This window comes from Ovis canadensis, chromosome 3, assembly GCF_042477335.2.
Source record: "Ovis canadensis isolate MfBH-ARS-UI-01 breed Bighorn chromosome 3, ARS-UI_OviCan_v2, whole genome shotgun sequence".
Classification (NCBI taxonomy): domain Eukaryota; kingdom Metazoa; phylum Chordata; class Mammalia; order Artiodactyla; family Bovidae; genus Ovis; species Ovis canadensis.
This window is the reverse complement of record NC_091247.1, coordinates 147,236,944-147,309,032: the sequence shown is the minus strand read 5'-3', so window position 1 is coordinate 147,309,032 and position 72,089 is coordinate 147,236,944. Positions and strand designations below refer to the sequence as shown.

Here is a 72,089-nt window from a genome sequence, read left to right as displayed (position 1 = left end):
TCAAAGTTTTGTGACTCTATGTGGACATGTCTTTATCTATGGTAGAGTTTCTCAGTCTTAGAATTATTGACATTTTGAGCCAGATAATCTATGCTGTGGGAACTATCCTATGCACTATTTGATGTTCAGCTTTATCCCTGCCTCCATCCATAAGATGCCACAAGCATAACATCAATTATGATTATCAAAAGTGTCTCCAGACATTACAATGTCCCTGGAGAACCACTGATCTATCTGGTCCACTGCTCTCACATTTCCAAACTGATCTCAGTGAGGCAGAAGTGAGCCATGGTATGAAGCAAGATGGCAATTCCCTGCCCAGGAATTGAACCTGCATAGCCTGGATGAAAACCAGGTATCCTAGCCATCAGACCAGCAAAAGCTAGAGGCTAGAAGCTATTTTTCCCTGGATAATAGAAGATATTTTGCCCCCAGTGAAAAATGAATTTCTCAAGGAGGCAAAATTGTAAATGCAGGTACAAAGTTTATTATTAGATATCTAATATCTAATAACACAATAGCAAGTGGGAGAGGACACCAACAAATAGTTGTCTAGTTAAGATGAAAGAATGGCAGGGCTGTCCACCTGGAGTGAAAGAGTGTAATTTACTTAATTACATATGTAATTAAGTGTACATAATTTACTTACATACCTCACTCATGAATATAGTGAGTGTGAAAAGCAAGATGCAGTAAAAAGTCTGGAGTGAGGAGATGCTTAGATTGAGAATTAAGCAGGGATAATTTCACATAGACCTGTGAATGTCCTATTAAAGAATTTAAGCTTCATTCTAAAAGCAATGGGAATCTTCAGCTCCTTCACTTCTCTATCATTACTGAGCTTTCTCTCTATCCTAGCAGCCACCCATCCACATGGTTCCAACCTAGATCTCCTAAGTACTAGAAACCTCATTATTTCTAAATTTTTTTAGGACACAAATTTATGTTTACCAAAGGGAAAAGAAGGGTGGGGTGGGATAAATTGGGAGTCTGGGATTGACATGGAAACACTAACAGATTAGCAACAAGGATCCATTGTGTAGCACAGGGAATCTCTGCTCAATATTCTTATAATAAGACAATATTACAACAACACACTTTCTAGTCATCAGATCTCTTGTTTCTGTATTCCCAAGCTAATGACCTATACTGCAAGGTTAAGCTATGACAAATCTAGACACACATTAAAAAGCAAAGACATTATTTGCCAACAAAGGTCCGTATAGTCAAAGTCATGGTTTTTCAGTAGTCATATACTGAGAGAGTATATATACTGGGAGAGTTGGACCATAAAGAAGGTTGAGGCCAAAAGAATTAATGCTTTCAAATTTTTGTTATGAAGGAGACTTGAGAGTCCCTTGGAATGCAAGGAGATCAAACCAGTCAATCCTAAAGGAAATCAACTCTGAATATTCATTGGAAGGACTGATGCTGAAGCTGAAGCTCCAGTACTTTGGCTACCTGATGTGAAGAACCAACTGATTGAAAAAGACCCTGGGAAAGATTGATGGCAAGAGGAGTAGAGGGTGGCAGAGGATGAGATGGTTAGGTAGCATCACCAACTCAGTGGATGTGAATTTGAGCAAACTTGAGAGATAGTGAAGGACAGAGGAGCCTGACATGCTGCAGTATATGGGGTCGCAAAGAGTTGGACATGACAGGGACTGAACATCAACAACAACAAAGACCTCCACTACCTCGATCCCACCACGTTCTAACAGTCAGTCTCTGCCCTCAGCCCTTTCCTCAGCCCGTCCCTCATCTAGCAAGATCACGATTGACCATCATAATCACACTCTTTCCAAAGACCCCGAGCTCTCTTGTGCTTTTCTCCCTCCATACTACACTCTTGTCAAAACCCTGATTGTTAATCTGCCTTTCTCATACCTGCACTGGCATCTGAAAATTGGTAAAGAAAAATCATATATGTAAACTTACTCGTTTCTCTTTAAATTCATATCACGGACTGAAACTCAGCAGGACCCTGTGGGGTCCTCGAGGTGTAAACACATTCTGTGGTGTCCCCTGCCCTGTTTCTTGTTTGTAGGAAACAGGTTTCATTCATCTTCCTAGACCTTCCTGAATACCACAGGGCAGAATCAAACAGTAATTGGGGGAGGGAGGGAATGCAGAAACAAAGGAGGAGAAATCAAGAAACAACAGTCAGTATTAAAGCAGGATGCTGGTTCCCCCTAAGGGACCATACAGAACAAAATCTTTGAGTTCTTCTAAAGGATCAACCCCCATGGAGATGGAGGATGGTTAGCCTTAGGCTAAACACAAGATTCCTGGAACACCACCTGGTTACCTCACCACTAATCACTCAGGAGGAAGTCATAGGCCCTTCAGCCTTACCCCAAATTTTCCTATAAAACTTCTTCCCCAAAACTGTCAGACAGTTTGGAGTTTTTAAGCCACTCATTCTGCCTGCTTGGCCCTGCAGTAAGTCTTTCTCTGCTCCAAATTCCGACTTTTTGGTTTGGCCTCTCTGTGCGATGGGCACACTAATGAACTTGAGTTTGGTAACAAGTACACAAAAAAGACGCAGATGCCTTACTCTGTTTCTCTGATACATTCCCTCCCCATCCCCTATTTCAATCTCCCTATTTTGTTCCCTTTGTCCTCTAACCTCCCATACCCTCCCTCATCCTTCACCTTCACTTGCCATTAAAGACTTTGTTAGGGAACTGTTGATGGAAAACGCCCACCGTAGCCAAGCTAGACAAGAACTGCTTGCATGAATTGTCTCACAATGGGAGGTCCCATTGAGCAACACCTGCTGCTGCTGAAAATTAGCTGGAAGAATTGAGGAGGGGCCACAAGGAGAAGGAGCTGCCTGCTAATCTCCCAGAAACGCTCATGCTGAATCCATCTTGGCTCAGAGATGGGCACGCCACCAGGCAGGACCTCAAGTCAGACCAAATATGGGAACAAGCAAGGTGATTGCCCAGAGACAACGTGGAAACTAACCCCATTACCATTAAACCTGAGGCTGTGAGCCACGTGGCAGAGCAGTTCTCCTGCTCTCTGGGTGCACCTTCCCAGTAAATTCTTTTGCTTTGTCAGGATGGGTTTTCCTTGAACAATTCATTTCCGAGGGTTAGACAAGTGCCACTCTTGGACCTTGAAAGGGTCCCACATACCTACAGAGATATGCTTCTGCACTGCTCTTCTCTGTGAGCCCAGTGGAGAAAGTGCTCTCCCCTCCGGAAGGAAGGCCCCTCTTCTACCCATTGCCCTTTATCCAAACCCTCTTGCTGTCGTCAAGACTGTCTCCTTCCTTCCCTTTCCTACATTGTCAACGTCCCCTCTCAGCCGTAGCACTCCACTGTGATCCCGATGTTCACTAGTAGCTCTGACTTAAAAGAAAAGGACCTCACTTCATTGCATATGCCCCTCCACACCCCACCCTATCTCTTCATCCCCATCACAGCAAAACTGCTTCAAACATTTTCTCTCTTTGAAACTGGATAGGACCCTGTAGGACCCTTGCGGGTACAAAACCCTTTCCATGTCCCCTGTTTCTTGTTTGTAGGAAAAAGGCTTCAGCCTTCCAGAACTTCACTGAGTTCAGAAGGGAAGATTCAGTTACTAATCAGGAGAGTGAGGGAATATAGAGACAAAGGAAAGGCAGTCAAGAAATGGAGAATCAATTGTACAGCCATGGGGAAGTGGCCTGATTCCTTCTCAGGGGACGTGCATAGCAATTGGATACTGGTTCTTACACGGGAGTTGAGGCCCCCTCCAGGTGGAGTGTTGTAACTTCAGGCTGAGCACAAGTATGTGGACCCTAGACTGGCTGGAACAAGATGGCTGGTGACTGAGATTCCTACATTACCCTGTCACCTCCTCACCTACCAATCAGAAGAAAGTCACAAACCCTGCAGCCCTCACCCCAGATTTTGCTGTTAAAAACCATTCCCTGAAAACTATAGGAGAGTTCAGGTTTTTTTGAGCCATAGGGGTCCTGATTTTCCTTGAATGGCCCTTGCAATAAATCTTTGTCTGTTCCAAACATTAAAGTTTTGTTTGGCCTCACTATGACAACAAACCTGGGTTTGCAACATCTTCAGTGGGCTCCAGTCTCTTTCAGTTACATTTAAAACTACTTTTGTCAATGTCACTTTCATACTCTGTTGTCGGATTCAAAGGACTTTTCCCTGTCCTTATCTTAACCTCTCAGAAGCATTTGAGGAGGCAGTTAGCCTTCTCTTCCTTACAATAATCTTCTCTTGGCTTCCTGACACAATGCATTCTTTCATTTCCTCTTACCTCAGTGCCTACTCCCTCTTACAACAGGCTATCTCCTTCACAAACTCTTTGCTGGCATTCTTCAGAGTTACTCCACGGCCCTCTTCTGTTTTCTCTCTACACTCCTCCCACCCAGTAGTTTCCCACCACCTATATTTTGACCTATAATTGGTATCTCCAGTATAGATGTCACCTCTCAAACCCAGTTACCTATAACCTTCAAACAATGTTTATTGAATGACTCATCAGCTTCATGAGCCCAAAATTGAATTTCCAGTTCAAACTCGTTCCCCATACTTTCACCATCTTAGTAAATGTCTTTATTGTTCATCTCCCTGCTCAACTCACAGACCTCGACATCTTCATGACCTCTTCATTTCCATCATTCATCACATTTAATCCATCGGAAAGTCCCACTGACTCTAGTTTCGCTACATATTTCAAATATATCAATTTATTTCCGTTTATAATGCCATCAGAGAAAAAAAAAACCATTAGGACATCTTATCCACTGATGGTGCAGCGGATAAGAATCTACCTGCCAATATGGGAGACACAGGTTTGATCCCTGGTCCCAGAAGTTTCCACATGCCACAGAGCAACTAAGCCCATGCACAATTATTGAGCCCGCACTCTAAAGCCCATGAACAGTAACTACCAAACCCACTTGCTGCAACTACCGAAGCCTGCATGCAATAGGGCCCATGCTGCTGCTGCTGCTAAGTCATGTCAGTCATGTCCAACTCTGTGTGACCCCATAGACAGCAGCCCACCAGGCTCCCATCCCTGGGATTCTCCAGGCAAGAATACTGGGGTGGATTACCATTTCCTTCTCCAGTGCATGAAAGTAAAAGTGAAAGTGAAGTCGTTCAGTCTGGACCCCATGGACTGTAGCCTTCCAGGCTCCTCCGTCCATGGGATTTTCCAGGCAAGAGTACTGGAGTGGGGTGCCATTGCCTTCTCCTCTAGGGCCCATAGTCTGCAACTATTGAGACTGTATGCTGCAATTACTGAGTCAGTGTGCTGCAACTGCTGAAGTCCACATGCTCTAGGGCCTGTGAGCTGCAACAAGAGAAGCCTGTGCACTGAAATGAAGAGTAGCCCCCACTCACTGTAACCAGAGGAAGCCTGTGAAAAGAATGAAGACCCAACACAGCCAATAATAATAATAGAATAAATAAAATGCCATCAGCTTTGTTCATACCACCATCATTTCCTCATTTCCCATTTAGTTTACTAAATAGCCTTTTCCTTCCTTCCTTTTTCCCCTCCCTTCCTCCCTCCCTCTCTTCCTTCCTTCCTTTCCTCCTTCCTTCTTCGAACAGAGCAAGAGCTCATGTGCCCCCAGCGCAGAAAGTCAAATTCTGACAGCAGATGTTTGCAGCTAAATAAGAGTTTATTTGCAGGGAGTCAAGCAAGGAGAACGGGCAGCTCATGCTCAGGACACTTGAATACCCCAATGGCTTTCAGACAAAGGTGTTTAAAGACAGAGCTAAGGGAGAGGGAGAGGTTAGTAGCATGTGTGATCACAACGTGTATTCATCATCCCCCACCTGGGTGGGGGGAGAGGGTCCTAGTTCCTAGAGAACAACTCAAAAATATGCATCTAGATTGTTACATATATATAACAATATTATATATATATATATATATATATATATTCAGGAGGAACTAGGAGCCCTGTGACCCTATTGTCCTAATCATTAATTGCTTGAACCTGCTCTTTAGAACTCAGGGAAAGTCTAGGAGACTAAAGCCTTTTTTTTTTTTTTTTAAATAAAAACAAGAAACAGGGAACACAGAGGGGCTTTTGTACTTGGGAAGGACCCATAGGGTCCTGCTTGATTTCAGTCTCCCTTTTTCACTGATAGTCTACAATCTTAAGGGGAACAGGGGCAAAACAAGAAGGGAATAAAATTATAGATAGATTAATCATAGACTCAGCGAGGAAACTCAGTTTTAAGGGGACTCTGTTTCACTTCCTCTCTTTCTTTCTCTCTCTCTCCCTTTCTTCCTTCCTTCCTCCCTTCCTCTTTCTGCCTACTTTTAATCTGTTGCCTATCCATTTCCATTCCACTCTCCATACACAAGAAAGTGATTTTTAAAAAATAATTATTCCCTCACTCTTGCATAGCTTTGGTTGCACTTAGAATACTGCTTAACACGTCTTATACAACTCCTCTTCATCTAGCCCCCGCCCAATTCTACATACGCTTCCTCTCTGCAGTGCTTGTCTCCATATAGTCTACCCCAGTTCCTCAGACACAGCAGGTTTTCTGCTTCAAACCACTTGCACATGATCTTTCGCCTGCCAAGAACCTTTCTCCAGCCATTTTTTGCACATCTAACTATTTCTTATCTTTCACAATGTACCTGGAATGTTACCACCCGGGGTAAAGTCTGTGCCGTCTCTATTTTGTTTCCTTTCTAGAACTTATACTTTACTCTTTTTTATTGTCTTAGATCGTTCAGTGAAACTGAATATAAGCTGGTGGGCAATGACCACATTTAACTTGCTCACCGTGATATTCTTATAGTCTAGGACAGAGACTTGCAAACACATAGTTTTTGTTTGTTTTTTTTTTTTTTTGGTTTGTTTGTTTGTTTTTTTAATTTTATTTATTTTATTTTTTATTTATTTATTTTTTAAATTTTTTTTTTACTTTATTTTACTTTGCAATACTGTTTTTTTTAAAAAATAAATTAAATAAGCAATCAGTGACATACCTGGAGGGGAGTGACATGATAAAATTTATATTTTAGGAAAGTGGCTCTTTACTGAGGGGAATCTTCCCTCCCCCAGGGACATTTGGATATTTTTTATTGTCATGACTTGAGGAGGAGGAGGATTTGCTAGCAGGTAGGGACTGGGGCTGCTGATGGCATCCTATAAGGTCCTGCACAGCAATGAATGATCTAGCCCCAAATGCTCATAGTGTCGAGGTAACAGATCTTGTTTTAGAGAGATCTAAGTGAAATGTAAAGAACAGATTATGGCTAGTTAGTCTCTTCCTTCGTTGGCAATGGAGAGACAAATTATAAAGTTATTCCAGGTAAGAGAGGATGTCCTATAATGGAACAAAGAATGTGGTATGGAGAGAAGTAAATACATGTTTAGGATGTTTGGATATAGGGTACATGTTTGGAGTTGATTGTACTTTGAGAGAGAGAGCCAGGTAGACAAATATCCAGGGTTACTCGAAGGCTTCTCATTTAGTTGTCTAGATAAAAGCAGTGCATCTGTTGAGTCTGAAGCTGCGCTCACTTGGAGCAGAAGATGCAACTGGTCTTGAATGAAACATGAAGTTAACATATAGTTGTGGAACTCATAATTCAAACTTAATTCCATTGCTGAAATAAAAGTAAAAAAATAAAAAATAAAAAACCCTAAGATGTAAATTCTCAAAAATAAGTCAAGACAAATCTTACAAAGGAGAAAAAATATGGCATAAATAAGTAGCATACAGTCTAGTTACTATGGACATTTCACACAAGGGAAGAAGAGAGAATAACATGAAATTAGGCAAAAAGGAATAAAATCTTCAGAAATTAGTGATTCAAAATACCTAGAGAAAATCATTCAGATCATACAATAAAACAGGAATTGAACTTAAAACAAGTGAAGATGATAAAGAGAGGAGAAAACCTTTAAAGTGAACGTATAATCCCTTTTGTAACCAAGCAGGACCTTATGGGACCTTCCCAGGGCAGCCCACTCTCCCATATTCTCTGCTGTAGCTCCTCTCCAAAGCACCCAGATGATAGTATCTCATGCATATTTCCTGAGTTCTTCAGATACTGCAAACAACCATCAAAGGGAACAAATGAACTACTTGATGATCATAAGCCCCCGCACCTTCTGGTGCCAAAGGGTTGATAATGTTAACTGCCCTATTACCTCAACATTAACAATCAGAGAATTGTGCACAAGCTGATCATATACCCTGGGATGCCCCTCTCCAGTCCTTGCCTTTAAAAAGGCCTTCCTGAAACCCTTCAGGTAGTTGAGGGGGTTGGGGGAGTGGGAAATGACCTCCAGGTCCCACTCCCTGCTCCTGGCATGGTCCTACAATAAATAAACCTTTCTCTGCTCCAAACTCTGATATTTCGGTTTGTTTGGCCTCCCTGTATATAGGGCACATGGATTTTATTAGCTAACATTTTTAGCACAAATGAGCAATTAAATGGCCAGTTGTATTACTTACATGAAAGAAATTTAAAAGTTTTATATATATATATATATATATATATATATATATATATAAAGAGAGAGAGAGAAAGAAAAGACAATCATATCCTATTTAAAATAATGGTCTCAGGGTTTCTGATTTGACATTTATGACTTGAGTTTCTTCATTATAAAGAAGATTTGTATGTTGACAGACCCACAATATAAAAATACAGTTTGACCAAAAGAAACTACTTTAAACACTCATCTCACATGCTAGTAAAGTAATGCTCAAAATTCTCCAAGCCAGGCTTCAGCAATACGTGAACCATGAACTTTCAGATGTTCAAGCTGGTTTTAGAAAAGATAGAGGAACCAGAGATCAAATTATGAACATCCTCTGGATCATGGAAAAAGCAAGAGAGTTCCAGGAAAACATCTATTTCTGCTTTGTTGACTATGCCAAAGCCTTTGACTATGTGCATCACAATAAACTGTGGAAAATTCTGAAAGAGATAGGCATACCAGATCACCTGACTTGACTCTCGAGAAACCTGTATGCAGGTCAGGAAGCAACAGTTAGAACTGGACATGGAACAACAGACTGGTTCCAAATAGGAAAAGGAGTACATCAAGGCTGTATATTGTCACTCTGCTTATTTAACTTATATGCAGAGTACATATGAGAAACGCTGGGCTGGAGGAAGCACAGGCTGGAATCAAGATTGCCAGGAGAATATCAATAACCTCAGATACACAGATGATACCACCCTTATGGCAGAAAGTGAAGAAGAACTAAAGAGCCTCTTGATGAAAGTGAAAGAAGAGAGTGAAAAAATTAGCTTAAAGCTCAACGTTCAGAAAACTAAGATCATGGCATCTGGTCCCATCACTTCATGGCAGATAGATGCGGAAACAGTGGCTGACTTTATTTTTCTGGGCTCCAAAATCCCTGCAGATGGTGATTGCAGCTATGAAATTAAAAGATGCTTACTCCTTAGAAGGAAAGTTATGACCAACCTAGACAGCATATTAAAAAACAGAGACATTACTTTGCCAACAAAGATCCGTCTAGTCAAGGCTATTGTTTTTCCAGTAGTCATGTATGAATGTGAAAGTTGGACTATAAAGAAAGCTGAGTGCCAAAGAATTGATACTTTTGACCTGTGGTGTTGGAGAAGACTCTTGGGAGTCCCTTGGACTGCAAGGAAATCCAACCAGTCCATCCTAAAGGAGATCAGTCCTGGGTGTTCATTGGAAGGACTGATTTTGAGGCTGAAACTCCAATACTTTGGCCACCTGATGCGAAGAGCTGATTCATTGGAAAAGACCCTGATGTTGGGAAAGATTGAGGGCAGGAGGAGAAGGGGACGACAGAGGATGAGATGGTTGGATGGCATTATCAACTCGATGGACATGGGTTTGGGTGGACTTGGAATTGGTGATGGACAGGAAGGCCTGGCATGCTATAGTCCATGGGGTCGCAAAGAGTCAGACACAACTGAGCAACTGAACTGAACTGAACTGAATTGTAAAAGACTAGGATATTTTAAAATACTGGTTATCCCAGGCTGAGAAATTCTCCCCACAAAGATATCAGATCCTGATTCCTAGCATCTGTAAATTTCACCTTATATGGAAAAGGGGTCTTTGCAGATATAATTGACTTAGGGATCTTGAGACTGGGAGGTTATCCTAAATTATGGTTACCCTAAATGCAATCACATGTAATCTTACAAAAAGGAGGCAGAGGAGATCTGACACGGTCAGAAATTGAGAAAACACAGACAAGACAAGGCCACACGACTGTGGAGGAAGATGAGAATGGTACAGTCACAATCTAAGGAAAGCTGGGAGGCAGCAAAAGCTGGAAGGGGGAAGGAACATATTCTCCCCAGGCCCTTCAGAAGAATCAAGCCCTGCCAAGGCTGCTATTTCAGCCTATTAATACTGATTTTGGACTTCTTGCCTCCAATACTATGAAAGAATACATTTCTGCTGTTTTAAGATACCAAGTTTGCAGTTATATCTTATTACAGCACCCATAAGAATCTAATTTGAAAGTATTTTATATATTTCTATATGTTAAAATAGTTTTAATATTATCAATATAGAATAGAATGGGACGTAGGCAATATTGTTAAGAACTGAATTGTGTTCCCCACAAAATTCTTACATTGAAGCCCTAACCCTAAAGGTAACTATATTTGGAGATGAAGTAAACTAAAGTTAAATGAGGCCATTAAGTGGCAGTGGTGGGGGAGGAGGGTTCCTTTACCAAGGGAAGCCCATAATGATACATCCTATTGCATTAAACCTATGGCTTAATTAAACCCATTAAACCCATTCTCTATGGCTCAGTTGCTAAATAATCTGCATGCAATGTGGGAGACTTGGGTTTGATCCCTGGGTTGGGAAGACTCCCTGGAGAGAGGAAAGTGTGCCCACTCCAGTATTCTGGCCTGGAGAATTCCCTGGACTGTATAGTCCATAGGGTTGCAAAGAGCTGGACACAACTGAGTGACTTTCAAAGTCTTTAGAAAAAAATTATAAGAAAAGGAAGAGTCTCCAGACACTTCTCTCTCTCTCTGCACACACACAAAAGAAAGGCCCTATGAGCACAAAGTGTAAAGTTGACCATGTACAAGCCAGGAAGAGATGCCCCACCAAAAACCATCACTGCAGGTACTTTCATCTTGAACTTCCAACGTTCAGAATTGTGAGAAAATTCATTTTTGCTGTTTAAGCCATCCAGCATGGTATTCTGTCATGATAGCCTAAGCTCTCTAGTACAAATAATCTTTCTATTTTGCCTTTATCAGAAAGCTATTATTATGTTACTAATTGCTTACAAATTCCTCCATAAATTGAGTTTGTGCTCAGTTATACAATTCAAGAAGAAAAAGACTGTACTTCAGAAAACTACAAGCAGAGACCTTCCTGGTGGTCCAGTGGTTAAGAATCTACCTTCCAATGTAGGGATTGTGGGCTCAGTCCCTGGTGAAGGAACTCGATCCCATATGCCACAGAGCAACTAAGCCCACGTGCCCCAACGACTGAGCCTGTCTGCTCTACAGCCCACACCACAACTAGTGAGAAGTCCATGCACTGCAACCAGAGAAGTCCTCACACGGCAATGAAAGATCCTGCACCAAGACCCAGTGCAGCCAGATAAATAAGTAGATGCAAGAACATGCAACGAGAAAAGTGGGGAGCATAGCAGTAGAGCAGCCTGGGGTCAGCTTGAGCAAAGATGTGGGAGAGTTATGACAGCTGAACACACTGAAGTAAATAAAGAAACTTCAGCATGCTTGGAATTTAGGAAAGGAGAAGTGGAGACAGATGAGCGGAAATCTGATCTCAGAGAACATCGTAACTATGAGAGAAAGGTTAGCCTTCACCTGAGCTTAAGGAATATCCATGGAAAGACTTTAATGGGTAGAAATGGCCTGAATCGGTTCAGTTCAGTCACTTAGTTGTGTCAGACCCTTTGCGGCCCCATGTGCTGCAGCACGCCAGGCCTCCCTGTCCATCACCAACTCCCAGTTTACTCAAACTCATGTCCATTGAGTTGGTGATGCCATTCAGCCATCTCATCCTCTGTCGTCCCCTTCTCCTTCTGCCCTCAGTCTTTCCCAGCATCAGGGTCTTTTGAAATGAGTCAGTTCTTCGCATGAGGTGGCCAAAGTATTGGAGTTTCAGCTTCAACATCAGTCCTTCCAATGAATATTCAGAGGACTGATTTCCTTTAGGATGGACTGGTTGGATCTCCTTTCAGTCCCTTGGACTTTCAAGAGTCTTCTCCAACACCACAATTTCAAAAGCATTAATTCTTTGGTGCTTAGCTTTCTTTATAGTCCAACTCTCACATCCATATATGACTACTGGAAAATCATACCATTGACTAGATGGACCTTTGTTGGCAAAATAATGTCTCTGCTTTTTAATATGCTGTCTAGGTTTTTCATAACTTTCCTTCCAAGGAGTAAACATCTTTTAATTTCATGGCTGCAATCACCATCTGCAGTGATTTTGGAGCCCAAAACAATAAAGTCTGACACTGTTTCCCCATCAATTTTCCATGAATTGATGGGACCAGATGCCATGATCTTAGTTTTCTGAATGTTGAGTTTGAAGCCAACTTTTTCACTCTCCTCTTTCATGTTCATCAAGAGGCTCTTTAGTTCTTCTTCACTTTCTGCCATAAGGGTGGTGTCATCTGCATATCTGAGGTTACTGATATTTTTCCCGGCAATCTTGATTCCAGCTTGTGCTTCATCCAAACCAGCATTTTTCATGATGTACTCTGCATAAAAGTTAAAGAAGCAGGGTGGCAATATACAACTTTGACATACTCCTTTCCCGATTTGGAACCAGTCTGTTGTTCCAGGTACAGTTCTAACTGTTGCTTCTTGACCTGCATACAGGTTTCTCAAGAGGCAGGTCAGGTGGTCTGGTATTCCCATCTCTTTAAGAATTCTCCACAGTTTGTTGTGAACCACACAGTCAAAGGCTTTGGCATAGTCAATAAAGCAGAAGTCAATGTTTTTCTAGAACTCTCTTGCTTTTTCAACGATCCAGTAGATGTTGGCAATTTGACCTCTGGTCCCTCTGCCTTTTCTAAATCCAGCTTGAACATCTGGAATTTCATGGTTCACATACTGTTGAAGCCTGGCTTGGATAATTTTGAGCATTACTTTACTAGCGTGTGAGATGAATGCAATTGTGCAGTAGTTTGAACATCCTTTGACATTGACTTTCTTTGGGATTGGAATGAAAATGGACTTTTCCCGTCCTGTGGCCACTGCTGAGTTTTCCAAATTTGCTCACATATTGAATGTAGCACTTTCACAGCATCATCTTTTTAAGATTTGAATTAGCTCAACTGGAATTCCATCCCCTCCCCTAGCTTTGTTTGTAGTGATGCTTCGTAAGTCTCACTTGACTTCACATTCAAAGATGTCTGGCTCTAGGTGAGTGATCACACCATCGTGATTATCTGGGTTGTGAAAATCTTTTTTTTATAGCTCTTCTGTGTATTCTTGCCTCCTTTTTCTTAATATCTTCTGCTTCTGTCAAGTCCATACCATTTCTGTCCTTTATTAAACCCATCTTTGCATGAAATGTTCCCTTGGCATCTCTAATTTTCTTGAAGTGATCTCTAGTCTTTCCCATTCTATTGTTTTCCTCTATTTCTTTGCATTGATCACTGAGGAAGGTTTCTTTTCTCTCCTTGCTATTCTTTGGAACTCTGCATTCAAATGGGTATATCTATCCTTTTCTCCTTTACTTTTCGCATCTCTTCTTTTCACAGGTATTTGTAAGGCCTCCTCAGACAACCGTTTGGCCTTTTTGCATTTCTTTTCCTTAGGGATGCTCTTGATCCCTGCCTCACGTACAATGGCATGAACCTCCGTCCATAGTTCTTCAGGCAGTCTGTCTATTAAATATAATCCCTTGAATCTATTTGTCACTCCCACTGTATAATCATAAGGAGTTTGATTTAGGTCATACCTAAATTGTCTAGTGGTTTTCCCTACTTTCTTCAATTTAAGTCTGAATTTGGCAATAAGGAGTTCATGGTCTGAGCTACAGTCAGCTCCTGGTCTTGTTTTTGCTGACTGTATAGAGCTTCTCCATTTTTGGCTGCAGAGAATATAATCAGTCTCATTATACTTTTTAAAAGGATCCTTCTGACTACAGCCTGAGGAAGAAGTTGGAAAGGAGCTAGAAGAAAAGCAAAGAGACACCTAGGAAATGAGTACAAACAAGAGGGACTGGTGATTTGGAATGCATTTGCGACTATGGAGATGGCTAGAATGGGGACAAACTGAAGAGATGTTTAGGAGAATGCATACACCGAACTGGGTAATTAATTACATGTGAGGGGAGCAGAAAGGAAAGAGTCAAGCTGACTCCCAAGCTGCTGAATTCAGCAACTGTTTGTCCTATTTTACTCTCACCAAAAGAAGGAAATACCAGTAAAGATTTAGGTGATAGAAGAGCTTGTTGAAATTTGAGATGTCTACGAGACATTCAAGTCAACATGTGTTTTCTAATTTTAAAAGTAATGTGATTTGGGGGATTTCCATGTCAGGGTTAAGATGCCACACTTCCACTACAAAGGGAACAGGTTCAATCCCTCGTTGGGAACTAAGACCCCACATGCCATGTGCTGCTGCCAAAAATAAATTTAAAGATTTTTTAAAATAACGAATAAGTTTTTTTAAGTAATATATTTGTAGTAGATTATTTGGAAAATGGAGGCAAAAAAAAGAAAGCAAATGTCATCTTTAATCCCACTACTCAGAGACAGTTACAGTTAAAACATGGATGTATAGGCTTTTCTTTAAACACACAAACACAAGCAAATTGGTATTAAAGTATTGTTTTGTAATCTGTTTTTCCCTTTAACAATGAATCATGGCCATTTTTATTAATCATTGTTCTTCAATAATATTTTCAATGGCTGCTTAGGATTTCATTACATAAATTTGTTACAACTGATTTTAACCATCCCCTGTTGCTATCAAATTGCTTTTGCTATCAAAACATATTATAAGAGGACTTTAAGGACAGTGAAACTATTGTGTATAATGCTATAATTGTAGTTACATGTCACACATATTTCAAAACCTATAGAATGTACAACACCAAGAATGAGCTCTAATGTAAACTATGGACTTTAGGTGATAATGGTGTATCAATGTAGATTCTTTCATTGTAACAAATGTACTATTTTTGTGTGAGATGTTGATAGTAAGGGAGATTGTGCATATGTGGGGGAAGGAGACATATGGGAAATCTCTGTACCTTCTGCTCACTTTTGCTGTGAACCCAAAACGGCTCTAAAACATAAAGTCCAGTATTATGATGAGCATCCTTGTATGCAAATCTACACATTTCTGACTGTTTCCATAAGATAAATGTTAGTAAGTGGAATTGTCTGGTCAAAAGGTATGCTCATTTAACAACTTTGTGTTACCAAATGGGCCACCAACTAAGAAAGTACACCCGAGTTGATTTTTTCATTGCTGACTCAATGCTGCCCATATTGTATTTCACTCCACACCTCCATATACCATCCTCAAAATAATGCTGTAAAAACAACATTGGGTTTTCTGTCAAAAACATTCCTATTTTCTTAACCACAGTATAGTACCAAGTTCACTCTGCATTTTGATTACAAGCTAGCTGCATCTCTGAGAAAATGTGTGCAATGCTAATTTGTCTTGACTTAAAATTTCAAAGAAATTTCCACATGGATCCCAGATGTTGACCATTTAATGCAAGAAGGTGTTTCCTCATTACACAAATATGGTACATGTCCAAAATGCTGGCATTGTTTAGTTTATGAATCACTTAAAATAACTACATCACAAAAAACAATGGTTCACGTGTGAGTCATAAATTAAACAATGCCAATTTTTTGATGTGCACCACATCCATATAATAAGGAAACACCTTCTTGGATTAAATGGTCAACATCTGGAATCCATGTGAGGGCTCTAAAAAAATTAGTGCTGTATTTTCTTATATTTTCCCAGTATAGAAAGAAATTCAAAATGGAGGCAATTTTTACAAAAATTTCCTTGCCACAAATATCCTTGCTTTGGTTGATACAAAAGCCTACGTCAAAGCAATATAGTCAAATTCCATTATAGGTGATGCCACAGGAGTCTAAAGTAAAAGTGAAAGTCGAACAGTTGTGTCTGACTCTTTGCAAAACCCATGGATTATATAGTCCATGGAATTCTCCAGGCCAGAATACTGAAGTGGGTAGCCTTCCCTTCTCCAGGGGATCTTCCCAACCCAGGAATCAAACCAGGGTCTCCTGCATTGCAGGCAGATTCTTTACTGACTGAGTTATCAGGGAAGCTGGAAGTCCAAGTCTCCTGTTTTTATTTATTCTAGATCTTATGCTGGGATATTGTGGAATGCAGATGTAGTAGGTTGAATGCACTCAGCTGTTCAGTCGTGTCTGACTCTTTGCAACTCCATGGACTGCAGCTTGCCAGGCTCCTCTGCTATGGGATTTTCCAGGCAAGAATACTGGAGTGGGTTGCCATTTCCTCCTCCCAGGATCTTCCAGACCCAGAGATAGAACTCATGTCTCCTTTGTCTGCTGCATTGGCAGGAGCATTCTTTACCATTGAGCCATCTGGGAGGACCAGTGTGTTGAATAGTAGCTCCCCCCAAAAATATGCTCATGTCATAACTCCTGAAACCTGTGAATGTGACCTTAATTGAAAAAAGGTGGTGGGGGGAGGGTGCTTTGCAGATGCAATTAAGTTAAGGATCTTGAGATGTGATATTCCTGAACCTCAGCTCAAAATCCAATGACAAGTGTCCTCATAAAAGAAAGACTAAGGGAAGTTTGTGATACAAACACATAGGACAGAAAACCACAAGAAGTCAGAAGTAGAAATTAAAGTCACACAGCCCCAGCCAAGAATTCCTAGAGGTACCAGAAGCTGAAGAGGTAGTTTCCTAAAACCTCTGAGGAACCAAGGCCCTGCTGACATCTTGACTTTGAACTTTAGCCTCCACAGCTCCAAGAGAATAAACTGTTGTTTTAAGCTATGGTTTGTGGAAATTTGTTACAACATCCCTAGGAAACCACAATGGGAATCCATTGTAATGGGATTGTTGTTGTTTCTTATTTACTAAGTCATGTCCAACTCTTTTGTGACCCCATGGACTGTAGCCCACCAGGCTTCTCTGTCCATGGGTGTTTCAGGCAAGAATATTGCAGTGGGTTGCTATTTCCTGCTCCAGGGGATCTTCCTGGAGGGATCAAAGGGATCAAACTCATGTCTCCTGAACTGGCAAGCAGATTCTTTACCACTGCGCCACCAGGGAAACCCCTATAATAGGATTAGATGTATATTATGAATTAACTGTATCACTGCACTTTATTCAGATTTAACATGCTTAATTTTTTGACCTTTGATTAGCATCAAGCACTTGATGGTTCTGCTTTCGGTTTAAATAACATTCAAGGCTCTCTTTTAACCTTGGACTGTTCTGATCTCAAATGATTCTCTCCATAATTTCTGTTATTCAAGCATGTTTGAGAGAATATTCATAGAGCTGTGAGAGCTTGGAGATTCTAGACTAGACAGGCAAATGCCTTATCATCTAAGCCTTCAAAATGGTAACACATGTCAGATACCTATCAGCTGACTTGGCTTCTGCCCATGTTGTGAGCAAAAGTATGTACTTTAAAAAGTTAAATAATGTTATCAGTGTGACTATAAAACATGATTAAAGAGAGGTAAACTATTACCTTATATTAGTTATATTTATAGCTGGCTACTTGCTGAAACCCATGTGCAAACAATCCCTTGGATTTTGCATGGATGGGAGGACATTTTGATAAACATCATGGTGGCTTTTCGGAAGGGGCTCTCCACTTGGTATATCTGATACTCCTTGATGTTAAAGACCACGGAAAGCATAAGCCCTAACTCCTCGATTTTCATTCTATGTCTTATGTTTGCTGGGCTTTTGTTTATTAATAGTTAAAAGAAATAATAAGCATCAGATTGCTTTTCTTAAGTAAATTTCTGGTAAAAGAGCCCATGATTATTCTTTCCATTATTGGCCATCTCCTGGCCCCATCCCTTGGTCTACCTCAAGAAGTGAAGGAATTCTAAAGGAATAATACCATACAGCTGCCATTAAAAGTTTAAAGAATTTCTAATGGCATGGGAAACTATTCTCTATAAAGTTGAGTAAAAAAAAGCAGGATAACCTAGACATACACTATGATCCAAATTTGTTTAGACACACACACATCTACATATAAATACATTCAAAAGTGAAACATTTTCACAAAAGAGCTAAATTGGCTATTTCCAGATGGTAGAACTACACATAAATTTTTCTTTGTCAGCTATATTTTCCAGTGTGCTTTCTATAATGAGCATGTATAGCTTTTATAACCAAAAATAATAATGTAATGGAACCCAACTAACAGCTGGAAGCTAAGAACCATTGTGGGGGGGCTAGCATTTTGTCCTTCCTGTAGGTGCTTATTTCAGAACTGGTTTATAAAGGATGTAAATTAATTCTGCAAGATTTTCCCAATATGTTCAAGAATACTCACCATACTCACCAGGCGAATACTCCTGATTTCGCCTTACTTGCGCTACTTGCTTTTTCTTCACTCTTCCTATTCATCACGGATGAAAGCTGATCTGAGGCTGAGAAGGTAGAAAGAAGAAAGAAGAGGGCAGGGTGCACTATAAACAAAAAGTCACTATATTATTTCCTTAGATTCTTTCTGTCTTCTCTTGGGACCAATGTGGCCCAAATGGAAGAGAAAGAGCACAGAAGATCAGCAATGCCAAGTAGCTTGTATTTTTCTGAAAACTGGAGTATTCAATAACAACCCCCCAATCCACCACCCTACTTCAGGGACCACAGCCTTGTCATGGCAAAGGGGTTTGCATAACTAAATGAAGCTATGAGTCATGGAGTGCACGAATACCCAAGATGAACAGGTCATAGTGAAGAGCTCTGATTCTACATGTGGACATCACCAGATGGTCAATACCGAAATCAGACTGGTTATGTTCTTTGTAGTCAAAGATGGAAAAGCTCTATACAGTCAGCAAAAACAAGATCTAGAGCTGACTGTGGCTCAGATCATGAGCTTCTTATTGCCAAAAGTCAGGCTTAAATTGAAGAAAGTAGAGAAAACCACTAGGTCATTCAGGTACGTGCTGTGTTTGGTTGCTCAGTCGTGTACGACTCTTTGCAACTGTAGGGGCTGCAGGCCTCCAGGCTCCTCTGTCCATGGGGATTCTCCAGGCAAGAATACTGGAGTGGGTTGCCTCCTCCAGGGGATCTTCCCAACCCAGGGGTTGAACCCTGGTCTCCCACACTGCAGGCAGATTGTTTACCATCTGAGTCACCAGGGAAATTTTCTAATACTCGAATGGATAGCCTATATCTTCTTCAGGGAATCTTCCTGACCCAGAGATTGAACCAGCGTCTCCTGCATTGCAGGCAAATTCTTTACCAGCTAAGCTACCAGGGAAAATTTCTTTCTCAGCTTTGTAAAGCCTTCTCAGTGAACCACTTTGTTTTCCTGTACTTCTTTTCTTGGGAATGGTGTTGGTCACTGCCTCCTGTACAATTTAACAAACCTCCGTCCATAGCTCTTCAGGCACTCTGTCTACCAGACCTTTGATTTATGGATGGAGGTTTGTTCAGTTTTACAGAAGGCAGTGACCAAATCCATCCCCAAGAAAAGAAATACAGGAAGGCAACGTGGTTCTCTGAGGAGGCTTTACAAATAGCTGGGAAAGAAGAGAAGTGAAAGGAAAAGATATACCCAACTGAATACAGAGTTTCAGAGAACAGCAAGAAGAGATAAGACAGCTTTCTCAAATGAACTATGCCAAGAAATAGAGGAAAACAATAGACTGAGAAAAACTAGGATCTCTTCAAGAAAACTGGACATATGAAGGGAATAGTTCATGCAAGGTTAGGCACAATAAAGAAAGGAAATGGTAAGGACCTACCAGAAGCAGAAGAGATTAAGAAGAGATGGCAAGAATACACAGAAGAACTACACAAGAAAGGTTTTAGTAACCAGGAAAACCACGATGGTATGGTCACTCACCTAGAACCAGACATACTGGAGTGTGAAGTCAAGCGAGTCTTAGGAAACATTACTACAAACAAAGCTAGTGGAGGTGACAGAATTCCAGCTGAGCCACTTAAAATCATAAAAGATGATGCTATTGAAGTGTTGCACTCAATATGTCAGCATATTTATTTGGAAAATTCAGCAGTGGCCTTCCCTGGTAGCTAAGAGTTTAAAGCGTCTGCCTCCAGTGTGGGAGACCTGGGTTCGATCCCTGGGTCAGGAATATCCCCTGGAGAAGGAAATGGCAACCCAGTCCAGTATTCTTGCTTGGAGAATCCCATGGACAGAGGGGCCTGGTGGGCTACAGTCCATGGTGTCGCAAAGAGTCAGACATGACTGAGCGACTTAACTTTCACTTTCACTTTTCAGCAGTGGCCACAGGACTGGAAAAGATCAATTTTCATTCTAATGCCAAACAAGGGCAATGCCAAAGAATGTCCAGTCTACTGTACAATTGCATTCATTTCACATGGTAGCAAGGTTATTCTCAAAATCCTTCAAACTAGGCTTCAGCAGTACATGAACCAAGAACTTGCACATGTATGAACTGAATTTAGAAAAGGCAGAGGAACCAGAGATCAAATTGCCAACATTTGTTGGATCATAGAGAAAGCAAGGGAATTCCAGATAAACATCTGCTTCACTGACTATGCTAAAAGCCTTTGGCTGTATGGATCACAACAAAGTATGGAAAATTCTTCAAGAGGTGGCAGTACCAGACCACCTTACCTGTCTCCTGAGAAACCTGTATGCAGGTAAAGAAGTAACAGTTAAAACCAGACATGGAGCAGCTGACTGGTTCCAAATTGAGGAAGGAGTATGACAAGGCTCTATACTGTCACTTTGCTTATTTAACTTACATACAGAGAACATCATCTAAATGCTGGGTTGGATGAATCACAAGCTGGAATCAAGATTGCCAGGAGAAATAGCAACAACCTCAGATATGGAAATGATACCACTCTAATGGCAGAAAGCAAAGAGAGACTCAAGAGCCTCTTGATGAGGGTGAAAGAGGAGAGTGAAGAAGGTGGCTTGGAACTCCACATTAAAACACCCAAGATCATGGCATCTGGTTCCATCATTCAATGGCAAATAGAAAGGGAAAAAGTGGAAGTAACGACAGATTTTATTTTCTTGGGCTGAAAAATCACTGCAAACAGTGACTGCAGCCATGAAATTAAAAAATGTTTGCTTCTTGGATGCAAAGCTATGACAAACCTAGACAGCATGTTAAAAAGTAGAAATATCACTTTGCTGACCAAAGTCCATATAATCAAAGCTATGGTTTTTATAGTAGTCATGTATGAATGTGAGAGGTGGACCATAAAGAAGGCCGAGGGCCAAAGAATTGATGCTTTTGAACTGTGGTATTGGAGAAGACTCTTGAGAGTCCCTTAAACAGCAAGGAGATTAAACCAGTCGATCCTAAAGGAAATCAACCCAGAATATTCATTGGAAGATCTGATGCCAATGCTGAAACTCCAATACTTTGGCCACCTGATGCGAAGAACTGACTCATTGGAAAAGACCCTTATGCTGGGAAAGATTGAAGGCAGGAGGAGAAGGGGGCGGCAGAGGATGAGATGGTTCCATGGCATCACTGACTCAATGGACATGAGTTTGAGCAAACTCAAGGAGACAGTGAATGACAGGAAATCCTGATGTGCTGCAGTCCACAGAGTAGCAAAGAGTTGGACACAACTGAGCAAGTGAATAACAAAACTGCCACTACTCCTGCAAATAGATAGATAGGGTTTTGGAAGACACTATTTTTTACCCCAAAACTACTGGATCCAGTCACTGGTAACATGGAAGATTTAAAAAAATGTTTGGCAAGAAGACTAGATCTAAAGTTTCCTTGAGGGCAAGGACCATGAGCTCCTTCATATTTATTTACATACAGCGGAAGGCAGTGCCTCATACATAATACCTAAGAAGTATAAGATCCAGAAAAAAAAAATATTTTTGTGGATTTCAAAGGAGTGCAGAAGCAGTGTCTAAGGAACTTTTTATTAAAGATCAGCAGAATTTGATAAAATCACTGTTCGTCAAGGAATGGGTCACAGAGCAAGCTGGGGAGTATGTACCTTTGCAAAAGATGCATCAGAATGGGGAATACAGGGGGCCAGAAATGACATGTGTGGTTTACATACTTTTAGGATCTTATATTTGAAACGTGAACTAAGTATATGTATGATTTTCAGCAGATGGAGTGGGAGGTGTGGGTGCTTTTGAAGAGCATGTATGAAGTGTATTCCAATCTGAGCGCATATAGAAAACAGGTTGGGAGGTATGGCATTCACAGGTATGGATTTTTAAAGACTGAACCATGTGTCTCTTTCAATTCTGGTTTCCTCGGTGTGTATGCCCAGCAGTGGGTTTGCTGGGTCATAAGGTAGTTCTATTTGCAATTTTTTAAGGAATCTTATACCCCAATGTTCATCGCAGCACTGTTTATAACAGCCAGGACATGGAAACAACCTAGATGTCCACCAGCAGATGAATGGATAAGAAAGCTGTGGTACATATACACAATGGAGTATTACTCAGCCGTTAAAAAAGAATACATTTGAATCAGTTCTGATGAGATGGATGAAACTGGAGCCAATTATACAGAGCGAAGTAAGCCAGAAAGAAAAACACCAATATACTATACTAACACATATATATGGAATTTAGAAAGATGGCAATGACAACCCTGTATGCAAGACAGCAAAAAAGACACAGATGTGTATAATGGACTTTTGGACTCAGAGGGAGAGGGAGAGGGTGGGATGATTTGGGAGAATGGCATTGTAACATGTATACTATCATGTAAGAATCGAATTGCCAGTCTATGTCTGACGCAGGATACAGCATGCTTGGGGCTGGTGCATGGTGATGACCCAGAGAGATGTTATGGGGAGGGAGGTAGGAGGGGGGTTCATGTTTGGGAATGCATGTACACCCGTGGTGGATTTATGTCAATGTATGGCAAAACCAATACAGTATTGTAAAGTAAAATAAAGTAAAAATAAAAATTAAAAACAAAAAAACATGAAAAAATAAATAAATAAATAAAGACTGAACCACTGGCCTAAATAACCAGGTTACCCATTCAAACCACTTTAGCACTAAGAAAACAGAATTGTCTTTTAAATATAGTGATCACGGCTTTCACTATCTCCAGATCCCATGACCATTCCTAATCTGTATACTTTCAACTCTTTATAGTTAGCTTTATATTTTTCTTCATAAAAGCTGAAGGATGGTGTTTACAATTTTTTCTTCTTTTCCGCTTAAGGTAATTTGGCATGTTTTTAAAATTTTTTAAATACTCTTGCCTTCAGGCTTCTATTTTCCTGGTATTTTATAGAATAGTGTTTGTCTGGAAGGCAAATAGAAAAAATACTCATATGTGATCATGTGGAGAAAAGTAGTCTGAATTCTGAAAGCAGAGGAAAATATTGGGTTTGACAAAATGTTCATTGGGTTTTTCTATAAGAGGTTACAGAAAGACTCAAACTTTTTGGCCAGCCCAATACATGCGTAAGAACACTGTAGGTGGAGGGAACATTGGTTAAGCACAAGTTAAAAGAGAAAGGAGACCCTTGTCAATTAGACTAAGAAGCTCAGCACTCCTCTCTAAGAATTTGGGTAAATGAAGGCAAAGTCAAGGCACAATAAGCATATGCCTGTGGACCAGTTGTATTGTTTGTGCATGTTTCCTAAATATCCCTAATATATTCATCCAAGGGGCTTCCCTGGTGGCTTAGACTGTGAAGAATCTGCCCACAATGCAGGAGACCCGGGTTGCATCCCTGGGTTGGGAAGATCTCCTGGAGAAGGTAATGACGACCCACTCCAGTATTCTTGCCTGGAGAATTCCATGGACAGAGGGACCTTGTGGGCTTAGCCCAGGAGATTGCAGAGTCAGACAGAACTGAGCAACTAACACTTTCATGTTCATATTCATCCAAGATATTCTTTTCCTAAGCCTTTAACACATCCAAAAGTGAAGTTGCTCAGTCGTGTCTGACCCTTTGTGACCCCAGGGACTGTAGCCTGCCATCCATGGAATTTGGCAGGGAAGGATACTGGAGTGGGTTGCCATTTCCTTTTCTAGGCAGGGTATCTTCCTGACCCAGGAGTCGAACCCAGGTCTCCCGCACTGCAGCCAGACTCTTTACCATCTGAGCCACCAAGGAAGCCCCTAACACATCCAAGGTAGAAAATAATTAAAAGATGCATCTGTATATATGATTATCAGGCCAATCGCACAGACAGAGCCCCATTGGGTCTCAGAATTCGAGGTGAAACCATGGGGAAAGATCATTTCAGCCCCAAGAGGCCCACTTCTAAAACTTGGGTAATTGGATGGCCAGGACGTAGGTTTCTTTCATTTGATTTTCAAGTTATTCTTAAGAAACACTTATCTATGGAAACAGCTTATCCATGGATAAGCTGTCTATGATTTCTAGCAAAGAGTGAGAGAAAAATACTCTTTCATTTCACACTTAGGTTCTCCTATGAGACTATTCTCTATGGAGGAGGCTTCATAACTGAAAGCTTTCATGATTCTTTACTTTCCCAACATTTCAAAATTAATAGAGAAGATACTGAAGAGAAAAACATTCCCCAAGTAAGATACTAAAAAGTAAAATGTCCTAGAGGGGTGAGATGTAGGGAGGAGGTTTAAGAGGGAGGGGACATATGTACAACCATGGCTGATTCATGTTCATATATGGCAGAAACCCAACACAATATTGTAAAGCAATTATCCTCCAATTAAAAATAAATATTTTTTAAAAGTATGGTGTGTTTCTGAATTTCTTTAATAAATTTCACTTCAGTCTTCAAAATGTATGTCTTACAATGCATCCCATAACTAGATGAATACATTCACAGTGGTATACAACCCCAAATGGTTGGTTAAATTTCAAGAGTTGAAACTTGACTGCCAGGGGTCAAATTCCATTTATTAACCTCATGACCTTGGGTAAATTACTCTAACCATACTGCTCCAGGTCCCTTGTCTAGGTAACAAGAATCCTAACAGTCATAGTCCCTATACTTCACTAGGTCATTGTCATGAGGATTAAATGAGTTAATTCACCCTAAAGGCTTAGCACAGTCTCCAGTACATAGAAAGGACCCAATAAATGTAAATGAGGTTAACATTATATAAATAAAAGAAATCATACTATAACTCATTTTAAGACAGGTTTTAAAATTGAAATTGTTGACAGCAGACCTCTGCCTTCACTTTCCACAAAGAAGGATTGAGTCTTCTGAGATGACTTGCAAGCAAAAGATAAAGGCATAAGCTATCATACACAAATCAAATTCCATTCACACAAAATAATTTCCTCATGTTGACAAAATTGTTATCTTTGGAAATATTACCTTTGCTAAAAACTCTAAATCCTCAAAGCCAATAGCTAAGAATGTAAGCAAATTAGAAGTCATTCTCTCTGTGTAGCTTTCTAATAAAATTCCACATCCTAAACTTCTAATAATGTTTCTTGTCCACAGATTATAATAACCAACTTCAAAGTCACATCATTTCCTTTTTCTGCCTCATTTCCTTCAAAGTGAAGCATAATTTTTTCTTGGACGTAGAATAAAAAATTCTAGCTGAACTAAGCAAATCATTACCAGAAATGAAATTTTAGAATAATACTATTTCACAGTATTCAAAAAACATAAAACATCTGTGCGGTATTTGTTAATACATAAAAATAACCTAATATTATCGTGTACACCACCTAAGTGGAAAATTTAGTCTATAACCAGAAGTGCAAATAGAAGCCACTACAGATTCCATCAGTGTTGGGTTTTGAAGTCCTGTTGGGAACATTTAAGAACTGTGACACTGAAGTCTTAGCCAGAGGTCGCAGACCTCTTGGCACAGATGTTTGTTCAACCAACACAGCATTTCAGCAATTATTAAACTCACAGATCTTTAGGTCGGCCATGCCCTCTATTTTCCTGACATGCCCTTAAAGGCACTTTATTTGGCAAACCCTGATTAAGGCCCATCATTACAAAAAAGAGATCATATGATAAACAGCAGTTAAATAGGTACCTCCATCACTGACAGCCTGAAGTCCAGAGCCTGGAAAATTAAAGATACTAACAGTCACATTCAGAAATTCTTCTAGTTTGCCTACTGGACTAATTTTAAAGACATACTTTCAATGCATATACCTAACAGTGGCACATTTGATTAGGACTGCTGAGCTGAGTTGTTAAAAATCATTTATAGCTGGATACTGAAAGAAGCTAGAAAATAGAGAATTTTTAAAAACATGTTCTATTGATACGAAAATTTGCACTAAAGTCCAAATTTCACATAATTTAAAAAAAATTAAAAACATTCAGTCCATCGTTGGTTTTTCTTCATATAAAAGGAAGTGAATTTGCTCAATGCACTATATAGAAAGGAACTAGTTTCTACGAATGTATTTTTAATGACTATTTATATATATACACACACATAGAGACACAAGCATATATGCACAAACTCAGAGCAGCAACAGTCAACTATTATTCTTGGTGTGGGTTTTTTTTTTTGTTTTTGTTTTTTTTTTTAGCTTCATTGCAATTGCCAGGAGATTCTGTTCCACTTACAAATTAAATCTGAGTCTAGGACCCGAATAAGAGAACACTGGAGAGGGCTTCCTAAAACATTAGTCCATGTTTCACTCCTAAGGTATTAGGCATTAGGCACTGATGAGGCAAAGCTAGCAGGCTTTAAAGCCCTAATGTTATTAATCAAGCGTTCTTTTAAGTTAACATGGCAGACTGTGTCCATTCACACTGTGCCAGTAAGTACACTCTTGTCTCTTGCGTCCTCTTCAGAACACAAATACAAGGCACCTTGCAGTGACTTTGCATCTGGGGGCAGTGCCTCTGCCCCTGGACTCCCCTGGATTAGTCTCTCTGAAGGTTCAGGCGAATTCTCCCTCCATCCTGGACTCGAGTGCTGCTGGGAGACTTCCCAGAGTGAAGCACATGGAGAAGGGAAACCCAGAGCCGATCGCGAGAGGGGGTCCTCTTGAAGGACTACTTCTTGGAGACACCTGTTGGAAAGTACTTCCTTTTCTTTGGAATTCCGCCATTTCATTCTTCTGTTCTGAAACCAGATTTTCACCTAGTAATAAAGTAATTGAACAAAATGCTCACTTAACTCCACATTACTTCACTTCAGCATTTTAAACTGTAATTTTTCCCACTGTTCATTCCACAGAATGCCTTATTATGAGAGCCAGCCTAGCAAAGTCCTTGTAGTTTTTCAGTCCAGAAATATCTAAGAAATTACTTTAACATAACATCTCCACATACACACTTATGAAACAAAACAACTGTGGTTAAGTTGGTGACATCCTATAAGTCAGACATCTTTCAAGACTGGTTTAACTCTCTTCAATATTTTAAAACCTCATTTAGTCTATGCTAAATTATTTATTCAAAGGAAATGTTATCAGCTGGTAATATCATCTGAGTGGTTTGGGTTTTTTATTTTTATTTTTATTTTTTTGGTGCCAGGTGTCAAGCCAGGCACTCAACATAGATTTTAAAATTTGGTCCTCACAGTGACTGCAAGTCCTTATTGCTCACATAAGAAAACCGAGGCTCAAAGCAATGAATTAGCTCAAGGTCAAACAGCTTGTGAAATGGAAGTACTTAGACTAGACTCAGTGACAGTCCCATTCCAGGGCAGAGGCTCCTATAAACATTCAAACTTCATCAGAAACTTTTGGAGACTAAATTAAGAATATATTTCATAATGCTTAGATAAATTCCAGGCTTAATATAATTTTCAAGTTCGAGTACTCCCAAGGCTTATCAACTTCAAAGAATTAGGCTCAATAAATTACAACTGATTGAAATGAACCTTAAAGTGCTTATGATGGTAGTTTCTAATCTGAGCCATTCTGCCCCCATCTTTTCTACTAACTTTCCTCTTTACCTACTATGTAATTAACTGAGCAGAAAACATCACAATTGGTTTCCTGGTGGTTGAAAAGTCAATCACATTTCTTTCCTGTGCATTACACTGCATCCTTCTGAGTAGCTTTCTATTTTTAAAACAAAAACTGGAAAATTTTTACCTAAAGAAATAGTTATTAAAGTGTACAAACCAAATATTTCTCCCAATGAAGTAAAACTCTAACTTTAACTTAGATGGTCTTTCCAGATTGGCAAAACATTCTTTCAAAGTGAGTGGCAATGTCCAAAGTAGCTACAAAAAGAAGCTTATTGCAGGCAGCTGAGTCCGAAACACAGTCGTCTCAGTTACAAGGTTTTTCATAAGAAAACAGTACTACTGTGTATCTACCAGAGCACTTGGTTCTGTTCATAAACTCATTTATTATTTGCAGTAGGCATTTACTCCCAGAAAAATCTGCCAAGTATTTCTAATGGGTTTTTACTAAGACAGTTATATGTTCCCATTAGTGATTCTTGCCTTTTCATCACATCAATTATTTTCTTCTCCTGTTAGCTTTTCTGTCTAGAAAATTTTTGAGTAATATCTCAATTTGAAGAAAATCATAAAAGAAGTTTTTTCATAAGTATTATTGGGACAAGTGCACCATAAGTGATACTGGGACAAATGTACATGCTTGGGGAAAATCATAAAAGTTCTGGGCTTCCCCAGTGGCTCAGTGGTAAAGAATCTGCCTGCAATGCAAGAGACCTGGGTTCGATCCCTGGGTCAGAGATCCCTGGAGCAGGGCATGGCAACCCATTAAACTAATCTTGCCTGCGGAATCCCATGGACAGAGGAGCCTGGTGAGCTACAGTCCATAGGGTCACAAAGAGTCAGGACATGACCGAAGCAACGTAGTACACATACATGCATAAAAGTTCTACCTCTCAATAAAAATCTCAGATAGATAAAACAGCTAAACATAAGCACAAAACTATAAAAGTTCTAGAAGATAATATAAGAGATGATCATTACAGTCTTAGGGAGATGAATGTTTTCTTAAGCATGACACAAAACAGTAAGGCTACAAAAGGAAAGCTAGATTTGACTATATAAAAAGGAGAAACTTTTGGACAAATAAAGATGACCATAAACATATGAAAAAGCCACAAATTACCCAGAAGAATTAAAAGTAGGGACTCAAAGAGGTATTTGCACACACAGTGTTCACAGCAGCAATACTTATACTAGCCAAAAGGTGGAAGCAACTCAAATGACCATTGATGGAGGAATGAATAAATGAAATGTGGTCTATATATACAACTGAATATCATCAGCCCCAACAAGGAAGAAAGTTCTAACACATGCTACAATACAGATGGAACTTGAAGACATTATATCCAGTGAAATATGCCAATAACAAAAGGACAAATACAGTATGATTCCACTTATATGAAGTACCTAGAGTAATCAAATTCATAGAGGCAGAAAATAGAATGGTGGTTGCCAGGTGCTTGGGGTAGGGAGAAACACAGAATACTGCTTAATGAGTGCAAACCTTCAGTTTTGAGCAATGAAAAAAGTTCTGGAATGGATGGTGATGATGGCTGCCTAACAATGTGAATGTACTTCATGCCACTGAACTGTACACTTCCAAAAGGTCAAAATGGTAAATTTTATGTTATTTGTATTTTACCACAAAAAAAGAAAAGCCACAAACTTGGAAGGGATTTCTGTGACAGCTGTTAACAAGAAAATGTTACTAACCATAATATTTCAAATATTTTGATTAACAGACAAAATAATTGCTGCATATCCATCAACAAAAAGACAATATGATAGAAATGAAATGGTATAGCCATGAAAAGTCTAAATTCAGATGAAAATAACCAGTAAAATGATTAAAAGATTCCCAAGTTCTGATAACTAGGAAAAAAATAACAAATACAAGCTGCCAATGAAGGTGGCAACATTTTCAAAAATTTAATAATGGGACTATTTAAAAAAGGGGGACTGTTCATTAGTAGGAGTGAAATCTGACACAATTCAATATCTTGATACAATATTATATTTGGAAAGGAATTTTTTAATTGATCACAATTTAAAATGTACATAAACTTTAACCTATAAGTCCCACTCCTAGTTTCCTATCTTACTTTTAATATTTTTAAAGTGCATAAAGATATGTAATAGTAAAAACTAGGAAGTAACTTAAAGCTGAAGATGGCTAAGTGAATTACAGTATGTCCATGTAATGGTCAGTTCTAAGACACCAAAGAAAAATGAAGTAAATATGTATGAAGATATGCAAGGATATCTATCTCATGACATTTGAATGGGGGCAGGGGGGAAGCAAAGTGTAAAACAATAGTCATTGTCAATAGCATTTTCACAATAGCCAAAAAATGGGAACAATCCCAATGGCCACCATTGAATGGATAAACCATGGTGTACCCTGTAATACTAAGCAGTAATAACTGTAAATGAGCTACTGCTACAACACAGCCACATGGATGAATCTCACAATGTATGGCCAGTGAAAGAAGCCATACACCAAAGAATAGGAACTGAGTGATATTATTTATACAAAGCACAAAAATGAGCAAACTAATCCACACAGTTCAGTCAGGAAGGAGCAGGTAGCGCCTGTGAGCGGGTGTGCAGGGGGCACCTGGCCCCATGGTAAAGTTCTACTGCCTGAGCTGCGTGCTGGTTACACAGGTGGTTCGTATTGTCCTTTGGAAAACATCAAAATATGTGCAGAGTGTGATCCCATTTTTACCTAAAAATACATATATGTGCTTCTAGGTCACAGCTTCTTCCATCTGTAAAACAGAAATAACAGAAGTAGCTATTTTATTATATGTAAATGACATCAAATGTCAGGGGATGTGGTAATCATTACGCAAGAGTCTATCTTTTTTTTTAATAGGGCTTCTCAAGTGGCACTAGTGGTAAAGAACACACTTGCCAATCCAAGAGATGTAAGAGACTCTGGTTCAATCCATAGGTCAGGAAGATTCCCTGGAGGAAGGAATGGCAACCCACTCCAGTATTCTTGCCTGGAGAACACCATGGACAGAGGAGCCTGGCAGGCTACAGCAAAAAGGGTCACAAAGAGTAGGACACACCTAAAGTGACTTAGCGTGTATTTTTTATGTGTTCATGCATATATGACAAATATATAAGCCTATTTGGGAAAGGAGTATGATAAGGCTATATATTGTCACTGTGTCTATTTAACTTTTATGCATGCAGAGTACATCATGAGAAATGCTGGGCTGGGTGAATCACAAGCTGGAATCAAGATTCCCAGGAGAAATATCAACAACCTCAGATATGGAAATGATACCGCTCTAATAGCAGAAAGCAAAGAAGAACTAAAGAGACTCTTTATGGGGGTGAAAGAGAAAAGTGAAAAAAAAAAACTGCCTTAAAACTCAACATTCAGAAAACTAAGATCATGGCATCCAGTCCCATCACTTCATGGCACATAGAAGGGGAGAAAGTGGGAGCAGTGACAGATTTTATTTTCTTGGATTCCGAAATCACTGAGGACAGTGACTGAAGCCGTGAAATTAAAGATGCTTGCTCCTTGGAAGGAAAGCAATGACAAATCTAGACAGTGTATTAAAAAACAGAGATATCACTTTGTCATCAAAGGTTTGTATAGTTAAAGCTTTGGTTTTTCCAGTAGTCATGTACAGATGTGAGAGTTGGACCATAAAGAAGGCTGACGGCCGAACAATTGATGTTTTTGAATTGTGGTGCTGGAGAAGACTCTTGAGAGTCTCTTGAACAGCAAGAAGATCACATCAGTCAATCCTAAAGGAAATCAACCCTGAATATTCATTGAAAGGACTGATGCTGAAGCTGAAGCTCCAATACTTTGGCCATCTGATACAAAGAGCCAACTCACTGGAAAAGACCCTGATGCTGGGAAAGATTGAGGGCAGGAGGAGAAGGGGATGACAGAGGATGAGAAAGTCAGATAGCATCATTGACTCATGGACCTGAATTTGAGCAAACTCCAGGAGGTAGTGGAGAACAGAGGAGCCTAACATGCTGGAGTCCGTGGCATCATAAAGAGTCGGACACAATTTAGTGACTAAACAACAACGACAATATATGAAATAAGAAAATGTTAACCTACTTCTGAGCTGTTCACCAAATTCAATGAGATAAAAAACATTCTTTCCTGAGGCATTTGAATTTTAAAACCAAAACAATCAACTATGTACAGCTATGTGCCTATGGGTAAGAACTGAGAGATAACATGAAAATATGGAACAGTTTGTTTTCTCAGAGTGGAAATACTACAGTCAACTCCTCATAAATATTATTGAATAGGCTTGATGCAATCCTTTTTCAATAGTTCATTTTAAAGAAGATACGATATACTATTATGGATTTTCACTTTCTCAGGGCACTGTCAGATTAATCCTAGCCATTTTTACTCTTTAACACCTAAGAATCCGCCTGCCAATACATTTGCAAGAGACACAGGTTCAACCCCTGTGTGGGGAAGATCCCCTGGAGAAGGGAATGTAAACTCACTCCAGTATTCTTGCCTGGGAAATCCCATGGACAGAGGAGCCTGGTGGGCTATAATCCATGGGATTGAAAAAGAGTCTTATGTGGCTTGGCAACTAAACAACACCTGTCTCAAGTTTCAATTCAACCAGAGGCCCCCAAACTTACAAAACTACACACTTATCCAGGCCAATGCAATGCAGGCCAGGCCTACTGAGCCCTCATGTGGCCCTTTCTCAGACCCAACAATTCCTCTGAGGACCAGAAAATTCCCATCACTAGACTCCCCAAGGATATATGGACCAGTCATATGACCATCCCCTCCAGAGGCGGGAATTAGTGTAAGGCTCCAGAGAGATATATAAGTTCTAGAAGAACTACTGATCCAGCTCCCATATGGCAGTATAACTAACCTGCCAGGTGCTGTTTCCTATATTATTGTTTTATATTCTTATATAATTGCTTGTAAGCTTCTGTTTTGACTTCTCAGTTGGATGTAAACATTCCTGGGGTCCAAGGAGTGTTACCTGAATCAGTACTTATCAATATTCCCTCTTACCTAGCACAGAGTGTGTTAATTGCTCAGTCATGTCCGACTCTTTGCAACTCCATGGACTGTAGCCCACCAGGCTCCTCTGTCCATGGGATTCCCAGGCAAAAACTGTGGAGTGGATAGCCATTTCCTTCTCCAGGGGATCTTCCCGACCCAGGGATTGAACCTGTGTCTCCTGCATTGCAGATTATTTACCATGAGAGCCACCCGGGAAGCTCTGAGTCTTACATAAAAGTGAGAAACTGAGGCACAGAGCAGTCAATTAAGGGTATGGGCTCACCAGTAAAACACGTGAGGAAAACACATCCTGGCTGATCTAGGCCCACTAGCCTCAACCACACCTTGTACTGCTTTCTATGACTACAAAAAGTCAGGGGTCAGGGGGGCAGATTACTTCCCTGGGGAAAGGAAGCAAGGTTAAGAAAGGTTTCATCCAAAAATAACTAGTTTAATAACATCTAAAGTTAGAAACTAGGTCATTTGTATTGAGGGGAAGTACAGAAGAACATAGCAGTTAACACAGAGCCTCTGCTAGCCCTTTAAAGCTTTTATGCTGATTCAAAAAATTCAGGTAGATGGAGCCCTGCACCAGGAAAGCCAGTTAGACAAACAGAGTACCTGCCGCATTTCAGCTGCTGCCATCCCCAAGAGCCAAATGCCCCTGTGCAGTGAACAGTCTGCACAAATGTACATGGTAGTTCCAGGTTAAAGAGAATGCAAATTCCAGAATCAGGTTGCCTGGGGTGGGGAGCCCAGCTCCAAAGCAGTTTCACTCTGTGACATTGGATCTCTATTTACTTCTCTACATTTCCTCATCTAGAAAATGGGGATATTTCATAACAAGGATTAAATAGGAAAATGCCAGTGCCTTATACTGTTAATTATTTATAAGTAGGCCAATCTTTAAATGGAGTATGCTGCACTTCCCCAAAGGCCAGGAAGTCTCTTTCAAAATTATATGAAACATCATTGTACAAGAAAGGTTTGTAAAGGTTGCAAACGTGAAATTACTTAACTGTACTTGATATAAACCCACAGTGCAAAATAATGACATCTATTAAGAGGTACTAATGAGTCATTCATTTATGCCTTGACTGTTGGATTGGAAATGAAGAAAAAGACAGGAAAATTGGTTCCTGCTTTTGTAGGCAATTATGCAGCCAGTTTCTCTGAAAACAGAGCAAACAATGTAATGATGTAAATGCCACAGCCTTTGCTTTTCTTTTCATTTGGGAAGAATTAATCAGGCAAAAACCTAGACTTCTTAGCAAATGGACCAATCTCCAAACAGGAATTGTTGCACATATTTCCACTCACTAAAAAATTATGAGAATCATTTCAATAATGCTTCGGGGTCCAGTATTATGCTTAGTACAAGGAACAGTTGCCAAATGAATGGATTTCACTGGATTCCTTCAGAAATCAGGAGCTGTGTGCTGATCACACATCTTCCTGCTCATCAGTACCTGTGATTCTTTTAGTCCCAAGTTGATGGCAAGTTTCTTTCGGTCTGTTTTGCTGATATATTTCTGCTTCTGAAACATTTTCTCCAGAGCCTTTCTCTGGTCCTCAGAAAAGACAGCTCTTCTTAAAATGCCCCTCCGAGCTTTGGAAGTAGATTCTTGGGTCAGAAGAGGCAGTACACTCTCTTCTCCTAGAGGGGAAAAAATAATACAAAAAGCCCCATTAGCTTTGGGAGGAGAATTCCACTCATATTCCCCAGAACCGTATCCTCCACCTCTTTGCCATGGCCAAATTATCTCATCTCCGAACTCTGCACATGTAGAGTGCTTCTTAACCTCTTTTTGGTCATGGACTCCATTGCGAATCTGATAAAAGCTCTTTGCTCCCCACTGGGGGGAAAAAACCAACATACAGATAGATGCCTGCCTTCCCAATTTTGCATGCCATGTCAGTCCATGGTCCCAGCTTACAAAGCTCCAATGTAGAAAAGTGATAGATGGTTTAAATACTTAATTTTCTCTAATTCTTCATTTATTTCTTCATTCATTTATTGTCTCAAATTGTCGAGCACTTACCATATGCCAGGCGCTCTGCTCAATACTACACAATGAGAAGTAAGACATATGTTTTATCATACTCATTACCTATAATATCAAGGGGGAGGCATTTATTGAGCTAGCATCACAAGTGTGATGAAGTATTTCTAAGGAGGGTGCCTTAGGAACACAAAACAATGGGTCTAACCTTAATCTGGGATGTCAGGGAAAGCATGCAAGAGTCGGAGATGTTTAATATGAGAAGGAAGGTTTGGAAGACCTCCAATCACCTCCTACCCTCTCAGTTCAGTTGATTATCAACTCCTTCAGGGCAGAGACAATACTTTTTCTGCCTTTTTTTGGCTGGCACAACACTGGTTCCCAGCCTCTGTGAGTTTCATTCATCATTCACCATTCAATCAGTTTTCTAGTAGTAGTAGGCTGAATTATGTCTTTCCCAAAGATGCCCATGTGCTAATCCTCAGAGCACATGAATATGCTACATTGAATGTCAAGGGGAAATTAAGGTTGCAAATGGAATTATGGTTGCTAGTCAGCTGACCTTGAAATTGGGAGAGTATCTTGGAGAATCACGGTAGGTCCAATGTAAGTGGAAGAGGGAGAGAAAAAAGGAAGTCACAGTGAGAGTTTTGAAGATGTCACACTTCTTCCTTTGAATATTGGAAGAAGGGGCCATAAGCCAAGAAATGCAGGTAGTCACTGGAAAGGCAAGGAAACAAATTCTCCCCTAGAGCCTCCGGAAGAAATGCAGTCCAGCCGACACCCGGATTTTAATCCAGTGAGACCCATTTCAGGCTTCTGACCTCTGTGACTGTAAGACAGTAAGTTTGTGTTGTTTAAGATGTAGGTTTGTGGGAATTGTTACAGCAGCAAGAAGACACTAATACACTGGGTATCTGACTCACTGGGCTAACTGCCGAGGAAACCAGACAACCAACAATAAGCAGTGTGTCATGAAATCTTTACCATAATCCAAAGAGGAAGATATTAGCATCTTCATATCCATAGGAAAAAAAACTGAGGCTCTGAAAAGACAACTTCTGCAACTGAGACCACACGTGCAAGCAGAGTGAGGCCAACCAACACTCTTTAAAACTATCCTGAAGATTGTCAAAGTTACAGATGGACATGGAAAGAGGTCAGAAGGTGGGGAAGAGTCATTACAGTGGCAGAATGACCTAGGATAACAAAGTTTTCAAAGGTATGATTCCCAGCATCTTGCGACAGCCCCCCTGTACCACCTCCACCCCCTGGGAATCCCTGTGTGAAGGGAGCCTTACGAAAGGCACTTCAAATGGAGGTGTGCTGTATGTAGATGATACAGGGCGGTGAACAATAGAGAAACATGCAGTGGATAAACTGGTGGAGGTCTCTGTCTAGCCCAGGGTAGGCTACTACTGCTACTTACGAACATCTGGGGAGAAAGAAAACTCCATTCCAGAAATGTTACCTGAATACTTCCACTGCCTCTGTGGAACTGTTGAATAGAGCCATCAACTTGGAAAAGCTATTGTCTTTGTGTCTCTGACTCCTTTAAACCTCCTTCCTGGTTGACTGAGCGTTATTTAGAGAGTACCATAGAGTACTCTCCCTTCACTATCGAGAAGTCAAAACCTATGTTCAACTCATCACACAATCATTTACATGTTCAGCACAATAACTAGACTATTTATCTATTATCACAAAAATGCTGCAACCTTCTGAAAATCTTAAGAGTTCTAAAGATAAATCCTTATAAAAGAAGCTCTCAGGCAGCCTTTGTGGATTTCCATAGGTTTTGCTGGGGCTTCCCAAGTGGCGCTAGGGGTAAAGAACTTGCCTGCCAATGCAGGGGACATAGAGATGCAAGTTCGATCCCTAGGTCGGGAAGATCCTCTGGAGGAGGGCATGGCAACCCACTCCAATACTCTTGCCTAGAGGATCCCATGGACAGAGGAGCCTGGCGGGCTATAGTATGTAGGGTCATAAAGAGTCAGACACGACTAAACCAACTTAGCATGCATGCATAGGTCTTGTTCAGTTCCCTAAACCTACTGACCACTCCAGCTGAGAGCAGAACACAGCCAGGACAGGTGAGTTTATCAAGGTGTGTGCCCAACAGAGCATCACCACCTTTGAAAGTGACACTCTTAGGACCAACCTACAATAATAACAAGGTCCCTTTCCTGCTGCTTTCAACAAAATTCTAAATTCAAATTTCAAGAGTATATTGTATTCTTTTAGGTTTTAACAAGGAAGGGAAGATAGTAAAATTATCTCTAAATGCAGAATCTAAGTTCACCTGCCAAGAAAGCTAAAACAATTTATTCCAGAATAGTATTTCCTCACTCATATCTTCATAATGCTGCTCCAAATTTAAGCTTTGTTTTTTAATGCATAAAATTCTTGAAAGGTTAAATTCAAGTTGGGTACTCAAAGACAAAGAAATAATGATTTGATTAATTCAATGAGATATTCTACATAATTAAGACACCTACACATTTTCATGTAGTCTTTTTATTAAAGTCATTCTCTGCGTAATTTCTACAACTTTCCATTTCATTTTAGCTGAGCTGTATGCTATTTTGAAAGGAACCTCATGAATACACTATCAAAGATTTTCCTTACACTGCTTTGGGGAAGAAGAGAATTTACCACTGCCTTTTAATTTTTCCCCACTGTAAGGATTGTGCTTAAATAGCTAATTAAACTATTTATTATATGTGACAAGGGCACTGGATGAATGATTGTTTCCACATTGCAACAAGTCAATCATAAATCTAACAGGTTAACAAGAAAAACTAACTCAATTTTAAACAAGTAAATCATGTAAAGAATCAAAAAGATATTTCTCTTGCTATGGATGTGTTGATCTGATCCTAAACTTTTAGAAATAGTGAAATCAATATTATGAAATAATGATGAGGGCCACTGATTTTACTACTTATTGAAATTTTTAGTATAAACCATAATTTTGGCTGTCCAGGCTGAAACTAAATACAAAATTACTTGGACAGTTCATTTTCCTTCTTTTGTGCCAATGGAAAAAAAAATTCCTGGGCATAAAATCATTCTTATTAAAAACAAGAAGAAGAAAAGCCAAAAAATGCCTTAAATAAAAACATTACTGGGCAGTTGTAAGCCTTATCAACTGTTCCTTGGTATCATGAGTATTTATGTAAAGTTCTTACTGACAGCAAAATCTACCATTTAATTAATATTTGCTCCCAATACAATGAACATTATACATAAGAACATAGGAAATTCACTTCAGATTTATCACTAATGAGATGCCATCCTTTTTATTAAGAACACTGGTGACATCTCTAAGCTGCTTTAAACTGGCAGCTTAGAAATGGAGACAAACGTCAGTCTGAGCAGTGCTGATTTTCCACTTATAGGTTTTATTAAATAAAAGAGATAAACACAGGGCTTTATAAGCTTCCAGGAATAAACACCACAATTTACAACAGTCATACCAAAGGCACAAAGTGGGAAGGGCCGAGAAGCAGATGGAGAATAAAGAGACTTGCTTTGAGTGATTTTTTCTCACACAATCGAGAAGATGGAGTTGTCTAGGAAATAACTTTCGACTCACTTTTATGGGCTTTATTTATTAAACTGGCCTGGGCACCAGAATACTTTTACAGCCTAGAAACTCTTATTAAAACACTACTATAAAATGAATACACTCACACACACATGAATGTCCACCTGTCACATGGAATGTTTTGGCCCATTGCCTCCTACCTAAACTACACTGCCAGAGATTTTCTAAAGTAGAAGACCAGTGTTATACCAAGGTGAAATCACTGAGACTAGGTGTGGGAACTCTTTCAATCTCCACCCCGGGACACCACACTGAAGATTAATTCCAGAGATGCCACCACGCTGCGATATCAGATGTTTGGAGTGTTAAGTCTCTGCTCCAGCTGTTCTTTCCCAATACTCTAATATATGGTGATAAATGTTTCCTTAATCTGTACAACATTTTTCAATTACCCTCATAGGAGACCACCTTGAAGGAGCGAGTAAAAGGTTTAGTCATGGTTTCTATTTTTCTATTTGAATCAATACATTCTAGTTAAATGGACAATTAATAGGTCACTCCCAAAATAGTAGTGTATCAGTCCTGGTTAATAAACGATCCCCACAGCGGATAATGGGCCCTATGTATTCAGCAAGTTCTGTATACACTCAGCTCACCCACTAAATCCCCTTTCAGGTGGACAGGGTTATATGGGAAGATGAGCTGGAATGAGTCTATAAAAGTCAGTTTCATTCACTGCTTTATTTTTCAGCCAAGTGCTTTAAATGGTGTCCAGAAATTCACTTGGAATGTGAGACAGGAGAAAAGACTGACACACAGAGCCTCACTTTATGACCATACAAAAGGGCAACTGACCCCTGCCCGAGCCTTTCCCCTGTGCAATGGTTCCGAAAGTTCATCTGCACAGTGAAAAATCGTGGTGAGGTCGCGTGTGGATGAGTTAAGTGAAAGTGGCGATTGGTCACGGGTCTGTCACCCATTGTGGCTGGGTCTTGGCCATGTAAAGTGCCCTGTGGGAAAGTATCAGCCCCCTAAAGAGATGCTCAGAAGCCTGCAGCTCATTAAACGGCCAGCATTTGCTGCCTCACTTGTCAGGAATCACTCTGTTGAGCAACTGCCCTCCTAAAACATTCATAAAACACATGCAGAGAGGCAATAGAGATCTGAATTCAACCATGATACAGCTTTGGACTTCAGCCTGACTCTACTTCTAGCTCCCTTTTCACCTGAGAGAGCTGTTAACCTGAATCAGTGTTTTCTCTTCGGCAGCAGAAATCCACGTACCCCTCTGCTGGACTTCTATATCACAAACTTGAGTCCTCCTGCCTACGGATTCTTAGATGACCAAAAATCTCAAGAGCACTATGAATGTTATTTCTTTTTATTTTCACTTAGACTTTTTTCCCCTTTGTGCATGTGAACGTACGCATGCTCTTCAAGTTTCAAAGGTTGTCATTCTCCCTCTATCTCAGACACTATTAAAATGATGTAATGTTTGAAGAAAAGTTCTCTTGAAAATACTTCCTACAACCCTGGTTGGTTTTCTTCAAGATCATAAGAGATGGTATTTATCTCCTTTCACAATCTTGGCAATTTTGGATTATTTTCCATGGACATCTAGTGACTTTCTGTGTCACATTTTAAACCGAATGGAAATTGTTACACAATCTCTTAGTTTTCCTTCCTTTCCTTTTTCTTCTTTAAATGAGCATCGTTACATGTTTCAGCAAGAGCCAAGATCTTTTATATCAAATGGAAAACAAGTCACTTTCCTTGATGCGTCAGCCCTGGGTTTCAATGCTGTTAGAAACCGCTCACAATCGCACAGTGTGCTGAGGTCTGATAAATCTCTGGAAACCTCGTAAATAGGAACGCTGTGATTTTCAGTGAGGAATTAGCTCCTTGTCATTGCATTACCAATTAGTTTTCCAGAGCACATTAAATCCTGCTGCTTTGGTTTACAGAGTAACTGAGGCATTGCTGATGAAGCATAAAAACTTACTTGCAAAAGCAGTGGGGGATGCGGGGCGCCGACAGGACCCACCGCAGCACGCAGAGTAGAATGGCGGGGCGCTCAGAAAAAAAGGCTTGGAAGGCGCTGCAGAAAAAGCATTGATTGCATTGATTAGCCTTTTCTTTTAGACAATATTGAAAATCCCAGTTTTCCCAAAGTCACGGGGTAAAGCCCTACATCTTTGGAGTGTTTAGTTAGCTACAATTTTTACTGGAATTTAAGTCATTTTAAAGTAGTCTTAACAACCTAGAGGGGTGGGATGGGAAGGGAGGTGGGAAGTACGTTTAAGTGGGAGGGGATATGGATAAACTACAGCTGAGATTCATGTTGATGTTTGGTAGAAACCAACACAAAACTGAAAAGCAATGATCCTTCAAAATAAATAAATACATAAAGTTTAAAAGTAAATAAATAAAGTAGTCTTCATCTGTCAGAGCTTGCTGAATAACTTAATCATGTTTTGGAAGTTATGGTATAAATGCTCAAATTATCAAAACCAAACTTAATTGTTCATTTTCTGTATGGTTATAAATAGTAAATATCAAATAGTGCTTTATTTAAAATTGCCTAGAGCAACACTGCCCAGGAGAACTCTCTGTGATGATGGAAACATCCTCTCTGTGTCCATTATGTATCTACTTGTCATATATGCCACTGAGCACTTGAAATGTGGCCAGTATGTCTGCATAATTGAATTCTTCATTTCAGTTTTTTAAAGTTTAAATAGACTTGTTTGTCTAGAGGCTAACACATTGAGCAGCACAGTTCTAGATACAAAACTTACCAAGAAACAACTTGTATGTTACACGCTTCAGTTTAGTTTTCATAGAGATTATATTACTCCACTTTTTATTTTCAGAAGGTGCTTTGAAATATATAGACAGCTGGATTCCAAAGTTGAAAACAGTTAATTTACTGAGTAACTCAATGACAACAGTGCTTTTTCTGATCACTTTTACATGATTAAAAGTATTTGAGAATAGTAACAACATTTAATCTCAAGTGATATCTAGTTAACCTGAAAGCATGTGTGTTTATAGTATAGGGAGTTGCCATACAATTCTGTTCTGCTCACTTTATTAAACTATGCTATTCAGAACATTTTTAATACATATATACAGAATAGTTATCATTACTTGATATATCTTATAAAAGAAATTTTAAACTCTGTTCCTCAGCAGATGAAAAATGGCTATAAAGGATGTCACAGAATATTAGTAGCTCTCCTGTACTGAGCACTTACTATATACCCTGGTGGCTCAGACGGTAAAGCATCTGTTTGCCTGCAAAGCAGGAGACCCAGGTTCGATCCCAGGGTTGGGAAGATCCCATGAAGAAGGAAATGGCAACCCACTCCAGTACTGCTGCTAAGTCACTTCAGTCGTGTCCGACTCTGTGCAACCCCATAGACGGCAGCCCACCAGGCTCCCCCGTCCCTGGGATTCTCCAGGCAAGAACACTGGAGTGGGTTGCCATTTCCTTCTCCAATGCATGAAAGTGAAAAGTGAAAGTGAAGTCGCTCAGTCGTGTCCAACTTTTAGCGACCCCATGGACTGCAGCCTACCAGGCTCCTCTGTCCATGGGATTTTCCAGGCTACAGTCCATGGGGTCGCAAAGAGTCAGACACGACTGAGCAACTTCACTTTCACTCACTATATGCCAGGCTTTGGTTAAGTGTAGTACCTTAAATACAATATGTCCTTTTGTACAGTAGGGTTTAAAATAATATAAACACAGGTGAGATTTCCTTAGGTGGGTAACTTGCTTTTACCATCACATAACCATCAGAGTGTCGGACACATTCTAAATAGTCAATAGATTTTTGATAAATGAATGAATAATCTTAAAACTAAGAAACAGGAAATCAGGAATTAATCTTTTCCCTGTTCCCCTGACACTCTGAAACATAGTATCTTCTGTAACAGATAACTTTTAAATCTAGAGGATGACTTGAAAATAAATATTTTTACTATTCTCCCTTTATTTTCAATGGAAACTTTTTTCACTTCTTAATCATATACAGTGAATATAAATTTTGCTGCAAATACATGCCTTTTTCAAGAACAGAGTAATTTCAGACTCATATTTTAACCAACTGAGAAGCATTCATTTATCTTACCAAGATCTTTGAGGGACATGTCAAAATAAATATATAAGTACATAAAATAATTTTATGGTCTCATGGTCCTTAATGCTGTCAAATTGCAAATTAACCATAATGGAGGGTCTTTTCTATAATATGGCTACCCTGGTGGCTCAGATGGTAAAGAATTTGCCTGCAATATGGGAGACCCAGGATCAATCCTTGGGTTGGGAAGATCCCCTGGAGAAGGAAATGGCTTACCCACTCCAGTATTCTTGCCTAGACAATTCCACGGACAGGGAGGCCAGGGGGGTTATAGTCCATGGGGTCACAATATGATGAAAAGCTGTCAATGTCAATGGTTTTAGTTTTTTAATACCTGAATTTTCAAGTAATAAAATGTCAATGCTACTTTGAAAACATGCCAACTAACCAAAGTATGAAAAAGAGATCCATTTTGGTATTCAGTAAGTTCTGATGCTTTTGAACTGTGATGTTGGAGAAGACTCTTGAGAGTCCCTTGGACTGCAAGGAGATCCAACCAGTCCATTCTGAAGGAGACCAGCCCTGGGGTTCCTTTGGAAGGAATGATGCTAAAGCTGAAACTCTAGTAGTTTGGCCACCTCATGCCAAGAGTTGACTCATTGGAAAAGACTCTGATGCTGGGAGGGATTAGGGGCAGGAGGAGAAGGGGACGACTGAGGATGAGATGGCTGGATGGCATCACTGACTCGATGGACGTGAGTCTGAGTGAACTCCGGGAGTTGGTGATGGACAGGGAGGCCTGCTGCTTCTAAGTCACTTCAGTCGTGTCCGACTCTGTGTGACCCCATAGACGGCAGCCCACCAGCATACTGCAATTCATGGGGTCGCAAAGAGTCGGACACGACTGAGCAACTAAACTGAACTGAAGTTCTATAAAACTTTTTTAAAATTGTCATTGTTAACATAAGTTGTTCTAATGCTGATTGAAAAACCATCACAGAAATGTTACAACACTTTATTTGAACTTAACATCTTATAAGAATAGGGCTTCCCAGGTGGTTCAGTGGTAAAGAATAATCTGCCTGCCAATGCAGAGGTGGGTTTGATTCCTGGGTCAGGAAGATTCCCTGGAAAAGGAAATGGCACCCCACTCTAGTATTCTTGCCTGCAAAATTCCATGGACTAAGGAGCCTGGTGGGCTTGAGTCCATGAAGTTGCAAAAGAGTTTTGACACAAGTTAGCAACTAAATAGCAACAATGTTATAATAATATGGCATTGTTCAGGCAGAGTTAAGAGTTACATTTTTTAATGTTTCTATGAATATATGAAGCACTTTGAAAAGTGGATATTAATATATATAATAAAAGTTGTCTCATGTTTATTCTCAAGTATTTCTGTTAACCTACCTCACCTCAAACTAAGCACTCCATAGGTATTTTAAGTTATAGCTATTGTGCTGCTTGGCATTTTGTAAGTTGAGGTAAAAGAAAAAGGCTCAGCCATGTTGCATTTACATATGTGCATGTAAGCATCTATCATAATAGTTGGAAACACACACAAAAATTTTTTTTGCTCAATATCTAGTGTAGAAAATAAGTATGATATGGTGATACTATTGATATCAATATAACAATGCACACTAGGTACAAATTACAAATTTTACTATTCTAGCCAAAAAGTTTCTCAGTTTAATCCTACAGCCCTAAAAATGAAAACAAGGAATTTTTTTAAAGTATGGTTCATTTGATACATATACACAATGGAATATTACCCAGCTATTAAAAAGAATGCATTTGAATCAGTTCTAATGAGATGGATGAAACTGGAGCCTGTTATACAGAGTGAAGTAAGCCAGAAAGAAAAACACCAATACAGTATATTAACACATATATATGGAATTTTAGAAAGATGGTAATGATGACCGTATATGTGAGACAGCAAAAGAGACATAGATATAAAGAACAGACTTTTGGACTCTCTGGGAGAAGGCGAGGTGGGATGATTTGAGAGAATAGATTGAAACACGTCTATTATCACATGTGAAATAGATCACTAGTCCAGGTTCAATGCATGAAGACAAGGTGCTCGGGGCTGGTGCACTGGGATGCCCCTGAGGGGCGGGATGGGGAGGGAGGTGGGAGGGAGGGTCAGGATGGGGGACACATGTACGCCCGCGGCTGATTCGTGTGGATGTGTGGCAAAAACCACCACAATATTGTAAAGTAATTAGCCTCCAATTAAAAAAAAAAGTACGGTTCATTTGGACAAGTGTTCAATTAAATTCAATTGTGATAAATGAGGTTCTGAGATATAGGCTCTTAGTGTTAAATTTAACCAGAAAAATTTAATTGAACCATTTTTTATATAATGCCATACTATTCTATCTTAATATAGTAAATCTGTAATCAAAATGACAGTTGCTACGTCTACTGTAGCAACTCCACAGTGGCTAAAAAACTACATGTGACATAACCAGGCTTAAAGTTCCATTGTAAAGTATTTTCTCACCATTTAAAATCACCTAATTGACACACATATATTTACACAGAAGATTAGTTGATTCCTAATTTCTGCACATAAATACATCTTGTTTAAGCTGGTTTATGTGGAAATCACTGTGGAATTTCAATTAAGTGCTCCATTTTTTTACGTGCTCCTACTTGGACATGAGTCAAATGTTAATCTAACGGAGTATGTGATGGCCGGGATATTGAATGGTGTGAAGAAATAGCCATTTAAAACAATCCAATGCATTAAAAATATATATTACATTTTAATGTTTGTCAATCACATACTTTTTCAAGCAGTGAGCAAAAAATGGAAACTCAAGTATGATAAAAACAAAGTGACAAGTTAACAGGTATGTTAAAACTTTAGCAAACCATTTAGGAACTACTTTGGAGATACTCTGAAATGGGCAGAAAACAAGGCAATTTCAAGACCATGATATGCATTTCAAAGCCCATCAGTGCAATCTAGATGCACTCACTTTATCATTTACCATGTTAGGAACAACTTGTTTTAAGCTTACCAAACAATATATATGACAGGAATGCTTATTACACATAGGCGCTAGACTGGCTATGAAGTTAACACTTGCTATTTCATTTATTAATATTCATCCTCAAATGGGCATGCATCTGGAATGTGACGATGACTGTTCTCAGCAGACAAGGGAAACACAGGTATTTTAGCATAATATGTATTAATAGTTCTTAGCCATGAGAGAGAAGGATGTCAGGCACACATACTGGCAGTTACTTAGTAAGAGGCAGACATTTCTGTATCTCCCCAGCTCTCCATAAGAGAAAAACCAACGGCTTTCCCCATGGGGGTGGGGGGAATGCACTGTCGGGTCCTGCAGCAAGATGCTAGGTTCTCTGAGCACATCACTTCAGGATACTCCAAATTTTGTATTCTGCCAACAAATCTGCCTTCTGGGTTCTGCGGGAATCTGTTTCAAGTTACAAACAAATGATTTAAAATTTCTAGAACAAAACTGTCTGAATCCAAATGACTAAACTCGCTTATTCAGAGAAAACTTTGTGAACTTTTCACTTCTTAGTCACATGTTCTGACTTATCTGAAAACACAAAATCAAACTATTAATTATTTTGAATGTTTAATTAAGATGGGAACTTAGAGCCAACTTAATGGTGAACTGGCCTGATTTTTTTTAAACCTAACTAGATGGTTCTGTGACAAAAGCACCCCATAGTCAAGGATGGTTACAAGCCTAGTTACAGAGAAATCATTTTCAAAATTCTGTGGTCTAGAAAGCAAGCAAAACATTTTATTGTTTTTTTTTTTAAATTTTCCCTTTCTTTACCAATGGAGAACAGAGTGTATCTAAATAGGGTGAAACCACATTCTTTTTATTGTCATAGCAAACTGTGGTACTAACTGGTGCAGGCTGACATTTCAAAAGAAGAATCTTGAAGACCACTAATAAAACCTTCAAATAAATTTCAGGAACCACTGTGATGCTATGCCGACTGGGCAGAACATTTGAAGAAGGACGAGAAAAAGAGAAAAGGTTCCAAGATGTCTTACAAAGGCAACCGAAGGATCAAAACATACCCCTGGGAAAGAATAACAGGGAATTAAATAATTTCAAAAGGATGATTTTAATGACCTCCTTCAATTGCTGGGTATATGGGTACTGGGGATAAAGAAATCTAAACTCCTGACCTTTACATATGACACAATTGAACAGACTATCTTAAGAGGACTCCCCCCAAAAAAATCTCTAAAGAATGACAACTATCTGTCATGAGTTATAAAACCTAAGAAATATCATTTATTGAATAAGGTATGACTTATTTTATCACACAAGCTGGAAGTAATTCATTTATGTGATCCACATGCAAACATGCCTTCCATCACAAGACAAAGCAAGTTAAGTCATCCTTTACCTTTCTGCTCATCAAGAAATGACAGAAGTCCAGTTTTTGTTTTTTTTGTTTGTTTGTTTGTTTGTTTTTTGCTTTGAGTATTTCAGAGACAGAAAGCAAAGGTCTTAATAGTCTGGTATAGTTCATGAGAAAATAATCAAGTGCAGTGTCTACTTGTTTGATTCTGTCCTTTTAATCCCATGCAAATAATATTTACTATCTATCAAGTGCCATATAATGCATGTGTGCTGGGATGACAAAGATTACAATAGGGTAGCTTCCCTCCCTGGAAGAATTTCTAATTTTAAATGTTCCATAACTTACAGATTTGGATCTGCTGATCAAATAAATGAAATACAAATATTTCCATACTCCAAATTCAATTTTGTCCTATAAAATCTGAGGCATTTCCCATGGCCATAAGATCTTAAAAAAAAAATAGTACCATGTGTTCCCCTAACCACTGTTTGCCAACCCTGAATACACATGAGAATGATCTAGAGTGCTTTTCAAAGATACAGAGCCCGAACCCCACAGCAATTGGGTTAAATCAGGCTGGTAGGAGTGGGTCCCCCAACATACTATTAATATTTTTTCAAAAGTTGCACACATGATTACAATGTATAGTCAGCATGAGACCACTGAATAGAACACAAAACAATGCCTGACACACAGCAGGCACTCAATAAATGTTAGCCTTTACTCCTACCATTATTACACAATTTGGGATCGATTCTAAGACAACAAATAAAAAGAAGCAGCATGGTTCAGACCTGCGCTAAAACATATTAGCAAGTAAAAAGAAAAGAGTATCATCAGGAAGCCTCTGTCAAGAAGGCTTTAAGCAGGAAAAGCATCTTCATCTGGAAACTTGACTGGGAAAGTATCTGAATGGCATAAGAAGAGAAATAAAGCATTCCAGGAAAGAAAGGTGGCATGAAAAAAATAAAAGAAGGCAAGGATGATGGTGACACACAGGGCGGGTTAAGATCAGCCTGACTGCTGGACCAAGGTCAAAGGTGTGAGCATTAAGAATGTGGTTGGACACCCCAACAATCATTTCAGCGCTATTTACTAAATCCAAGGCATGAAAGCAACCTAAATGTCCACCGACAGGTGAATGGATAAATAAGATGTGTGTGAGTGTGTGTGTGTGTATTGTGCTAAGTTGCTTCAGTTGTGTCTGACTCTGAGCAACCCTATGGACTGTAGCCTGCCAGGCTCCTTTGTCCATGGAATTTTCCAGGCAAGAATACTAGAGTCGGCTGCTACACACACACACACACACACACACACACAGGAATACTACTCAGCCGAAATAATACCATCTGCAGCAACATGGATGGACCTAAAGATTATCATACTAAGTGAAGTCAGACAAAGACAAATATTATATAATATCACTTAAAAGTACAATCTAAAAAAAATAATACAAAGTTATTTACAAAACAGAAATAGTCTCACAGACATAGAAAAGAAACTTATGGTTACCAAAGGGGATAGCAGTAGGGAAGAATAAATCAGGAGCTTGGGATTAACAGATACATACTGCTATCCACAAACAGATAACCCACAAGGACCTTCACTGGGAAATATACTCAATGTTTTATAAAAATCTATAATGGGAAAGAATATGAGAAACAAGATATATATAAATATATATTTATGTATAACTGAAAAAAAGGAATGTGGTTGGAGGAGCTAAATGCAGTTGATAGAATGAAGGTCTTAAAGGAAAAACTGAATATTTTTATTTGATCTGATAGTCAGATAGGGATAAACTTGATACAATCAGAGCAACTTAAAAAAAAATCACCTAACTATGGTGGATGAGCTGTGGTGGAATAACAAGGGACTATATGGAAGGATCCTGCTGCGGTCATATGTTGTGGCAAGAAGTAACGACCAGTTGTTTGGACACTCACACTGGCACCTTCTCCACTATCCTCACAACGCCAACAAGTGTCTGGAGTCTGGCTTCTCGTCAAGCTAGGGTACCCTGAAATCACAGTTCACTGCAATCATCAAAGAATGCTAGAACAGCTCACAGTTGAGCACCCCATAAACAGCCAGCATCCTTGTCTGCCATATGAGTCCATGGGCATCCATCTTGGACATCCAGCTCAGCTGAGCCCACAGATGACCACAGCTGACTTCTAACTGCAATGAGATTCCAAGTGAGAACCACCCAGCTGAACCTAGACAGACCAACAAACCGTGAGCAAAAATAATCAATTGTTCCTCTAAGTTCTGAGCTGGTTTCCTACACAGCAATACCCCTTTCACCAGCATGCATTTTGTTTATGGCGGAATGGTGGAACTCTGTCTTTTACATCTTTCCCTGTATGTTACCAAGAGGCTTTTGAGATGTGTGGCTGAAAGTCCCATGGTGAGCCTATCACCTGTGCTAATTTTGAAATGAGACTCAAAGCATTTACACGAATTGCTTAGGATCATATAATCAGTCATTTAAAGCTCCTGACTTGAATCTAGGTTTTAAAATTATTAAGAAACGCTGCTAAAACCAGCTCAGAAAACTATATATTAGTTTTAAATTGACTCAATATGCATTTTTGCTTTGGAGAAAATTTTGGCAAACTTTTACTTTAAAAGGCCAGAGAGTAAATACATTAGGCTTTGCAGGTCACGTGGTCTCTGCTGCATCTGTTCAATTTGTAGTGCAAAAGCACCTATAGAAATTAAAAAAAAAAAAAGAAGAAGAAGAAGAAAAAAATAACCAAACAGAAATGACTCTTTTCCTGCTTTGAAGAATCAGACTGTCTTTTGATTTCAGGCCCAATATAACTCTAGAGTAGGTTCAATATGGGTTTCCCTGGTAGCTCAGCTGGTAAAGAATCTGCCTGCAATTCGGGAGACCTGGATTTAATCTCTGGGTTGGGAAGAGCCCCTGGAGGAGGGCATGGTAACCCACTCCAGTATTCTTGCCTGGAGAATCCCCATTGTCAGAAGAGCCTGGTGGGCTGTCGTCTATGTGGCTGCTAAGAGTCAGACACGACTGAGTGACGAAGCACAGCACAGGTTCAACACACCTAAACTCAATCTAGTCCTAGGTTAGTCTATTAAAAAATTCACCAGGGCTTTGCTGGTGGTCCACAGCCAATGCAGGGAGCACCCCTGGTCCCAGAAGATCCCACACGCCCTGCAGCAAACAAGCCTGTGCGCCACAACTACTGAGCCCAAAAGCCCTAGAGTCCACGTGCTCCACAAGAGAAGCCACCAAAATGAGAAGCCTGCGCACGGCACCTAGAGAGGAGCCCAGCTCGCCACAACTACAGAGAGGCCACGTGCAGCAACAAAGACCCAGTGGAGCCAAACAAATAAATCTTTTAAAAAAATTCACCAGCCTTCATGGGTTTTATTCCTTTTTTTTTTTTTTACTTTATTTTACTTTACAATACTGTATTGGTTTTGCCATACATCAACATGAATCCACCACAGGTGTACACGTGTTCCCAGTCCTGAACACCCTTCCCACCTCCCTCCCCGTACCATCCACTTCTGGGTCATCCCAGGGCACCAGCCCCAAGTATCCTATATCCTGCATCGAACCTGGACTGGCGATTTGTTTCTTATATGATATTATACATGTTTCAATGCCATTCTCCCAAATCATCCCACCCTCTCCCTCTCCCACAGAGTCCAAAAGACTGTTCTATACATCTGTGTCTCTTTTGCTGTCTCTCATACAGGGTTATCGTTACCATCTTTCTAAATTCCATATATATGTGTTAGTATACTGTATTGGTGTTTTTCTTTCCGGCTTACTTCACTCTGTATAATCGGCTCCAGTTTCATCCACCTCATTAGAACTGATTTAAATATATTCTTTTTAATGGCTGAGTAATAATGTACATAAATCTTCTCAAAGAATAGCTATTTCCTTCATATAATTTAATTTTAAAAGTATTAGAGATTAAAATTTTTAAGGAACAAGAAATTTTGAGCTCTCTCCAGAGGACTGCTATGCTGTGTGTGTTTAGCTACATCCAACTCTTGCGACTCCATGGACTGTAGCCTGGCAGGCTCCTCTGTCCACGGGATTCTCCAAGCAAGAAGAGGACTGTTAGGCATGTATATATTGTACATGCTATTTCTGATGGCCACAGAATTAATGAAATCAAGGTGGTTATGGCATGCATGGTGTCTGAACATGTGAAAGAAAAGGGAAAAACCGAGTTCATCTTTGGAATATTTAAGAACAAGAAGGCAATTAAATATTTTAGCAATATATAGAAAAAATACCTGATTTCTTTTCCCTTTCCTTTTCCCAGATGCTTTGATTCTTAAACAAAAGTTTAAAAACTTATAGAGACTTTTTGATCTCTGACTTCAGAGAGAATTTTAGTGCCTTAAGTTTACTGTTCATATAACTCACAAAAAGAGTGTGCCCCTGAAATATTCCCAACTAATAGCTGCCTGACAAAATGAATAATGCTATTAAAAATAAAATCAGTTATGGTAACTTTATATAAAAGTGATAAATCACTCAGCATTGCCAAGTCAGGTACTGACTGGAGGCTAAAAGGAATGAAAGGGAGAGATTTCATTAAAAGTGGAAACATTACTGAAAGTAAAATAAAAATATTTTGGAATAAAATATACAAGGGTCTGGTAAGCACATTAGACGTTAAGGCAAAAATCCAATTTTTTACTAAGAGAGTGTAAAATGGAAGCATGATCTAATGAAGTCTTAAAGAAGGAGAAATTCTAACAAGCATTCCTACATAGAAATCATGCTGTTTCTTTTTACAATTTGCCTTTTTGTTTCTGACAGAGTCCAGGTGTATTTGAATGAAAACAAAGTTCTTTAACTGACTTAAAAATTATGTACCTTCACTGTGGAAAAAATTCACAGTAATAAGGTAAAAAAAAAAAAAACTTTATTTGTGCCTCTGTTAGCCCACGATTAAGTGGACAAATACCATTTTTAAGAACCACAAATCAAATCTCCCCAAAAGATAGAATAAGATAGATTCAAAAGTTATGGATGATATCAACAAAGGAAATAGGATGGCGGAAGGTAGGTTGAAGAGTAAATAAGGTATTTACCTCCCAATTCTAACATAAGAACACATTTGTTTAAATATTTGAAAGATGATAACATTTTTGCTTCTGTAAAAACTTTCATAGCAAAGAAGCTCCAAGTTTTTTACCAATGCAGCTATTACCTATATTGGTTCCCTTACTTTCGAGTTGCTACAATTTCTATCACTGTCCAATGACAAAACTACCCATGAGATGTTTTTGTACAGCAAAAAGAGACTATTTCTGCTGGGCACAAGGAGAGGAAGGAGGTGGCACACTCCAAGAGCAATACACCGGACTCTAATGTACAGTGTTGGATTCAGTATCTGAGCCACACTGATGGTAACCAAACATAGCTAAAATCACGGTTGACAATTCCTTTAAACTGTCCAGAACATATGGTGTCATACATCTGCAACATATAACAACATTTGGCACCCTTTGGCATCCTGATGACTCTGAACTCTCTAGATCCTCTGATTACTTCTGCTTAAATCCGTACACAATTTTCTGGGCATTCAAACCACTGTGCCTCTTAAAATAATCCCCAAATCCCTAACGTGAGAAGAGGTAAAGGGAAAATTCTAAAATGTTCCTACCTGCCTCCTGGATTTACTCCTGTTTTATTATTAAACCTCAATAATAAAGCTTCAATACATGTGAACAGATTGAGATTTCTTGCTTTTAAAGCAAAGTAGAGAAGCATGTTTTAGTGACTGGGAGAGGGACAGATACTAATGTCATAGGCAAATAAGATGCACATAAATTGCTACCATTTTGTAATTCCAGCTCAAGACATAGAGGCAGTGTGGTTTTCTCAATCCAAAACTGGAAGTAAAAAGACTGTCTATTAGTACAACTGGTCCTCTGAACTGCAAAACCTTCCTGAACCTGAAGAAGGTTATGAAGGTTGGGACCATACATCAATTTATTCAGAGCTGATTCCTTATAAACTATGCAAAAGTTATTAATATGTTAATATAAATCCAAATATGTTAAGCAGCTTATTTAAAAAATATAAGTGTAATAAGAATACTGTTGGGTATTATCTATAATTCCACCAAAGGATGTTTTTAGGGTGATGGTCTGAGCAAGGAACTACTAGCATGGGCCCCATCATTGTCCTCTTCTGGATCCCCATTGCTTTTGTCTTGGTTCTGGGTCAGCATTATCAACAGTCAAGATTCCGTGATTTTAATTTGCCAAAACAAAGCTAGAGCGTAGCATTAGCGCAAATATAATAACAAAACTCTAGCTTCATAAATTAGATCACAAAATGTTCAGCTGGACTGGAATCCCCACCTAGAACACAAGATGCTCCATTTTCTCTTCCCTCCTCAAAGTGCCTAAGGCGTTAAGAGAAGCTATTTTATGTCACGCTTTCACTATATCTCAGTGAAAACGGAAAAAAACCTACCAGTTGGGACACAAAATACAAGTGTGGATAGTTTAAGACAGAGTCAAGATTAATAAGTAAATAGTAGCTGGGACTGTGAGGTGGACAAGAAAATCAGAGTGCACATGAGGTATTAATAGTAATAAGAAACTTGACAGGGTACCAGAAAAAATAAGATGGATCTGATTCCATGCTTGTACTACTATATGGTACAACCCACTGGACAAAATTACTTTTAAAAAAAGGACAGTTTAACTCAACTCTTCAGAATAAAAAATTGCTTTCTAATCCTTTTATATGCAGCACAAGAAGCAGATTTAATAATCACTAAATTACATTCAGGAAATTATCTTTATTTCAAACATCTAAAATGTTTAAAATAACAAATGTCACTGAAAAGCAAGGCCATTTGTTCCACTTTGAAGAAAATAAGTTGCATAACTAAAAGAAATTTTAAATTGTTCAGATTTTTACATTTTCAAGACCTTCTTTAATATACAAAAGCATGGATATCTGAATCTAGTACAATAGCCACCAAATGATGACATTAACAAACTTCTGGGGAAGGATCTCTGATGATTATTAGGATTTACTTGACAAACCTGATTTCCACCAATACACTATGACATCCAAGCTTCTCTTTTTCACATACAACGTCTGGAGGTGAATCTACTCACTACCTGTTATCACATTAAACATGCCCCTCTTAAATCTTGGAGAATGTGCTCTGATTTTTAAAGTTTTTAAACTACTCTATATACACAACTTGACAACATATAGCTATGGAGTGTTCCTTTTTTTTAACTCTAAATACTTAAAGACTTGCCAATTTTTAGGAATGAAGCACAGACAGCTAAATTTCATTCTTAATCTGTAAATCTGTGTTACTGTTTAACTGTCACCATCTTTCAGACACATAACGAGACGAAGGGAAAGACCAATTTCCTATGGGCTCAGATATAGCATTCCAATTTGATTTATTATGAAGATACATGTAATTGGTTATCCCATAAGCCCTCATTAGTTCCTATTCAGTGAAAAACTAGTGTAAGGAATATTTGGGGCAATAGTTTTCTCTTTCACAAGATGACAGAATTTGGGGCAATATTTTTCTTTTTCACAAGATCACAGGTTTTTAAATTGATACTTCAGACCAAAAAAAAAAAAAAGTTCGCAAGTGGAATAATCATTGTAGAAAAAATTGGCCTATTATGAGGATTAAAGCAGCTAACAATTATGAAAATGCTTGGTAAACCATAAAGTAGGACAGAACATGGACTGTAAGCTCCACAGGGGCAGAGACGGTCATCTGTTTTGTTCCCTGATTATCCCAATGGCCTGGAACAAAGTCTGGACACATGGGAGACAGTCAGTAAGCATTTGCTGAATGAATGAACTATATGGTATAATTAATAGTGGGTAACAGAAATAATGAAGCAGAAATGCATGCAGTGGCATAAATCCCCTAGTTAAATGGTGCTGTCTTTCACCAATGCACTTGAAAACAACTCTGAGGCTTTCTTACTCAATATTTAGACTAGTGCACTCAACAAATTAAGGTTGAGGGAAAAAACGGGTAATCAATACACTGAAATCATTAAAAGTCACATTCGGTGATCCACTAAGTTAATGCACAGAAGATCAGAACCTGTTGTTCACTGATGTTTCAGAAAGCAATACTGTTATCGTTCTAAAAACAGTACCTTTTCTAAACCTCCTTTCTACTCTTTATAGGACGTCAATCACTATTTCATCCTCATCTAATTTTCAGGTGATAGCGAACACTGTCAGCACTCATTATAACTTCATAATTCTACACAGTACAAAAGAATTCCCACAACATTTGGCAGGATAAGAATCTGTCATTTGGAAGGACAAAACTGGAGCGGTGCTCACAAAACTGTATTCTCTGTCAAATTATTTAAAAATGTTTTTTAAGCATATTCATGGACACAAATTTACAGGGTTTTAATTTTCTTCTTAAGATATTTTTTGAGTTTCAAAAATTAAATGCACTCTTTACAAGAATGATTTTTTAAAATAAAAAGTTATTTGTTCAAATAAAAATTAACCTCAGAAAGCATCAAACCTCCAATAAGGACTGAATAAAATATTAGGAGATATATGGGCCTAGAGCTATATTAAAATACTTCAAAGTGAAATTTAAATTCTCACATTCTCAATTATTCCAAAAAGCATTTTTGCATTTTGATGTTTCAATAAGTGTACAGAATGAATATGTTCTTGAAAACAAAAAGAATGTAGTTATACCCTTTACTGAATAATTGCAATATTCTGAATGAAAAGAGCAGGTATACAAAATAATTTCTCAGAGTTATTGAAATATCTGTATTTGCTTTGCATTTGGTTTACTTAAATCTAACCTGTAAAATCTACAAAGGTTGAAATTAGCTTTTTGGAGTAGCCAATCATGATCAAGAGCAACTTAAGAATCCTTGAATAGTAACTTCTATGAACATAATGCCAAGCCATCAGAAACCACAGAAATCACTAAATTTTCTTGAAAATGTTACTTTTATGAGACATTATTTACTAGTGCTTGTTTAAACGGACTTGCTATATACGTTTCTAATTTTCCGAATACTTCAAAAAGGAGAGAGTGGCCCAGATTTCCAGGGCACATAAACTTTGCCTTTAACTGTCTTTGTTCCTCTCCCAGGGTGCAAAAATGCGGCTTAGAATTTAGGTTTTACACTGTGTGAATGAGACCGGTGCTCATATAATTATATTTGTTCCATTCTGTTAGTAACCATTTTAAACTGAAAGACCAGGACAGGTTCTAAACATGTTCAATTCTATAAAGTCATTAGCAATAAATTTGATCTGGCAGTTTGCTGGGACAATGAAATCTGCTGAAAAAGCGTCGATTAGTCATTCTGGACAAACCCATCAGGATTAAAAGAATGAATTAAGATCGTCTAAGGACGCAGCCAAAAAAAAAAAAATTAATCCGACTGGATCTCAGCTTTTGAGTCACTAAGACGCTTTTCCCCTTCTCAAGGCCAACTTCGGCAGCCCCTCCGTAAGTTTTAGCTAACATAGAATTAAACTGTCCGCATTCTCTTCCCAGTCACAACACTTCGGTTTTATGCGGGAATTAAAACAAGCAAACCAAAACAGCTGGGGTAAATTCTCATTTATTTGGTGAACTTCCTACTCCAGGTGCCAATTCAACTGTTCTAGCTCAGCCCGAAGAAAAAGCCGGCGTCGATTTTCTTGCGCCTTAGCGATCCAAAATTTAAGAGTGGAGAAAGCCAAAACTCGGCGCAACTCTTTTTCCAAAGATCTTTGCGCTTGTTCTCCAACCGCCCCGACCGACGCTAAGGTTTGAGAGGCAAAAGCCCCCAAAGCGGGAGCGCGAGGCTCTTCAAGCCAAGAGCTTTCCAGGGAGCGGGTATCTCTCGGCCTCCGAGACAGAAGCGGGCGGGTAGAGACGCTGAATTTTGGAAACCCAGTGGAATTGGTCCAGCGAGCCCAGAGATCTCGGGAGCGGGGCTGAGCTTTCGGCTAAGGCCTGAGGTGACTTCAGGATTTCTACTGAAAGGCCTGAGATTCAAGGTAGCCCTACCGCTTGTAGAAAGAAGAGGGGAAGAGGAAGCTGGTGGGATGAGATGGGGCGGAACATCACGGTTAGCGGTGGTTCGCTCCTCACTCCCGAGGCCGCATCTCCATGGATGCTCGAGATGCTCTCGGAAGCTCGAAGCCCGGGCGGATTCCTGAGCACGGGGGCGGGTGGGCCCGCGGCCCGGGAGGCGCAGCGCGCGGCTGGGGAGGGGAGAACGGGCTCACCTGGGGCTGGTGGCTGGAAGGCACAGTCCGGGTCCCCCGGAGCCCGGCCCGGCAGCCGGGCGCCGTCCGCCGAGGGGCTGAGCACTTGAAACGCCCACCGTGTGCCGTAGGGCGCCCCGCCGGGGCTGACTGGTTCTGCCGCCGGGCACAACTTGAGGGGAACCGGGCTGGCGGGCAGGGGCCGGACCTGCGCGCCCGCGCCGAGAGCCGCTGCCGAGCCGTGGTGCTGGGGCGGTGGTGGTCCGAGCGGCGGGGCGCCCCCAGCCCGCAGCAGGTTCTCGATCAGGAAACTCTTGCCCAGGCTGCCAAAGCCCGGCGCGGCCGGGAAGTTCAGGAGCGAGGAGGAGGCCACCACGTCCCAGTAGGCGCCGGCGTGGGCCGCCACGGCGCTGGGGAGCATGATGCGCGCCGGGGCCGCTGCGCGCTCGCCTCGCGCCGCGCTGGAGCGCGCTCAGCCGGCAGAGGAGGCGAGGGCACCGAGGACCCTGGCGGGCTGGGAACGATGTTATTTACTTGCGCTGAGCGTTGTTTCCTTAAAGGCGGGGAGGAGTGAATGTGGGAGGGGGAGCTGTGCTTTCCCCCGGTCCGCGGCGTAGGCTCTGAGGGCGCTGTCTATGCAGATCCGGACCTTTTTTTTTTTTTCCTAGTAGGCTGGAAGGTGTGTCCAACCCATCCATTCGTGTCACCCAGCCCACAAAGTGACAGACGCGGCCAACAATAAGGGCAACCCGAGAGTCCGAGCTTTGGCGAGGGGAGGGGACGGGTAGCGCGAGGAGGAGGGGTGCGGGGGCGAGGGGATCCGGGCCATAGTCCGCGAGCCTGCGCAGCCCTAGAGGAGCGTGGAGCCGGGCACGGAGCGCAGGAGGCGCTCACATTTGGAGAGCGCTCGGCAGACCACCTGTTGGACGACCCCTGGCTCTCCCGGGTTGACGTCACTTCGGGGCCACCAGTGACTCGTGACACGTGAATGGGAGTCACTAGTGTCCTGGAGGGGTATAACCATCAGAGAAAGTCACATGTGTTACTGAGACGTGCAGATGAAAAGGCACGTTTTAAAGAAGGCGTTGTTTGTGTATGAAATGTGGCCCCTGTTTGTTTTTAAGAGGAAAGGAAATGAGTTTTTTTTGAAGACCTTTACAAAATTTCTGTTTCCAGCAATTCATTTCCAGTCATTTTTTTTGTAAGATTTGATTTAGGAGTCACTTTAGAAGAGGTGATCTAATAAATTTTGATTTAGGAAAGGGGATCTTAGTTGGAGTTGATTAAATGGCAAATAGGTGCTTGGGTCAAAATTCCAGGAAGAAAGCCACCACCAACGCAAAGGTGGCCAGGGACTCTTCAGAGAGACCAGGGTGAGAACTCTGAATTCCTTAGGATTACAGCTACTTTTTTTTTTCTTTTTTCCTAGAAATGTGGGTATTTTTCAGTTTATTAACAGTCTGCTAAATAGAGACTGGACAGATGAAAAAAACTTGTATGTCTTTAAATGTTCTAGTTAGCCACAAGGCAGCTTCACTTTGGAAACTATCTTACCTTGATAATAATAAGTTCAAACTGTGACTTCTGTCAATTCATACTTCCCACTGCCTCTCTTCGGTGCCAGTTTAGATGCATTTATTTAAAATGTGGTTTTTAAAGGATGTCGTCAAAGTTTGGGATCACATGTATTGTTTTACTTTTTACCCTGAGAATAATTTTGTCCCTAAAATGTTGGCCAGGTTTGTTACATAGATTTCTTCTTGAAAATTCACCTGGTTGATTTGTGTTTCATTTACATTTGGTATGTCCAAAGATTTTTAAAGGCCCACAGCCCCACGTGTTGCCAAATGAGAGAGAGATTACTGGCAAGCCTGGTTGCTGCTGCTAAGTCGCTTCAGTCATATCTGACTCTGTGCGACACCATAGATGGCAGCCCACCAGGCTCCTATGTCTGTGGGATTCTCCAGGCAAGAATACTGGAGTGGGTTGCCATTTCCTCCTCCAGGGGATCTTCCTGACTCAAGGATTGAACCAGAATCTCCTGCATTGGTAGGTGGATTCTTTTACTAAGCAAAAAAATCAATCTTTATTATGTAATACCTTTAAAATTTAAAGATTTGATTTCCACAGCAAATCCTCACCTACCTTAGTTAATATGCAACTCTGTAAACTTGAACTCTTTGCTTCAGACCAAAACAATAACTTGATTCTAAGTGACTTGGGCAAGAGGCTTTTCATGGAGAGCAAAGAGGCAGAAGCCTGTTTGTGGATGATTGAGGATCCATAGAAAATAGGAAAGTAGAGATTGAAGAAACATGGGGGAAAAGCTAAAGAAAGTCATGGGTTAAAAGAAGAGATGACTATGTCTATATGATGAGAAAAAAGAGGTGCTACGGACAAGAGGCTGAAGGTTAAAAAGAGATGGGGCTGTTTGATGGAGCCAAGAGAGGCGGTGAGCCCAGCACAGGCTGAGTGGGCTCTTTCTCTCCTGGGAAAGAAGTGCTCCAGGCCCCAGGCCCATTGTTATGCAGCCAAGTGGGGGATGAAAGACTGCCTTTCCCAACATTTATCTTTATCTTCAATTAACACCGGACTTTTTTTAGTTAGTACAATGGACATCACAAATTATTTTTCAGGAGATCAATAAGTAGTGTTTAAGATGTGGAGGGAATCCTTTACACCTTTACATGAAAGCCTGTAACCTCCAGAATGGAGTGTAAGGCTTAATTCTGAACCAGTCTTGTCTTCAGCCACTAACTTAGAGAACGTATTGCCCAAACCCAGCTAAGATTAGCAGCATCCCAGGACTAGAACACTGTCACATTTCCTCAAGCAAATCTCTCTTAGAGAATGTGAAATTGAAAGGGTCAGGAGCTGGCATCACTGAGCTTCCAAAACATACTATGTGACTATCTCTGTACTGCCTGCACATATATGTTTAAGTGTGTCATAGAATTCAGTCTGACTCTTGCTTTCACATATGGTGGTAGTGAGGTTATGGGAATGGCTCTATATTCCTTAATTTGCTTAAGTAGCTATTGTGCTTAGTTGCTTAGCTGTGTCCGACTCTTTGTGACCCCATGGATTGTACTCCGCCAGGTTCCGTCCATATGGATATTTCAGGCAAGAATACTGGAGTGGGTTGCCATGCCCACCTCCAGGGGATCTTCCCAACCCAGGGATCTAACCCAGGTCTCTGGCATCACAGGTGGATTCTTTACCATCTGAGCCACCAGGGAAGCCCATATAGCTTTTAAAAGCTACTGATATTTATGGGAAAGAAAAAAACCCTAATAATTGACAATGCACTGAGTTCAGCCATTTTGCCACAGACCTGTCACTCCTTAAAGAACCACCTTGGCCTATGCTGAAATCTGGTCCAAAAAAAGAACTTGAATGCTTTCAAGTTCAGATGGGTAAAACCTATACGATAGCCTTGTGTAAAACAGTGAGTGTGAGCTATCTATAAAAGAAGGCTGCAACGAGGGGAGAGAGTTCATAGGGAAAAGTAAGACCTACGTTGTCATTAGACTAGAGATGTAGGCTGGGGCCAGACTATGTCTTCTATGCAGCACTCGGGATGTTGGACTTTGTCGTTAATGAGGTGCAGCCGCAGCAGCAGCAGCATAAGGGAAAAAAAATCATAACTATGTGTGATGATAGATGTTAACTAAAGTTATCATGGTAATAATTTTGCAGTATATCCCTATATCAAATCATTATGTCTATACACCTAAAACAGAACGTTGTATGTCAGTTTTTAAAAAGCAATGAGAAGTGGTCTCCTATTTGCATTTAAAAAGACCACTTCTGTGATATGGAGGCTATGCTAAGAGTTGGAGAAGACTATGATTGGAGATGATTAAAGTAATTCAATCAGGAGTTTGGGCTGGGTTTGTGGCAATGATGATAAAAAGAAGGAGAATTTGAGGGCTATCTAGAAGGTGCCTGTGAATATAAAGCCTGAAGAAGTCTTGTCTCTTGTAAGGAACCAGTGTGCTTGGTTTTATCAGACCGTGAGAACTATATAGCCATTGTGTTTCCTAATGTGTTTTCAATGCCAAGAAATTGAGCTTATTTTAGAGTTCAATGGCAGTAACTGTCTTAGCCTGCATTTCCCTCATCTCCATCCTCTCCTTAGCTCACTTTACCTCTTTTTTGTTTAATTAAATTCCTCTGTGGTATGTATATCCATTTAGTCTGTCTCCTCAAAGCCTTCAAGTAGTAAACAAATACAACAAATGGGTAAATCTCTTCTTTTAAACACATGTTTACAACAGCTCCGTTAAGACCTGGACCTCTGCAATGGCATCTGAAGAAGCTCTTCCCATCCCTCCATAATCAGAATTCTTCCCTTTGAGCAGGAGCGTCTCTGTGCTTGGTGGAAAGAGAAGCTGTTTCATAGCTGTTTCATAGATATGGTGGAAGTCTAGGATGAACTGCTGACCTCTCATTGGTAGACTCTGAGCACCCACTCCCAACAATCAAACATCTTTAAACAGGTGTGGAACTTCCCTGCTGGTCCAGTGGTTAAGGCTCCATGCTTCCAATACAGGGACACAGATTGGATCTCTAGTAGGGAAATTAAAATCCCACATGTCACGTGGTGCAAGCAAAAAAAAAAAAAATTCACAGTGAGGAGCTAGATTCTGTTCTCAAAAGGGAAGCTTCAGGAACCCATGGTACCGCTTTTAGTAACCTGAAAACCTCGCTGGTACAAGCTTACTCAGGGAGAAACAGGTTTTCCCCAGTAACTGCTAACTGTAGCTCAATACCCACTCCTGACTCAGAGCCTTGGACAGATTACATCCTAATCCTTGAGTTAGAGGGAAAAAATATTTTAAAGAAAACTACAGGAATATGTTAAGAGGTAGGCATATTCAACCACTTCAATAATCACTACTCAGTTGAATTCTAAATATTCTCCCACTCCTTCCACGCCATCTCATTCCTATACACTACTCTGGTCCTTGAAATAAAATCTAAAAGTCTGGCACACATTTATAAATATGTTTTCAGTGTTGATCTGGCAGGACTCGTGTTCTGATTGTCCTGCTTTTCCTACACATGCCTTTCCTGGCCGGCTGTGTTGGCATTGGTATATTATTTTGCCATGCCTCGGGCATTTTTCATCTCCGTGCCCTGCATTCTACCTCCAAGCTCTATTTTACTGACTTTCTTCTGTAACTGGGAGACTTCCCAGTTTCTTTCCAGGCCATTCAGTTTCTCTGGCGTTCCTCGCTCATTGATCATTTCTAACCACATCTCCGCTTGTACTGTTTGGCCCGAAGTGAAATGTGAGAACCACTGAAAGATTTTGAGGAAATTACCCTGAGTGCTGCTGAGCAGCGGCTTTTCAACCGTCTCTCATTAGCTCAGTGTCCTCACAGTCACAGGTGCCTCTTATTCATATTGAAATCCTGCAAAGCTTTCTGGTTGGCCCTGAATTACAGCTTTGGACAAAAGGATGGATGCACCCTGCATGGTGAATTTTGTCATATTCTCCAATGTTTACACCACAGTAGTCCCTTCCAGTTGTCCCTTCCAATGAATATTAAGTTGTTTGCATTTACTACCAAAATTATGAAGTACACACAGAGCATTTAATCCCTTGGTGAAGCTCCACTCTAAGGCTATGAATCAGGCTCTCTGAACCAAATTTAGATATGTTAATTACCTTGCCTTCAGAGTGTCATTTCTCTGGTGAGAATTTGTTTCATGTAAAATATAACAAGTGTTTTAGGTCAGTAAACAAACATTAATCCCTAGAGTTTGTTTCTAGCCTTCCGCCCGTCCTCTATTGAGTTCCATAGCTTTGATTTCTTTGGAAACTAGAGTAATATTACAAAGCTTCTATAGTAAGCGTTGCTTGAGAGTCAACCATATAAATCACATGGTATAATTCTCCAGTGATGTTCCTTATGTCACTTCAGTACCCTCCCTGCTTTTCAAGTTCCTGCACTCTCCATCATTCCACCTACTAATTACCCCCAGCCCCAGTCCAACACCTTTGCTCTAGCCACACGTTCTTTCTTTAGCTACACACTTTGACCAGCGATAAACTTGTGAAATGGCACATCGCTTAACTAAACGACACACGAGGGTCTTTCTTCTTGCATTGCAATATTTCATTATAGATTGCACTGTTTGATTAAACAGGTTCTGCCAAAGTCTCACCTTTTTAATAGAGTGTAACTACTAATTAGTCTTCTAGTTAGGTTAATATTAGATTTGGAAATAATGAGTTTTGATTTCTTTAAAATATTCTATAGCTCTGACTTCTTACGAATCCAAAATGGCTTCTCCTAGGCAACACTCTGTCAATGTACGATCTTACTGTATTTGTTACAAATGTATATAATGTTCAAAGATAGGGGTAGGTTAGGTTTTGCTCTGCTAACACATGACTGTAAAATTGTAATGGCTTAGAGCAGTGAAAGTTTATGTCCATTTCTGGTGGGCCATATCTGTCCTCCATGTAGAATTTATTCAAGAATTCAAACCGATAGAGCAACCTCCATCTGAAGTATTTCTGGCCTTTTGGTTGAAGGAAAAGAAAGTAGAGCAAAGCATATACTGACTCTTAAAGCTTCTGCCCAAAGGGGGCACATGTCACCTCGGCTCACTTTTCACTGGCCAAAGCGAGTCGTGGCCATGCTTGTGTTCAATAGTGTGAGCAAATGAAATCCTCCTGTAAGGAGGGACAGTGTGCACATGTGAATAGTTTTAAGGTACACTGCAGTATCCTAATCATATAATGTTCTGTGTTCATTAGAAATCAAAACATACATATACTACTACTGGGTTATAAAATCAAAAGAAAATATGATAAACTCAGTTGACCATAGAAGGAATTATCTTTGGTTTGTGTGAGTAGTAACAAAACCTCATAGCAATGCAATTATTAGTTAGATACCCATGCAGCTTTTTTCATTTATTTCTATTAATTATCTGGATTTTTCTTGCTTTGCCTAATATAATTGTTAAACTGAGATAGCACTGAATAATTTTTAGTGATGTTTTTGTATGGCACAGATCACTGACATCCGATTTTTAGAGATTTTAAACAGTAGCACAAATGTTTCTGTATAAATTACAGTCTTTACTTCTTCAGTCATTACGATAACATAACTATTCTCCCAAAATATGTTGTGTAGTGAACTACTCTAGTTAAAAATAGAGGAACAATCTTCTCCCCTCATCACTGTTTTTTTTTTAATTGAAGGACAATTGCTTTACAATATTGGTTTCATTTCTGCCATACATCACATGAATCAGCCATAGGTGTACATATATACCCTCCCTCTTTCACCTCCTTCCCACCCCCCACCTCCCACCCTTTCTCACCTGTCTTAGTTGTTACAGAGCCCTGGCTTGAATTTCCTGAGTCAAGCAGCAAATTCCCATTGGCCCTCTGTTTTATATATGGCAGTGTATATGCCTCCACATTACTCTCTCCATTCATCTCACCCTCACCTTCCTCTCCACTGCCCGTGTCTGTGGTCAGTTCTCTTTGTCTCCAAGGCTGCCCTGCAAATAGGTTCATCAGTACCATCTTTCTAGATTCCATATATATGCACTAATGTATGATATTTGGTTTTCTCCTTCTGACTTACTTCACTGTGTATAATAGGCTCCAGGTTCATCCGCCTCTTTAGAACTGACACAAGTGTGCTCCTTTTCGTGGCTTAGTAGTGTTCCCTTGTATGAAGGTACCGCAGCTTCTCTATCCATTCATCTGTCGATGCGCATCTAGGTTGCTTCCATGTCCTGAAAGTGAAAGTCACTCAGTTGTGTCCGACTCTGCGATCCCATGGACTGTCCATGGAATTCTCCAGGCCAGAATACTGGAGTGGGTAGCCTTTCCCTGCTCCAGGGGATCTTCCCAACCCAAGGATTAAACCCAGGTCTCCCGTATTGCAGGAAGATTCTTTACCAGCTGAGCCCAAGGGAAGCCCAAGAATACTGGAGTGGGTAGCCTATCCCTTCACCAGGGGATCTTCCTGACCCAGGAATCGAACTCCATGTCCTAGCTATTATAAATAATGTTTCAAAGAACATTGTTGTACATGTGTCTTTTTCAATTTTCATTTCCTCATAGCATTACCCATTTTTTAAGACTTGAAGCTGTTTGCTTGCTTTTGTTAAATGTAGTTATAGTTAACCAAAAGATAAGTACAACTTTTTAAAGGTGAAGTAATGCCCTTTTGAACTATAGCCACATAGCAAGTATCTCCCACTTTATATATTAAAAAACATTTATCAATTGCCCTGGTACTTACAGTGGACAACGCCCTAGAGATACGATAGTGAATAAGACAGAGATGGTCTCTCCTCAGGGAGTTTAAATTCTAGTTAAAGAGATAGAAAATACATTATTAATTAAGTAAAATAAGTATATACTGTTGATAAATGATGGAGAAAGAAATGGCAACCCACTCCAGTACTCTCGCCTGCAAAATCCCATGGACGGAGGAGCCTGGTAGACTACAGTCCATGGGGTTGCAAAGAGTCGGACATGACCAAGCTACTTCACTTCACTCATTTCACTCACTTCATAGTTTATTGCTGGAGAAGGAAATGGCAACCCCCTCATGTTCTTGCCTAGAGGATCCCATGGACAGAGGAGCCTGGCAGGCCATGGTCCACGGGGTTGCAGAGAGTCAGACACCACTGAAGTGACTGGGCACACATGCACGTTGATAAATTATAAGAAAAAGTGAAATGGATGCTGTGTTTAAGGAACTAACTGATAGGGACTGAATATATTCCAAAATATATTTTGGAAATAAAATATATGGATCTTATTGCTGGATTGTATGTACAAAATGAGCAACAGAGAGAAATTAAGGGTCATTCAATGTCTATCTAGATCAGATTAGTAGATGATAATGTCATCATCTGAGTTGGGGAAGAATAGAAGAAAATCAACTTTTGGAGGTAGCTGGCAGCAGAGGGCTCCTATGTTCGACATGTTAAGTTTGAGAAGCTTATTAGATACAGAAGCACAAGCATCAAATAGGAAGAAAGTGACATATATAACATCTTATATGTTTCATATACAATGTTATCATATGTTATAATATTTCTATATGTGTGTGTGTGTATAGAAAGAGAGATGGAGACAGAGTACAACATTTAGAGATAAACCAGAAGAGGTGGAGCCACAAAGAAGATAGAAAAAGAGTGGAAAATGTCTTCTGTTAAGGGTCAGAGAGTAAATAGTTTATCTTCAAGTCATTGAGCAACTACTTAACTCTGCGGTTGCAATACAAAAGCAAACCAAAGACAGTACAGACAATGTAGCTATGTTCCAATAAAATTTTATTTATGGGCATATTTGAATTTCACGTAACTTTTTAATTCATGAAATATTATTATCCTTTTTATTCAAATTCAACCATATAGGAATATGAAAACCATCCTTAGCTCACGTGGGTGTATGTGTTAAGTCACTTCAGTCATGTCCAACCCTTTGCCACTGTATGGATTGTAGCCTGCCAGGCTTCTCTGTCCATGGGGATTCTCCAGGGAAGAATACTGGAGTGGGTTGTCATGCCCTCCTCCAGGGGATCTTCCTGACCCAGGGATCAAACCCACACCTCTTAGGTCTCCTGCATTGGCAGGCAGGTTCTTTACCACCAGCACCACCTGGGAAGCCCCTTGGCTCACAGATAGGACAAAAGCAAGTGGTGGGCTAGATTTGGCCCATTGCTGTAGTTCACTGAACCCTGAGGGAAACTCCCCTCTATTAGTTATCTATGGCTGTGCAACACGTTACCTTAACATTTAGCAGCTTAAAAGGACATATATTTATTTTCTCACGATGTCTGTGTTTCAGAAATCTAGGCTCAGCTTAACTGAGTCCTTGGCACGGGGTCTTTCACAGGCTGCCACTGAGGTGTTGGCTGAGGCTGTCACTGAAAGACTTCACTGGGAGGGTCTGCCTCCAGGCTCACCCAGTAGTAGTTGGCAGGATTCTGTTCTTCACTGCCTGCTGTCCAGAGACCTCTTTTAGTTTAAATTTTTTTTTTAACCATAGGGGCCTTTAGATAAGGAAGTTCACAACATGGCAGAAAGCTTTCATCAAAATAAAGAGCAAATGAGGGAAATTGAGCAGGTTGGAAACCAGAGCCTTTTGTAATCTAATCTCAGAAATATCACTTTTGCTGTGTTCTATTCGTTTCCCAGGTGGCACTAGTGGTAAAGAACCTACCTGTTAATGCAGGAGACACAAGAGATGCAGGTTCCATCCCTGGGTTGGGAAGATCCCCCTGAGAAGGAAATGGCAACCTATTCCAGTACTCTGGCCTGGAACATCCCACGGACAGAGGAACCTGGTGGGCTACCATCCATAGCATTGCAAACAGTCGAACATGACTGAAGTGACTTAGCGCACACACATTCATTTAGAAGCATGTTGCTAGGTCTAGCTCATGCTCAGGGTCAGAGGATCACACAAAGGCATGATTACCAGAAGTGGGGATTATTGGGAGTTATTTTAGAAGCTGCCCCCTGCTAGGAGAATGTGGTATTACACACAGAGGCTGAGAAAGGGGAGTGATTTCAGAATGCAGAAGTGGTCAACTATATTCAATAAGGGATTGATACAAAGAATGAATTGCAGGAGAGTTAAGTGAATACTTTATGAAGGCCATTTCCAAGAGTTTTTGCTAGAAAGCAGTAATAGAGGCACAGACGTAGAGAAAAAAATGTATGGATGCCGTGGGGGACGGGAGGGGTGGGTTGAATTGGGAGATTGGGATTGACATATATACACTGTTGATATTATGTATAAAACATGTAACTAATGAGAACCTACCTATGGCCAGAGAACTCTACTCAATGCTCTGTAGTGACCTAAATGGGAAAGAAATCCAAAAAAGAGGAGATATCAGTATATGTATAGCTGATTCACTCTGCTGTACAGTAGAAACTACTATAAAGAAACATTGTAAAGCAACTATACTCCAATAAAAAGTAAGAAAAAGGGAATTTTTGCTAGAAAGAGTCTAAAATGAAGCAGTTGATAGAGAGATATATGAAGTAAGGAGGGGTTAAGGAAAAAAAAAAAGGCAGGCCATTCTAGAACATGCTTGTAGGCTGATAAGAATAATCCAGTAGAAAAAGAAATTCTTGATGCAAGGGAGAAGAAAAACCAAAGAACTGTCCTTAAGAACAGAGGTGTTGAAATCCAGATTACTCATGCAAGTATGGTTCTCTGGTGGGAAGAAGGAGGCAACTTCTGTTGTAAATACATAGAAAAACCTGGGAAGAGATATCATTGCAGATATCATTGCACACAGCTTGTTGATTTGATGGTAGAACGATAAGGAAGTTCTTGGATGGCTTTCTTATATTCAGAAAAGTGTGAGATGTTGCAATCTGATTTGGAGGTATAGACATGAAATAGAACACTATTTTTTGAAAAGTACAAAACTAAACTTACAGGTAATCTTAAGATTACCTGGCATGATTGAGCTTTGTGTTCATGTTTTTGATGTCAATCAGTCAGCCTGATGATTTGATTTTCTATAGTAGCTTTTCAGCTGCTCAAGTTAGGGTAGGAGAAAATGGATAGTTTGAGGTTTTGCTGACATGTACTATGAGGAGGAAGAGAAGAGGCCATCCTTGCATTTTGTAAGGAGACCAGAGAATCAAAGGTGAGTCCATAGACTGTCAGGCCAGTCTGACAATGGGAGAGTGGCAAAAAATAGAGGTGGGATGCTTATTTATAGAAACATGACATTCAAAGGAAAAGTTGACCATTTAAAAATTCTTCATGTAAATAAAGTCTCCTTAGTAAGAGGATATTTGACAGGGGAAATCTGTGTTCAACTTTGGATTAGTTTGATTTGGTAATTTTGAATCAGTCAGAAAGAAAGGAGGTTTTCTCCTTTAAGAAATATGATCCTAAAACAAAGGAGTGTTTTGCATAATCATGAAATCAAAATGGAAATTTGAGATCTTTAAAAGGAAAGGGAGGTTTGACAAGGAAGGGGAAGGGAGGGTTCATGTTGAGAACCAACTGCAGCAATCGGTGTTTCTCCTCTAGCTTCCTAACCCTGTAATTTCAAAACCTGGATGTGCTAAGCCTGTGTAGAGCTTGCTGAAAATCAGATGTCAGGCACCACTTTCTGATTCAGAATTAGCATCAGCATCTTTAACAATCACCCCAGATGTTGCTGAGGGACAGTGGGGCTGAGTGTAGCCCTTAGTTGGCTGGAAACTTGTGCTTCCTGCTTCTTGCTTCTTGGAAACAATTCAACATAGAAGTGTGCCTTCCAAAGACCTTCATGCTAAGACAACCTCAAGCCATGTGAAGACGGTCTAGAAAATGTAGTGCCATTTAGAGAGAGGAGGGCTGACAGAGGGCAGTATCAGAGAGATACAGATAGACACTAAGACACATACAGAGAGTACACATGTGAATGAAACATCTTGGATGTCCAGTTAATAAGTCCCTTTCTTTGGAGTCTATCTATATTTAAACATGCTCAGGTTTCTTCCATCTGACAAAACAAAGCTCATCATTAACTTTAGAGATTCTTCTCTAGCATTTCCCTCTCTTTTTGCCCTCAAGTTTACCTTCTAGAAAATCTTGTCTACTTTCTAACTCTCCCCCCTCTATTCACTTCTCAAACTACTGTAACCTGATTTCCTCTCTTATCCTACAGAGACCTGATCATGCCTGAGTCATCAGTGATTTTTTTTTTTCCTACACCCAATGGTCAAAGTTGGTCCTTCCTGAAATCCTCTTGATTTCTTTTAAGCTGATGATGCTTATAACCATTTCCTCCTCCTAGAAACAGTTCCTTCTTTAACATTTTGGTTCCAGTCTCTTCTAATTTTCCTCTTACATTTTGAACATCTCATTCTATTTACCAGTGTCCCTTCCTCTGATAGGATTCAGTTCAGTTCAGTTCAGTCACTCAGTCATGTCTGACCCTTTGCAACCCCATGGAATGCAGCATGCCAGGCCTCCCTGTCCATCGCCAGCTCCCGGGGTCTACCCAAACTCATGTCCATTGAGTTGGTGATACCATCCAACCATCCCACCCTCTGTTGTCCCCTTCTCCTCCTGCCTTCAATCTTTCCAAGCAATCAGGTCCTTTCAAATGAGTCAGCTCTTCGCATCAGGTGGCCAAAGTATTGGAGTTTCAGCTTCAGCATCAGTCCTTCCAATGAATATTCATTGGAATATTCAGGACTGATTTCCTTTAGGATGGACTTGTTAGATCTCCTTGCAGTTCAAGGGACTCTCAAGAGTCTTCTCCAACAACGCATGTAAGAATTAAAGATTTTAAAATTTAAAAAATAAAAAACTAAAAAAAAAAAAAGCAATTCTTTGGCACTCAGCTTTCTTTATAGTCCAGCTTTCAGTCCAGCTCTGATAGGATTAGGGTCTCTTAAATTTTAGTGTTCCATAGGAATGTCTTTTCTAATACTTTACACACTCACTGATTGCTCTAAATATGCATCTCTACGCAACCCCTAGCTCCATGATGAGACTCCTCAAATGTCTCTAGCCAAGATTCCTATCTGAACTAGAATTTTAACCTGGGGTTTGCAGGCTCATTGCAGAACTCAGAATAACTTAGGTGGGAAAAAATTGTACCTTTTTTCTCATCATTCTTTAACTGAAATTTAGCATTTCCTTCAATTATGAATGTAAGCAACAAACCACAATGGAACAATCGGTATCTGTGCCAATAGAAGTCACAAATACTTTTATATCAAAATGCATTTGCTGTAGATATCTTGAAATATGACTTACGCTTATTGCTACCTCAAACTTTTGACAATTAGACTCACTACTAGGCCCTGTCATTATTTAATATATAATAGGAAAATTATATATTTCCCATATGACGGATTTCCTTTTCTGTATTTTGATAACTGTTTTTCAACATACTTATTTTCCTTTTTTACCCTACAGACTTTACTTTATGAAACATTTTTCTGAGAATAGTTCCATAGGCTTTACTTATGATAAACTGATAAAGAGATCCATGAGACCAAAACTACAATTAATTCCCAAGATAAACTCAACTCTGCTGTATACATGGCTAGATTTAGTTTACAGATATTTTGTTTAGAATTTTTGCACCTATATTCATGAGTCAGATTAGCCAATGATTTTGCATTCCTATGTTGCCCTTTTTAGATTCTCTCTTCTTTTTTCTATTTTGTGGAATTATATGAATTGAAATTATGTTTTAAGAAACCTTGGTGAAGACTTTTCTGTAAACAGTAGATCAGGTGCTTTTGTGTATGTTTGGAGGAGAGAGATTTTAACTACTGGATTACACTAGTTTTCTATATTTTTCTTGAGTCACGTTTAATAAGTTGTATTTCCTAGAAATGTATTCACTGCAATTTTATAGGAAAAAATATAATATACTTTTTTCTGTATATGTTCTGTGAAATTTCTAAGTATTTTTTATTCATAATATTATTTATTTATTAGTTTTATTTTCTCTTGATTAGTCTTGCTGAGTTGGTTAGTAACTTTTATTAATTTTCATAAAATATTAAATTGACATTTTGACCCTATTTTATTGTTGTTATTGTGTTTAGTCACTTCAGTTCAGTTCAGTTTAGTTCAGTCGTTCAGTCATGTCCGACTCTTTGCGACCCCATGAATCGCAGCACACCAGGCCTCCTTGTCTATCACCAACTCCCGGAGTTCACCCAAACTCATGTGCATCAAGTTGGTGATGCCATCCAGCCATCTAATCCTCTG

General features: G+C 39.8%; 1 protein-coding gene across 2 annotated transcripts; it reads right to left on the bottom strand.

Moving 5' to 3' along the window:
- Positions 1-24,880: 24,880 nt before the first annotated feature.
- On the bottom strand, positions 24,881-58,095 carry DBX2 (developing brain homeobox 2). 2 transcript variants are annotated; one of them, XM_069580949.1, is made up of 4 exons: positions 57,365-58,095; positions 40,638-40,733; positions 34,552-34,739; positions 24,881-27,219 (listed from the first exon to the last, which is right to left on the bottom strand). In XM_069580949.1, the coding sequence occupies exons 1-4, from the start codon at positions 57,762-57,764 to the stop codon at positions 26,881-26,883; spliced, it is 1,023 nt and encodes a 340-aa protein (XP_069437050.1). In that variant the 5' UTR covers positions 57,765-58,095; the 3' UTR covers positions 24,881-26,880. The 2 variants fall into 2 exon arrangements, with proteins under 2 accessions (XP_069437050.1, XP_069437051.1); XM_069580950.1 differs by lacking the exon at positions 40,638-40,733 and having other exon boundaries at positions 57,365-57,980.
- Between the last annotated feature and the right edge of the window lie 13,994 nt (positions 58,096-72,089).

Bases quoted from the DNA above. Each gene is read 5' to 3' on its own strand.
- DBX2 (XM_069580949.1), bottom strand. From the start codon at position 57,764: ATGCTCCCCAGCGCCGTGGCGGCCCACGCCGGCGCCTACTGGGACGTG. The intron at 40,734-57,364 runs GTGAGCCCGTTC...CTTTTTCTGCAG, and splicing joins CTTCCAGCCACCAGCCCCAG to CGCCTTCCAAGCCTTTTTTT. The intron at 27,220-34,551 runs GTACTGATGAGC...CTTTATTACTAG, and splicing joins TGGGACTAAAAGAATCACAG to GTGAAAATCTGGTTTCAGAA.